The sequence below is a fragment of the Sarcophilus harrisii genome, chromosome 5 (genome assembly GCF_902635505.1).
Source record: "Sarcophilus harrisii chromosome 5, mSarHar1.11, whole genome shotgun sequence".
Taxonomy (NCBI): domain Eukaryota; kingdom Metazoa; phylum Chordata; class Mammalia; order Dasyuromorphia; family Dasyuridae; genus Sarcophilus; species Sarcophilus harrisii.
Genome location: NC_045430.1, coordinates 110,346,973 through 110,419,061, shown reverse-complemented (window position 1 = coordinate 110,419,061; position 72,089 = coordinate 110,346,973). Strand labels below are relative to the sequence as shown.

General features: G+C 35.3%; 3 protein-coding genes and 1 long non-coding RNA gene across 6 annotated transcripts; 3 read left to right on the top strand and 1 right to left on the bottom strand.

Annotated features, from left to right (window-relative positions):
* Positions 1 to 20,192: 20,192 nt before the first annotated feature.
* On the bottom strand, positions 20,193 to 29,848 carry C5H12orf60 (chromosome 5 C12orf60 homolog). The gene is made up of 3 exons (XM_012550694.2): positions 29,716 to 29,848; positions 27,617 to 27,669; positions 20,193 to 21,741 (listed from the first exon to the last, which is right to left on the bottom strand). Exon 3 carries the CDS (start codon positions 21,715 to 21,717, stop codon positions 20,488 to 20,490), a length of 1,230 nt encoding a protein of 409 aa, XP_012406148.1. The 5' UTR covers positions 21,718 to 21,741; positions 27,617 to 27,669; positions 29,716 to 29,848; the 3' UTR covers positions 20,193 to 20,487.
* On the top strand, positions 23,822 to 26,479 carry SMCO3 (single-pass membrane protein with coiled-coil domains 3). The gene is made up of 2 exons (XM_003771186.2): positions 23,822 to 23,900; positions 25,786 to 26,479. The coding sequence occupies exon 2, from the start codon at positions 25,802 to 25,804 to the stop codon at positions 26,477 to 26,479; it is 678 nt and encodes a 225-aa protein (XP_003771234.1). The 5' UTR covers positions 23,822 to 23,900; positions 25,786 to 25,801.
* Positions 29,849 to 31,142: 1,294 nt separating the features above from the next.
* WBP11 (WW domain binding protein 11) lies at positions 31,143 to 54,924 on the top strand. Of its 3 annotated transcripts, none has more exons than XM_031938335.1 (12): positions 31,143 to 31,306; positions 37,580 to 37,689; positions 38,282 to 38,313; positions 39,194 to 39,287; positions 39,870 to 40,066; positions 41,130 to 41,263; positions 42,078 to 42,277; positions 47,385 to 47,576; positions 48,234 to 48,335; positions 48,804 to 49,103; positions 49,577 to 49,759; positions 53,843 to 54,924. In XM_031938335.1, exons 2-12 carry the CDS (start codon positions 37,626 to 37,628, stop codon positions 54,274 to 54,276), a joined length of 1,932 nt encoding a protein of 643 aa, XP_031794195.1. In that variant the 5' UTR covers positions 31,143 to 31,306; positions 37,580 to 37,625; the 3' UTR covers positions 54,277 to 54,924. The 3 variants fall into 3 exon arrangements, with proteins under 3 accessions (XP_031794195.1, XP_031794197.1, XP_031794196.1); XM_031938337.1 differs by lacking the exon at positions 31,143 to 31,306 and adding an exon at positions 31,417 to 31,769 and having other exon boundaries at positions 53,843 to 54,276; XM_031938336.1 differs by lacking the exon at positions 31,143 to 31,306 and adding an exon at positions 35,835 to 35,923 and having other exon boundaries at positions 53,843 to 54,276.
* A 14,893-nt stretch (positions 54,925 to 69,817) lies between these two features.
* On the top strand, positions 69,818 to 70,861 carry LOC116419267. Its single transcript, XR_004229525.1, has 2 exons — positions 69,818 to 70,349; positions 70,714 to 70,861. It is a non-coding gene; the product is annotated as an uncharacterized LOC116419267 (long non-coding RNA).
* Positions 70,862 to 72,089: the final 1,228 nt, after the last annotated feature.

The following is a 72,089-nucleotide window of genomic DNA, read 5'->3' as shown; positions in this document are numbered from 1 at the left end:
GTGAATACCTCTGTTATTTTGATGGGATTCCCCCTTTCTAAAAACTGATTTTGGGTTATAATATAGTGTCTACTACAAGAGATGACACCTAACTAGTTATTTATAGAATCTTCAGGGAAGCTTTATCAGCATACCTCCCAAGAATGAGGGTTCTGCTCTTAGTGCTCTCAAATTTTAAAATTATACAGGCTTGATTAGCCATAGATAAAAGTGTTTGTGTCCTGACAGAGAAAAAAAAGAATTTTATGGAACTAACTGTCTAGTTTAGAATAATGTTTGGTTCACTACAAGGGACATTTAGATAGATCTCTTAGGAAGATTTGGAATCAAGTCAAGGACTTAAGGCAAGCGATAGAAATCAATACCTGGGTAGAACTGATAAAGTACTCTGCAAAATGTCTGAACAAAAAGTGATTTCTATGTTTGTGCTACGGGTTGCCTCCCTTTGGATATGGAAATATCTTACCAATATCTTACCAAAATATCTTACCAAGAACTCCATTGACTCACTGATGAATGCAGGAAAGATTTTACATTCTTGCAAGAATTGGTGCCTTGTGAGTAGACACACTTTTGAAACTCTAAAGACAGTATTATTTCCTATCCTGAAGCACAAGTCCCTCCCCTGATTCTCCATTAATTGTTTGTTACAGAAGTTACATGACAAGAATCTCTACCCCTCATTATATAGCCAGTCTCTGCTTCCAAGGAGCTTCCAGTCTAGAAGGGGGGAATTAATAGGAGGACTAGGGGCAAAGAAAAAAAAAAGATTCTTTTCAAATCTCAGGACACCAACCCTGATTACAAAAGTCAGTCCTTGCCTCCAAGGAGCTTACATTCTTTTGGAGGAAGATACTCTCCTACCCTTGATTATTCCTTGATGTCCCTGTGGGTTTTAGTTTTCTAATTTGTTTCATTTCTCCATTTTAATTTTCATAACTATGGAAACCAAATGCCCATCCATTTCTCACAATTTCCTCCTTTTTTTCTTTATCAAAAATTTGTTTTCCAGTCCATTTTTCCATTAAATGTCCAGTCATTTTTCAATTGTCTAAGGGAGATCTCAGGCACTTCCTTAGGTAATATTTCTTTTCTTTTTCCTCAATTTTTAAGCCCATCTTCAGGATCAGGAACTTCTGTTTAATTTTGTTCCCATTATCTTGCCCTTTAACTTCTTCTCTTCTGTCCCTGCTTATTTCCCTGCTGAATTTGAATTATCTATACACCAAACTTTTGTTTACATTTTTTTAAAGTGGACTTTTTCATCTGTTTCAGATAAGAAGTAGATTCACCTAATACTCACTCCCCCTCCCTCTTTTTATGCCTGTAAACCATTTTTGACACACTCCAATAGTAAAAATTAGCAGGTTCCACTTCCGTCTTTCTCCTTTCCAACCCAGTATACTCTTTTTACTCTCCATTTTCTTTTCCCTTTTCAGTCACTCAGAACAGAAGCAATCCCCCCTCAGGATCTCTCTTTTTACTTAATTTCCTCAATAACATTTGAAGAAATTAATGTTCTGAAGGATATCTGCTTCTTCTCCCCTTACTGTAAATTGGCGTTTTATCATCATATTTCTCCATATAAATGCTCTAGTGTTTATAAGTCAAAATTTTTTCAAGCAAAAATATTTGAAAGCCCTCTATTCTATTAAAGTCCCCAAGCCTACCACCCCCCAAGATAACATTCACAGGTTATTATAGAAGTCAATTTATATCTTTTGTCTTTTGGAATATCATATTCCAAAATTTCCTCTTAGGAAGAAAAGCTGCCAGGTTTTATATCATCCCAACTATAATTCTTTGGTACTTAATTTCTTCTTTCTGGGGGCTTGCAAAATTTTTTTTTTTTTTTTTTTGCTTTGACACTGGAACTCTGGATTTTGGCAAAGGCATTCCTGGGACGACTTTCTCTTTTGAGAATTTCTTTAAGGAGAAGAATGATGGATTTTTCCTTTCTTTATTTTGGCCTTTGATTCTAATAGATTTGAATTTCTGAAATATAGTTTCAAGATTGTTTAATATGTTTTCAGGGAGTGATTTTTAACTCTTAACTCATTCTTAAGTCATTTAAATTATTTAAGTCATTCTTAAATAATCCCTCCTAAATCTGTTTTCTAGTTCAGTTGTATTTAATATCAGATATCCTAATTTTTCTTTTCAACCTTTCAATCTTGTTAGAATATTTTTTTCTATTTGAGTCAATAGTTTCTATTTGGATTATTCTAGATTTCAGTTATTCAGTTTCTTAGATAAGCCTTACCACTTTCTCTTTGAAGATACTTATACTTACACTCCCTTTTTTCTAGAGCTTTTATTTCATTTTTAATTCCCTGCTTCATTTCTATTAATCTGGGTAAGTATTCATTTTGTCCTTGGGAGAATTTTTTTTTCCTTTTCAGTCTTTTGTTTACAGTTATTAAAATGTTGCTGTCTCATATCTAGATTTGCAATAATTTTTTATGATTGGTGTTTCCTCTACTTTACTCATTTGTCCAGCTTCAGTTCCTAAATTGGGGCTTTGTTCCAAGGCTGAGCTCTACCCCTTAATGTTCTTTTGAGGGTGGTGGTAGCCCTGTGTGGTCTTACCCTGGGTCAGTTAGTTTTTGCACTGACCTGTACCTCTTGGGTTTTTGAGGTTCAGGGAGCTGGACTTTCGGGGCCTTCTCTGGCATCTCCACACAGAGCATTAGGAACCTCAGAGACCTTAGGTTTGAGCTATAACAATCTGAGCCCTGTGGCCTAGGGCTAGCTATTGCCAGCTACAACTCCTTGAGACTTACTTCTTAAGGAGAGCTCTTTGCTTTTGCTGCTTATGAACATGGAGTCTTTCAGGCTACATGTGTCCTATGTCTGGTACACCAGAGGGCATTGCAAGCTTTGCTAGAAGTGTCTCTTTTCCTGTTTCCTCTGAGTTTGTTTGTTTTTTTAATGTAGTTCTAGAGTAGAAGAAATCACTTTATATAATTTTTGACTGAATAGTTTTTCATTGAATTTCTTTTATTATTAGATTTCTTAATCATTCACTTCAGGATTTTGGTGGAGTAGGTTTGTGGGAGTTTGGTGATCTACCTCCTATTCAGACACCTATATTGTCAAGAATTCCTAGTCTAGAGTATGTTAAATCCCAATATACTTGTAAGAATGACTTTAATACTTGTTAAGATATCAGCTAAGTAAACAAGGCCATTTTGAGTAAGACAGTTCCCTTTTTTGTGTCCCTGAAACGATACTACATAGATGATTATACACCTATCCTTCCCCTGAGACCAGTCCTCTATGAATCAAACACTATTTAAAATCACATATCTTAAAAACTCAAATTCCTAATGCTATCTCCTTAGCCAGTGCTAATTAGGTAATGCTAACATGGTGATGCTAGGACAAATGCTGAATCTTAATTTGTGGTGTGGGGGACCATGTGCCTTGTTATTAATTACCTCGTGTCAGTGACTATATAATTATAGTCAAAATGCTGAGGCACCAACTCAGTCAATTTTTTTTCTTGATCTAAAGGCACAGTAGTGCTTTCATGAACAGCTTACATGAATGTAGAACTGTGTGGTTATGGTAAGCTGGTCTGCAAAATGATGTTTTTCTTGACTGTAACTAGGGTTTTGCACAAAGATCTGCCAGGATAAAACAAAGTTTAAAGGCAAATTTTGAAAGTTAAAGATGATACTAAGCACCAAGAAGTTCCTCTGATAAAACATCAATTTTGCATATCTAAAGAGTACTTAATATACCTTGAATTTGTACGGGACCTATGAAAGATAAAACTGTCTTGTAGATATTACTTTGAAAAATATAGATGAATGTCTCCAACATCCCTGAGGGTATTGCTTTTCCCTTATAACAGTTATAATGAAATCCTGAACAGTTGTGACTTAAAAGAACTTGATCCTTTTTAGTAAACAAAATAGAAACTGAATATGGTAGATTAGAAAGTCACTGTATGATGTATTGGTCAACCTGCTATCTAGGGGAAGGGTGGGGGGAAGGAGGGAAAAAGTTGGAACAAAAGGTTTTGCAATTGTCAATGCTGAAAAATTACCCATGCAAATATCTGGGTAAATAAAGAGCTAAAATAAAAAAAAAAAGAAAGTCACAGTATAAATAACATTTTTATTATTTTATCATCATCATCATTATTTAATGTATCATTTAGATACACATCTTTTAAAGGGGAGAAATAGTTTAGACCTTAATAGATTTCAATGATTTGGAGTTTTTGACTTATCTGCCAAGGCAAGAAAATATTGCATGGTTTGGGATTGATGAAGGACTAAATAAAATGTGAGGCTTCCAAAAAGAAGGGAGAACAAATACAATGAGAAGATAAGGATGATATATACTTTATCTTATTTGCATGTGATTTTTAATCTCCTCAGCCAAAATTCTATTAGTCTTTGAAAACTTTTTATTTCATGGAGCTTTGATATTGTGCATGTTTGAAATTATGTTCATTAGAAAGTTTGTACTTAAATTTTTATGAATCATGTTAAACTTTACTGATCATAGGCATGTCCTATAATAATATTATCTTCTATGATAATAGAATGGTTCCAGAATAATACAGTGGTTGAAATTATCTAGGATATGTCAGATTGGCTAAGATGACAGGAAAAAATAATTATGAATGTTGGAGGGGATGCGGGAAAACTGGGACACTGATACATTGTTGGTGGAACTGTGAACACATCCAACCATTCTGGAGAGCAGTTTAGAAATATGCTCAAAAAGTTAACAAACTGTGCATACCCTTTGATCCAGCAGTGTTTCTACTGGGCTTATATCCCAAAGAGATACTAAAGAAGGGAAAGGAACCTGTATGTGCCAAAATGTTTGTGGCAGCCCTGTTTGTAGTAGCCAGAAACTGGAAACTGAATGGATGCCCATAAATTGGAGAATGGCTGAATAAACTATTGTATATGAATGCTATGGAATATTATTGTTCTGTAAGAAATGACCAGCAGCATGAATACAGAGAGGCTTGGAGAGACTTACATGAACTGATGCTAAGTGAAATGAGAAGAACCAGGAAATCATTATACACTTCAACAACGATACTGAATGAGGATGGGAGAGGGTGGAGGGAGAGAGGGGAAAAGTCGGAACAGAAGTGAGTGCAAGGGATAATGTTGTAAAAAAAAAAAAAAAAAAATTACCCAGGCATGGGTTCTGTCAAGAAAAAGTTATAATTATTAAAAAAAGAAAAGAAAGAAAGAAATTATCTAGGATATTTTGAAATCTATGTTTGTAATATTAGAATTTTTCCTCTGTCAATCTGTGAAAGAGAATATGCTTCAGATGTATAATTCTAACCGTCAGGCTATGTCTTGCAAGATACTGTCACTAGCTTGTTAGCCTTTAATGTTAAACAATACAATTCCCAACAGTTTATTGCATAATCTACACTGATCATTAAATTGGGCTCATTAAGGATAACTCTTCTGTAGGGTATGGTGACAATGACCTTGTCCTGAGATGGTCTAATAAAGTTTTACATTTTGACAAACAAATGTACATGAGTCACTTGTTTTGTTCTTTTGAGGATGGGCAGAGAGTAGCGAGGCAACTGGGGTTAAGGGACTTGTCCAGGGTCACACAATGAGTAGGTGTCAAGTGTCTAAGGCTGGATTTGAATTCAGGTCCTCCTAATTCCAAGACCAGTGCTCTATCCTCTGTGCAATTTCATTGTACCTAACTATCTTTTTTGATAATATATTGTTGGCTGAATCCATACCAATGTAATACATAAAAGACATTTTTGATTCCACTCTTGGACTTTTATTATATAGATTCCATCTAGGGAAGTCTCTCTTATGCACATACCGCTTATCATTCTGTATACTCTTGTCTGATTAAATGATGCTTTCTTATTCCAAAAGTATTTCAGGAGGTGGCTGGCCTATTTATCATGTGCTTGAAGAGCCCTTATCAATATTTTTCTTCCTTTTGGATGTTCATCTTTCCATAGCTGTCTTAATATGATAAGTCCTATGTTTTGTTAATACTGTTTTGGTTTTTAATGGGGTACTTTCCAAATCCACAAAATCTATTTTACAATCTGAGAGATGTAAGGTAAGGATGGTATTAAACTGATGTTAATTACTTTAAATTTGCTCTTTCTAATTGTCTTTTATTTCAAACTTCTTTCTCCTTGATGTCTTTATGTTCAATATATCAATATAGCTGAATAAATACTTTCTGGTTGGTTATTATGCATTCCTAATTCATAAGGCATTTACCTTGTACATCTTGGTTCCTTATCATCTGGAAAGAGCTGTAATTACTATATCTCTAGAACATAATTCCTCCTTTTTTCAGGTTTGGGGAAGAAATTGTTGGGAACTGAAGAAAAGGCCTAGTTATCCATCTTGTTAGAAGATAACCTGGAAATATACACTGATCAAGAACGTAAAAAAGATGTACAAATCTGCATGGATGAAAGTGAGTGAAGCAGTCTCCTCTGGGTGGCCTTTCAAGCCAAGAGAACATGGCTTATACAGAAAATTACATTTAAAATTCAAGTACAAAAGCAAAATAGTCTCTGCCCTCTAAAGCATACATATTTAACTACAATAGTTTATATGTTTTTAAAATCTGGACTGTTAATTTCATTGGTATCAGGAATTCCTGATAGAAACACCTCCAATACAGATGTTAATCAGCAACTGTTCATAGTCTTAAGTCAATTTATAATCTTGGAAATATGTTACATGGGACAATAGAAAGTTATATAGGACATTGAAAGGTTAAGTGATTTGCCCAAATATTGTTCAGTCTATACGTGTCAGAGGTTCAACTTTAACATTATGCTTTCTGATCCTGATTCCAAGGCTAGCTACAATGTGAAGACCGAGTTAGCACCCTGGATACTTTAGAATCAGCCGAAGTCAGGATAAGCAAAACTCCTTGGTCTTTATTCTTGGTCGAAATGAGAGGAATGGACAACCTCTCCTCTTTGTCTCCTGGCCAGAAGTCACTCTGGCTCGTCTTACTCCACCCTCTAATCCTTCCTCCAATTCTCTGTATACACCAACAGATCAAGTCAGCACAGAATAGTGGGGCAGACCATTTTCCAAGCATATGTTAATATAGTATTGTCCAATAAGTAATTAGCCTTAAGTGCTAGGTTGTCCAAGTGCATCTGCTTAGAGTTTCAACCCTTTACAAGCTACCACACACATACACACAAACATGTATGTATCTGCACGCATACACACACACAGACAAACACACAGATGTATTTATGTGTATGTAGATGTATGGATGAATTAAGACCAAGTTTCAACTTTTAATAATATCAAATAATTATGTAGGTATTATTAACAATATTTTTAAAAGACTGGGAAATAACTCTGAGGATCTCAATTCACAATCACACAAAGGTTTTTTTTAAATGTTTATATAATCAAAAAAGTTCTACCTCCATTCACCTCTCTAACAAGTCTCATTCTCTGGGAACAATTCAATTGGTTTTTTTCCTTTGAAAAAATTAATTTGTTAGAAAGAGAAAAATATAAAGTGAGAAAAATGACCATATGTGTTTCCCATCCTATTAAATATTGCAATTTTATGCTAGGTTTCTGCTGCCCTCTGGTGATCATTTCAATCTAAGTTCTAAAAGTAAATATAGTACTAGAAAAAAAAAAAAGAATTGCTGATGTACATATATCCATTTCAGGTTTGGAAAACACTTTACATATATTGTCATATGCTGTTTATAAGAAACATAGGAGGCACCTTTCCTCAAGTGGTTGCTTTCTAAACATGTTTATTACATAACATCAGAGCTAACAGGTTCTTGAATGTCATCAATTCTATTTTCTCCTCAAATTCATATTAATAACTTTTGTATCATCTTTGAATATATGTCCCCTGCTCAGTGAGTCATCCTTTATAACAAAGAACAAAAAAAGAAAAGCATATCCAGAAAAATTGATCACCACATCAACTGAGTCTGATAGTATATGCAATATTCTACACTGCCTCTGCAAAGAAATAGAGACATATTTTTTTTTCAAGTTTGATCACAGCATTCAGTTTTGGTTTTGTTGTTTCATTCTTCCCTACACTGTTGTTATCATTGTAGTATAGTGTATTTTGTTTTCCTGGTTCCTCTTTCTTGACTCTGCATCAATTCATACAAATCTTCCCATGCTTCTCTGAATTATTCTTATGTATTATTTTTTTCAGTTCATTATATTATAATAAGACAATTTTTTAGCCATTCCCCATTCAATGAGCCTTTGCTTCATTTTCAATTTTTTGCTACCACAAACAGTACTGCTTTGAATATTTTGGTAAATATAATACATTTCTATCTCTAACCTTCTTGGGGGAACTTGGGGTCAAAGGATATGAACATTTGAATAACTTTTTTGTATAATCACATATTGCTTCCAAGATGACTGGGCTAATTCACAATTACTCAAATGGTATATAATTGTGCTTGTATTCCTCAAGAATTTCCTCCATTATTTTCTTCATTTGTTAACTTTGCCAATTTGCTGCCACCCTTCTCATTTCCCAGATGATGAAACTGAGAGATTGTGACCTATCAAACTTTTCTTTAAGAATTATCTGAAAGGTTATCAACTAATCCTTTTGACTGTTTTTATAGCCAGCACCTCATTATCTCTAATAATTGAGTAGATATTATGTGAATAAATGAACTCAATCGCCTTTCTTTGAAGACAACTAATTATAGCTTCCTAACTCCTTACTAATCCAAGCTGTTAACAAATAGACAAATTTGATGTCAGTCTGTCCACCGCAGTACCAATATATGGCTGTGAAATATATTAAGAAAGCTGAGTGCTGCAGAATTGACAGTTTTGAACTGTGGTGTTGGAGAAAAAACTAAGAGTCCCCTAGAGAGCAAGGAAAGAAAATCAGCCAATACTTAAAAGAAATTAATTCAAACTATCTGCTGGAAGATCAAATACTGAAACTGAAGCTTAAATATTTTGGCTATATAATGAAAAAGACAAGGACTTATTAGAAAAGACCCTTATGTTGGGAAAAATTGAACACAAAAGATGAACGTCATGGAAATAACAAACAAGAACTTGGACAGACTTTGAGAGAGAGTGGAGTGAAGGGTGTGAAGTACTGTGGTCTGTGGGATCATAAAAATTTGGACACAGCTGAATGATTAAACATCATGACCTTTCTGTTCAAAAAGATCAAGTACCACTATTTTGAATGGAAAAAAAATTCCGGCTCAATTCAATAAATACTTATTAAGCACCTATTATGTGTCAGGCACTATATCAAGTGCTGGGAATACAAAAAAGACACAAAAGATAGTCCTGGACTACAAGGAATTTACAATCTAATGAAGGATAAAGCACATAAAGCAAGTTATATACAAAATAAAGAAGGAGCTAAAATTAATAGGGGTTGCAAAAGTTTTCCTGTAGGTGGTGAGATTTTACTTAAGTCAGTAGTAGAAGCAGGGGAGGGAGAACATCCAGGCATGAAGATGGGAGAGGGACAGCTAGAGAACATGCTCAGAGTAGAGAAATGAAGTGTCTTGTTCATGAAACAGTCAGGAATTCAGTGTTACTGGATCAAAGAGTACAAATAACTAATGTGTAAGAAGTCTGGAAAGCCTGGAAGAGGCTAGCTTAGGAAGGGCTTTGAATGTCAAACTGAACATTTTATATTTGTTCCTAGAAGCAATAGGGAGTCATTGGAGCTTATTGAGTAAGGTGACATGATCAGACTTCTGTTTTAGGAAAATCATTTTAGTGGTCAAATGAAGATGGATTGGAGTGGGCAGAGACATAAGTCAGGAAGAGCCCCCAGCAGGTTCTGAGTTTTCAATGAAGGCCTGCACTAGAGTGGCGGTAGTGTCAGAGGAGGAAGGGGTCTTAATCAAGAGATATTGTAAAGATGAAAAAATAGGTAACAGCTCTCACGTGTGGGGTGAGATATATAGTAAGGCATCTGGGATCACTCCTAGGTTGTAAGCCTTAAGGGTTGGGAGGATGCTGTTGTCTTCTATAGTAATAGGGAAGGAAAGAGAGAGGGAAGTTTTGGGGAAAAGACAATGGGCTCCGTTTTGGGGCATGTTGACTTTAAAACGTCTAGTGGACATCCAGTTTGAGATAACTGAAAGGCAGCTGGAGATGTGACATTAGAGATCATCAGAGATTAGGGCAAAAAAAAGTAGATTTCGGAATTATCTGCATAAAGGTGGTAATTAAATCATTGGTAAGATCACCAAGTGGAGGAGAATAGAGGGAGAAGAGCAGAGGATCCAGGATAAAATCCTGTGGGACATCTATGCTTAGAGGGTGTGGTCTGGAGAAGCATCTAGCAAAGGAAATAGAAGAATTGTTAGATAGGTAGGAGGAAAACCAGGAGAGAGTAATGTCCAGAAAACTTAGAAAAGAGAGTATCAAGGAAGGGAGAGTGAGCAAGTGTCAAAGTTTGCAGAGAAGTCAGAGAATGAAGACTGAGAAAAAGGCATTAGATTTGGTATTTAAGAGATCAGAAGTAACTTTGGAGAGGGTAGTTTCAATAGATTGATAAGGCCAGAAGCCAGAGGAAAGAAAGTAGACAGATTTCATAACTAATCCCTAAATAAAATTTAAGGTACATATTAAAGGGGCTAAGATGGCAGATTAAGGACAGCCACTCAGTTGAACTCTCCTAACATTCCTCCCCAAATAACTTTAAAGTAACACCTCAAATCAGGCAGAGCAACAGAGCCAACAAAAGGTCAGGGTGAAACCTTTTTCTATCCCAAGAACATTTTAAGAGGTCACCCAGAAAAATCTGACACTCAAGATGGAGGCCTATCTGGAACCCACAACAGCATTAACAACTCTCAGCCCAGAGAAGATAGGGGAGTCTGTTTGACAAGTAATCAGACAAAGATTATAGTGGACCCTTTGCTGGAACTGGAACTGGTACAGCTGGTACTGGTTCACAACTCTCTTGCCCATAAATAGTTCTGGGGCACAGTTCTAGGGTGAAGAGTGCTAGGAGATGGTTCCAAGGAAGCAGAAGGCCTGCATGCTGTTCTCAGGCAAAGAGTGAGCTAGTAACTTATGGTAAAAGGGGACTAAGACTTTTTCCTGGGTGATATGGCAAATAAAATTCCATGAAACAAAGTTTCTGGGTATTAAAAATCAATTTTTTAACTTGGTACCGGAGAAAGAGCTCTGACATTAACATCAAAGAACCTGAAACCTAGTTTCAAATCCTTCCTCTAACAGTTACTACCAACTGTGCAACATGGGACAATCAACTTCTCCCTGAGCCTGTTTGATCATTTGTAAAATGAAATGGTTGGACTAAATAGTTTCTGAAGAATTATCTAATTGTAGATTTTTGATCTAATAACTCATTTTTTCTCACCCCACATATCTAATCAATTGACAAATTTTACTGATTCTGGTCTTCATAGTATCTGTTATGTACTTTCTGTTCTGTCTTCCTAGAATCTGTTATGTCCTTTCTCTTCTCTTACCTACATCAGATCACAATCAATGTAGTTTAAGTTTTTATTATCTCTTCTCTGAATTATTTCAATGGTCACCTAAGTGGTTACCCAAATTCCAGACATTCTCTAAAAACTATTAATTTGGGATTTGTCTAGGAAGTGTTATGGATGGACTCCTTGGGGCTTTTTAATATGGAATTTCAGGACAGGAAGGGAGACAGCTGGAGTTTCAATGCTTGAGTTTCCCTGAGAACCTTTTTAGAATTCGTAAATTTACAAATGTGCCAAAACACAGTTGGTAAAAATGGAAGCTGGTGGAATAAACTAGTTTTTAAAAAGAGGCAGCTTTTCTTGTTTCCAGATCTGATCTATAATTCTCTTGACAGAAATTTCAATGAAGGGAAGGTGAAGGATGTTGGTAGAGTAGAGCTCTGATTGAACAGTATCTTTAGAGAACGGCTTCTTAAAATTTTTTTCCACTAGCAACCCTTTTTTGCCCAAGAAATCTTTATATAACCCAGGACATATAGGTACATAAAATAGATATACAAATCAAATATTGGTTCTGAGACTCCACCATATAGGGCTGTGAATCACAGTTTAAGAAGCTGAGCTCTAAAGCACATGAACTGGCTCAAAGACTGAAATGATTCTTCTGCTTTATGCATCTTTTCATGCACATCGGTGAGCTTTAAAAAGCAAAAACCCTTTGGTTACCATTACTAGTATGAGACCCTATGACCTGTTGGGTTCCTCACTCTGAGCTGACAGGCAGCAGAAATTTTTTACATTAGCTGACAGAAGGTCCCCATCTCTGTCTCCTTCTCCGTACATTCCTCAGGCTGGAGGTGGCTCCATTCCCTGAGATGGTTCTGGCAGGCCCCAAATGTATGTCAGAGATCATACTAGTCTGAGACTTCTTGTGCAGGTTTCTTGGGTGTTTTGGCTGGTCCTTTCTCCTGCTTGGGCCAGAAAGGAACACTAGTTTTTTCAGGGTGGTTAGAAAGGATGAAGCTTTGTTTCCCTGTACAGTAACTTATGGGAGCTTGCTTTATTCCCCCAGTGCTGTTCCAAATATCTCAACATTCCAAAGGCCTACTAGTTTCAAGGCCCCATTCAGTTTGCCTGGGTGTGCTTCTAATTAGAACACCCACAGGTTTCTAGCTAACTTCTTTGTCTAGTCCTGAAGTATTTGTGGGAAAACTAAGTTCCATTAAAAACTCTGTTGTCATCATCTTAACTGGAAGCCCAGGTGATTTTGTTTTGTTTTAAGTTCATCAAAAAATTTAATTATAAATGCACACAAAAATACTTTTATAGTCTTCCTCTCTAGATTTTCTCCCACTCTCATATTATCTGGATTTGTAATCATAGTAATAACCAAGACCTGGAGAAATTAATCCTTTTATACCCAGAATGCCCATCCTGGGAGCCCCATTGTTTTAAATGGTAGTTACCTCAATCTGCCTACTACACAGTGAAGGCTGGGTTCTTGATATGCCATATTTCATTCCCCAGAATTCTCACCCGCTTAAATGCTCCCAAACCAGGTCCTAGGGGATTTAATTCTATCTTTCTGAGAACTCCCACCCTGAGGTCCCACTTTTCTTATTGGTGGGTTGTCTCAGTTTTCTGCTACATCTGGCTTAGAATTAGAATATGCTTCATATCAGAACTTCACCAGCCACCACGTGCTGTGTGAGCAGCATGTATTCCCCTCCTCCTCAATTTTCTGATTCTGTAAACATAATCAAGTCAATTATCACTGCTTTTGGAAAAGGTGTGTTAATTATCCATTTTTCTATGGTTCCCTGATAAAAGCCCAGTAATTTTCTATATGAAAATATTCCTCCTTTACCACCCTTGGGATATCTGTTAAGTCATTTTAGTTGTGTTTATTTCTTTGTGATTCCATTTGAGGTTTTCTTGTCAAATATACTGCAGTAGTTTGTCATTCCCTTCTCTAGTTGACTTTGCAGATGAAAAAACTGAGGCAAACTGGGTTAAGTGACTTACCCATTGTAACATACCTATATGTCTCTGAGGCTGATTTGAACTCAGGTCTTCCTGATTCCAGGCCCAACAAGTATCACCAAGGCAAGCACCTAACTGCTTCTGGGAGTGCTATCTCCCCTTGCTAGAATATAAGTACTGGGGAAAAGAATCTTTATTTTTGCATTTGTATTCCTAGTGCTAGCTATTCCAAGTACTTGTCAAGTAGTAAATACTCCCCATTTTCATTCATTCCTTTGTTCATTTCAGCTAGCATGAAAGAGTCACACTACTCTGGAGACTTGGGAAACTATTAAAATCTTAAAGGGGTGTTGCTGACTTGTCGGATTTTTTAACAGCAAAAAAGAAAGGAATAAAAAAAGAAATAGGAAGGAGAGAAGGAGAGGAAATAAGAGACAGAAACAAAGAAGGAAGAAAGGGAAAAGGAGAGGAAAAGAAAGGGAAAGAGAAAGAAAAGGAAAGGAAAAAGGAAAACTTCCAAAATTCTGCTGGCTCATAACAACTTCTGTAGGCTGTGCCATTTGAACCAGAAGAATGAAGAATTGATTTGCATGTTTTATACAATTGAAAGATTGTTAAGTACATTTCTGGAAAAAAAAAATTCATGGAATTAGTGCTGTCTTTTACTGACATGCAGGGCTTTTCTTGGTTTAAAATTTCCTGGTTGCTTATTTCTTAATATGAAATTTTCTCTTCCGTTTTAGACACAATAAAAATTATTTAGAGTCCTGTCACAAGAGGATTTCAAAAAAAGGAACAAGTTGTGTAATGTTCGGGCTAGCTTTCTGGAAGTCCTCCCAAAAGGCCTTGGTCTCAGCAAGATAGTCACCATGAGGATGGACAAGAATAGAGAACAAAGTCTTTATTGTCTCGTTCATAGTCTGTGTCTCTCATAGTCTGACCCAGTCTCCTTCAGCAGTCTGACAGTCTGACAGTCTCAACCAGTCTCAGTCTGAGTCTGACTTTGTCCCCAGTTCTCTCAGCCCTTGAATATCCTATTACAATTACATCATTACAGTAGACTGAGTATAAGCCAATCTAGAGTGATTATATAATATCAAACTAGAGTGATTATATCATATCATACTAGATACTTGTGCACTAGAAACACATTATCTCATCTGAATTAACACCTCATTTCAAATATAATTTTCCAGAGTTCTGGCCCTCTACAAAGTTGGGTCTCCTAGTAGGTCTCAAAATGATTGTTTGATGATGCCTAGGGTTATGCTAAAAACAACTGTATTTCACTAATATAATTAGTAGTGACAGAAAAATATAACATCACCCTTTGCTCCAAAGTCTGATGTAAATAGTTTTTTATGCTGGTCACAAAAGAAATGGAGTGTTTCTTTAAATATGTAATTCTTAAAAATCCCAACTTCTTAGAAAACTGTGGTTCATGACCCCATATAGGGTCTAATAACTGAATGTGAGGGTCATGAAATTATGATTTACTATTAGTAAATTTTTGTATATATATATACCTATGTATCAGGGTCATAAAAATTTCACAAAGGGTTGCAAGTGGAAAAAGTTTTAAGATCCCTGCTATAATATCATAGACATATAAAAACATATATAAGCAAGATTAAGAAGTATGACAGCTTCCCTACAAGTTATGTCTTAATGCAGGTATACCAGAAATACAGCCCAAATCTATATCCCAGCTACAAGTCTCCTCAGTATGAAACTAGATTAAAATATAATTGGGAAATACTTAAGAAAATAAGTTAAAATATAATAGAATGCAGATAATGCTAACATGTGGTTTTCTAAGTCAACATATCCACAAGGATCTGCATGTATGATTCAGCAATCCCCATTTCTATTTGAGTTTGACACTACTGTTAATAGAAAGTGCACTGGGATTTGGAGTTGAAAATATTGGATTTGAGTCCCAATAGAAAGCGTCATTCTTTAGCAAATCATTTAATCTTAATGGATCTGTTCCACATATGTCAAATGAGAGAGTTGAAGTAGATGGTCTCTGAGGTCTTATTTTAAACTCTATGCCTAAAATCAGTTATTCTCAGAGGTTGGCCAAGAACCACAGAGTTTCATGAAATAGTCATTTTTAAAATATGAGCTATTTTGTATTTATACTCTTGCTTATAGAATGAAAATATTGATTAAATACTTTTACCTATTGCCTTATTTAACTTTTCCCCTACTTAAGACTTAGTCTAACCATGTTTTTTGTCTTGTGACTTCTTTCTACCTTTCAGTTCTTTTCAAGGACATCACTGGTACCCTGTCATCCCTTCTCTATCTCAAGCCCAGCTACTTTATGCTATCACCTATTATATTTTGCCAAATTTCAACCCTGGGTTACTCCTACTATATTGACTTGGTCACTACAAATTTGTAATGAAATCTCAACTGAAACTTCACCAAAACAAGACAATCCTACTCCTAATTGACTCACTATCCCATTCTCAATAGTGGCTATTCCAAATGTCCCAGTGCAACCCAACCCCTCCATATAACCTTTCTTCTTAGAATCTTTAACACATCAAAGTAATCAAGGTCTTTTGTCAGGAGCTCCTCTCCTGTCTACCCTCCTGTCTCAGCTAAAAAGGTGACTTTTTTTCCTGAGACGGCATCAACCCCATTTCACTCTTGGTCACACATTCACTCCTATCTTCTCTAGAAACAGACATTCCTATTCTTTTATCCTCAATTTCACCCTATCTACTGGCTCCTTCCTGTTGCCTATAAACATTCTTTAAAAACTTTCACTAGCATGCCTAGCATGCGTACCAGTTTATATATTTCTTAGCTAAACTCCTTGAGAAAAGTATCAGTACTAAGCATTACCATGTCCTTTTCCTTTCACTCTTTTCTAAACTTTCTGCAACCTGGTTTCTAACATCATTCAACTGAATCCTCCCTCCAAAATTACCAAAGGTCTTTTAATTGCAAAATCTAATCACTTTTCTGCTGGTTCTCCTCTGTAATTCAGCTTTCTTCCTCATGTCTTTAAAGATTCTTTACCTATGAAAGCCACTCTTAACTACAGGTTATCCCCAAAGGCTTTGTCTGAGATCCTCTGGTCATTTCCTTTAATTTTATATCCTATTTATTCTCAATATACAACCAACACTATAACCCTTGAGCCACAAATCAACTGCATGATGCCAGCATACCCATATATCCAAAGTTTCTTTCACCTCCCTTTAAAGAAGTAAATTCTTATTTTCTCTGACTGACCATGATTGAGTATTCTTTTACACTTGTTAATGGTTGAGTATATTTTGGCATTAATTCATGCGCCTTCCCAAGTCAGTTCCTCTTCATTCCTTACACAATTATATATGGTGTGATGTTTAATGATTTGGGTCAATTTTTCAGGTGTTCATAAGTAGAATATCTATTGGTCTTAGATGTTAATTCCCAGGGACTACTACATGGCACAGTGCCAGTCCTTCAAAGATTTATCTTCCTGAGTTCAAACCTAGACTCAGACATTAGATTCTGTGACCCTGAACAGGTACTTAACCCTTTTTGCTTCAGTTTCCTTCATCTGTACAATGAGTTGGAGAAGGAAATGTGAAACCACTCCAGTATCTTTGCTAAAGAAAATCCCATGTGGGATCATGAAGTCAGATTGAATGTCATGATTGAACAACATTAATTCCCTTATTTATCTTATCGATCCGAATATTTAAAGATCTTTAGTCCAAACTCATTTTATAAAGAGATTAAGGCCCAGAAGTGACTTGCTACAGGTATTACAGCAACAGAAGCAAGAATTACAAGATGCTAGAAATGACATACTTCCCATTATAAGGCTAAAAATACTTATTGAAGGTAGGTCATATGGGAAAGTCAGCAGCTTTGTAGTCCAGAATCACTTCCCAACATGGCAGCTTCATTTAGATTTGTTGGCTTCCACTTCTAGGTTCCACTTCCTTTCAAACTTTGATGTATATTGTAAGCCCCTTTGATAAAGTGTGTGAAACAGTGTAGAACACTGACTTCATTTGATTGTGTCTAGAACATGCAGTAATTCCTAACCCATAAGGTGCTAGGGGACAAACATAAAAGATGACATTGTACAAGATAATTGGGATATGTATAAACAATAATTTTGAAACTGACCACATCTTATGTTTTTGTTCTTATAGTTACTTGATTTTTTTCTATTATTGCCTAAGTCATGATTTTTTTGTCTTTAAATTTAGTGCAGAAATTCAGACAGCATGTAATGATTGAACTTTAGAAGTCCAGCTCTCTTGCTAATCAGTCTTACCTTAAAAAAATCTGTTCTTTGCAGAGTGTGAGTGGACACCAGGGATAATTTGATCTAGTATCTGTACACCATTATGCTAACCTTCAAGGATGTCTGGGTCCACTATATTTAACCTTACAAGTAGACTCAAACAATGAACATTTCTTAAGATACAGAAGGGGAAGGAGAGAGTTGTAGTCAGTCCTTCATTTCTAAATTCTAATCATATTTGTCTGCTGTGCCTGAGATGTAACCAATCATCCTGTCCTCATTCCCATAATGTTGCCAATGCTATAATTGTTCCTTCATCTACCTTGTTATAGGTTTTGAGGAGTTGTCCCTATTTGGGGTCTTTTGTATAAAACAAAGAAGTCACTGACCCATTCTCTTGATTGGTTGCATTTATGTTTTAAAAAAATGTTCTTACTCAAAGAAAACGTGCCTCAGTATACTTTTGAATTTCACTCATGACAATATAGAATACCTAATTACAATTAAGATATTTTAATGTAAATAAAATATAGGTGTAAATTACAAAATAGGATACATATTTACAAGAATTTGGAAATGAGCTGCTACTTCAAGACAGAATGAGGAAAAATGAACAAATGTGTTTATCAATGGAAAGAAAGATTCACAAATATCATATTTGATGAAAGGATCTTCCTTCCCTATTAAAGAGTTTCCTTTTTTCATCTTAGCTGTATTTTACTTATTAAAAAATCTCCTTAATTTCGTATGATAGAAATTGTCAGTTTTATAATTTTGTAATTTCTTTTATCTTCTGATTAATGATCCCTACCATAATTATTTTGCCATCTATTTTCCTCAAACTTGTTGTATGATATAATCTTTTATATTTAAGTCATATAATCATTTGGTATTCTGTTCAAGACAAGATGCTGATCTCACCCCAAACAGCTTTTTAATCTTTTCGCACAGTTCTTCTCAAATAATATCTGTTGGGGTTCATTGTGCACTTAAGTATAAAGAAGTAAAATGATAAACCAACTTAAGACTTTTAAAGTGGGGAAAACCAAATAATCAAAAATTGATAATAATAATTCCTAACTAATGGACAGGAAGTCAGTCATACAAAAAATAAAATTGAAATTTAGCAAACATTAAGTTGGCACAGCTATATTTAGGTGAAAAAAAAGATTTTGATTGGGGGAAAATCATTGCATTAAACATCCCAGATAAAAGTCACATCCAAAAATCTTACAGCAATGTAGTACATATATTTGACTCACAAAACTCATACCACCTTCTCACAATAGCAATTTTACTATTGGGACCCTATCTCAAAAATATAAGATATTTAGCTCATCAACAGGATATGAACCCAGTTCTCTGGCTCCAGTCAGTGTTCTTTCATCATGCTGACTGCAGCAAGAACCAGAATACAGAGCTTTCTAAATGACATCGATAAGTCCCTAAGATAATTCAGTGTAGTAAGTCAAACTGAGTGGAATTTCAATTGACTTTTAAAGCCTTGCTGTCTCAATCCTTGCTTTCTTAGCTTCTCTTTGTATTTATGTAGCATAGGACTGCAAATTTCCTCTTCTTTTTCAGGATAGGAAATTATTGTATGTATAAAATGGTGGTACTATACTAACTTTGATAAGTTCTACGTTATAACAACCTCTGTTTAATATAGTGTAACCATTGAAAGGAATTTATTTCTAAAAAGTAATGCCATACTACCAACTTGATATTTCCTTGGTCTAGGATGAGACTCATTTTATTACATTTTTTATTTATCTTTGACATTGAAAGAAACCTTCACTAACACTACATATACTTCATTGTAATATAGTGATGATCTGGACTCCAAAAGAGTATGCCATCTAGTTGTAAACTCTTGGCAGATTCCAATAAGATTTTTAATATAATCTTAAGAGTTAAAGAACCAGATACGACAGTTCTGAGAGATTCCATATTCAAAAGGTTGACCAAAAGGCAGTAAGTTTTTTGGTAACATAACCAGACATTCAGGATTTCTCAAATGAAGAGAAAATAACCAGTGATAAAAATAATGTATATTACGCACTAACAAAATATAGTGCCTGCTAGTTGGGCCAAGTATTTATCAAGCTACAAAGTTTTGGGATAAGGAATAAAATCACAGACTGATACTCAGAGACCTCAAAAAGCTATAGACCAACTCATACCCATTGGTCCTACAAATTGGTAACTTTTTTGGGGGGAAAAAATTTGAGCAATTAACTTAGGTACTGTTAAGAACTGGTATGTGTAACCCAGTACTAGTAGATTGAGGGGAGGGGATTGTTTTCACTGCTCCAAGCTTAATAATCCCTAAAGATTTCTTGCTAAGTATTGGCCAATATATGATAAAAGCTTATATACTTGCCAGTTTAGATTTATAATGTAAATTACCCGAAAGTTGAATACCAAAAATGTTAGTTTTGCTTTAAAAGAACCACTGGTGCTCAAAAAAATTGTCAAATACAGCAATAATAAGTCTTTTGAAAATTTTTTATATTTTTTTATGCAGATGCCACTCCAAAGGGGATTTATTAGAGTTTTAAACAATCAAGAAGAGAAGTAAATGATTTGCTGTTTGACAGCTGCCTAGCTTCATACTTCAAAATAACTGGGCTTAGATTTCCTGAAATCTAAGCACCTTAGTTGCGAATCTTGCAATTCTAAAGGTATTTCCTAGCTTTTTATGGTGAGAAATCATTGGATGAGAACTGCTCTTCTACTAAGCAAAACATGTCCTCTGCAGTTCTACTACTTACTAATTGTAGAGCTACTTAGTACATTTTAATAAGTCCAGATTGTTTTCTATAGCCCTAGCGACTTGTTGTAGTTTGTCTGCAACAGGTTCCATAGTCTTGAGAATTTCTTGGAGATTATCTGCAGCTGACATTGAGGGATTCATGGAGGTTTGACATTCCACCAGGTTGCTCAACTTCTCTAAGATATCTGTAGGTGTTAAAGCTGGGCAGCAACTTGAAGAAGGTTTAGGACAACAGGGTGGTTCACAGGGATTATGTAAGTCAGTCAGACGTAGGCTCATAATTGAAGATTTCATCAGCTGCGAAAGCGCACATTCCATACATTCAAAGAAGTTGACATTTTTCAGCATAAGAATAAGTGGCAGCTGGGCGCAGTCAGAAATCGCTGTTTCACATAATTTTTTTGTTGCATTTTTCAGGCATGGGTCTATCTTCAGACAGGGACTCAGACAGGGATCTATCTTCAGACAGGGAGGACAGGGGGGACAGAGGGGAGGACAGGGAGGACAGAGAGGAGGACAAGGGGAACAGGGTTTACAGGGGTTACAGGGGTCCAGCTTTATACAAGGGGAACAGGGGTTACAGGGATCCAGCTTCAGACAGGGGGGACAGGGAGGACAGAGAGGAGGACAGGGGGAACAAGGTTTACAGGGGTTACAGGGGTCCAGCTTTATACAGGGGGAACAGGGGTTACAGGGGTCCAGCTTTATACAGGGGGAACAGGGGTTACAGGGGTCCAGCTTCAGACAGGGGGGACAAGGGGGACAAGGAGAACAAGGGGAACAAGGAGAACAGGGGTTACAAGGGTTACAGGGGTCCAGCTTTATACAGGGATCCATCTTCAGACAGGATTCCATCTTCAGACAGGAGTCCACCTTCATACAGGGGTCTATCTTCAGACAGGGGTCTATCTTCAGACAGGGGTCCATCTTCAGACAGGGCTCTATCTTCAGACAGGGCTCCTTCACTGAGGTCATACTTATCTTCGAATACTGAGAGCAGCTTTCAGCTCTGTCAATATCACACTGGACCCTTCTCAAAGAACATACTACTTCTTCAAAATAATCCTTAACTGTTCCACTTTCATTCACAATGATACAAGGTATTTGGCAGCCCAGGTAATTGGTGAGTAATTGAATAAAGTTATTTATGGAACAATTAAGTTTTAGTAAGCAATTGTAGAAACTATTACCAGTCTGAATAAACCTGTCTTTATCCTTTTCTGACATCTGACATGACATGATCTTCCAAAAGAAGTGGCAGCACTGAAAAACAAATTAGGAAACCAAATTGGAGAAAACCAAAGTATGAGGAAAAAAATTCTCTAAGGCACTAAGAAATGCTTATGTCAAACTATACAGCCTTACTGTAATTCCTGATGACATAGTTAAATAGTCTTGGATCTCCTTTAGCTGGAAGATATCTGATAAGAGTTATAAAATCACACTAAACTCTGAACTGACCAGGAAATGTGAGTTCTACTGGCTCTGACACAAAGTATTATGTGACATGGAATAAGTCACATCACATTTAATAATGTGGTTTTAATAATTTAATAGTTATTAAATTTATAGTTTTAGAGCTAGAAGGAGCCTTAAGAGATTATTCCACTTTACAAGTAAAGAAACTTAGGCCCTGAAGTAATAGGTAAATGATTCAAATAGAGATTTGTTCAGAGTTCAAATTCAACATTTCTTCCCCTATACTATTCATAACACTATACTTCTTAATGGGCTTCAGTTTAAAAAATTTAAATTCTATTTTGGAAATAAAAAAACCAAATAGAGGAAATAGTGATATATAAGTAAATGTAAACATTAAATCATTAAATAGTGGAGAACACTATCTTAGGGTCATCTGCTGTTAGGACATACAAAGAAAATATTGATCCTACCCTAAAAGGATTTATAATCTAATAAGTGAAAATAGATCAAACTCAAAAATTTATATATGAAGAAAAAATCATCATAAAACTAACATTTTAAGACATAGATAGTAAATTCAATACTGTTAAGTTGATGATTGTTTTGAATGACCAGAATAACCCTTTTGGAAGACGGGGGAATATTGTTTGGATTAGGGTCTTCATTAAGACCTTTCAACTTTGATCCAAATTTGTTCATGGAAACAATATAAGGTGATGTACATGTGCTGCAGAAGCACACTCAAAAGTAGGATCATAAACTAACTTAAATGAAATCATCTAGCCTACAACTTTCCCAGTAAATGGTCACCCAAGCTTCTTAAAGACCCTTACCCAAATGGAAATGCATTACCACTAGAAGCAGCCCATGGTCAGTGGATATAAAAAAAAAAACTGCCTCAACCAAAGCAAATGTCAACAGAATAAGTAGAGAAGCCCAAGGTTGGGGAATATGGAAAGGGGTTAGAAATAATTCTTAATCGCCTGCCATTGTGGACAAAGGTATATTAGGGACTAACAATATAAGGGGGAAAAATTAGTCTCCTCTCATTTATATTCTCAATCTATGCCTTTGGTTGGCAATAGCTGGATAAAGTAGAATATTGTTTTGGTAAAGCAAAAAAAGTACTGATAAAAGACTATAAGGTTTAAGAAGATAAAGTATTACAGTGACTTTGGCTTTACCTTTGTAGTTTACCTTATTTTTGTCTATATCCACTGTGGTCCAGTATCATACTGGCCTACTTGTTCTTCCCAGAACATTACCTCCCACTTCTCTCTCTGCATACACTGTCCCTCCTGCTTCAATGCTATCTCCCCTCCATCCCCATTTCTCTGCCTTCATACTACCTTGAACTCATTTTGTATATATTCTGTAGTACTTTTATATGTATTGTTCTTTACCACTAGAATGCATGAGAAGGATCATCTTGATTTTGTCTCTATATCCTCCAATTTTTATTTCAGTGTATGGTACATAGTAGGGGCTTAATATCTTTATTAATACTTCCCAATATAATATAATTTCTATAAAATAGGTACAGCAGCATGACACACAAAAGTGAAATATTTGTACTGGAGATCGTTAATTAAGAGTGGCCTTTTCAGACCAGTCCTGATATATGAAAAAATTATACCCCCCTTTCAGCCCAACACAATAAATAAATCATTCCTCAAATCTTTGTGTACCTTGCCAATCTCTGTGTACCTTGCCAGTGAGTTTAATCAGAAGATTTTGGTTTTTGTTGTATAACTACAATACTTTTCAACAAATGAAATTCAGAAAAGCTAACAAAAATGAATTTATTATTTGTCTTGTAATTATTATACCACAATAACTTATTGAGAAAGAAAAATATTACAAGGCAGGCAGTAGGACCCAGCAGATCCCCACAAACAGAATAAACTTGGGTCATCACATTCCAGAAACAACCAGATGAATAAACAGGCCCCATAATTCTCAATATTCACTGGGACTACAGAATTCAGAAGTTCAGACAGGTAGGCAATACTAATGCTGCTGAAATCTCACTATAACATTATAAGGTGGAATTTGGCAAGGAACAGCAATTTTATTTACTAAAGGATGAGCCTTGTGGCACTTTCCAGGGAAGTCTCTGGGGATAGGAAGAGTGTAAAATTTAGTACTGCTAAGAGTAGCAGAATAAAAGCAAATGTGCAACTGAGAAAGTATAAGGGATTAAGTAACTATTGTGTGAACATGCATATTTACCCTGGATGATTTGTTTCTATTTGATTTTACTAATTTTACTAATCTGCAGGACCAAGAAATATTCCTTTGTGCAATTATTAACCTTAGGTTCTTTAATTCACTTGTATGTTGTGTTTAATAAGTGTCCTAAAAACACACTGTGTCTCTAAATTGATTATAAAAAATTTGCGCCTTAAGATAGGTAAAAAGGCTTTCACTTATCTTATACAACCCCCTGTATAATAATAGTTCATGTTTTTTATGTACTTTTATGTTTATGGTACTTTTATGGTTTATGAAGAATACTTTCTTCACAACCACATTAGGGGAATAGTGTAAAAATTACTACCCCAATTTCATAAATATTTACAATAGACATTTTGTAAATGATGATGAAGACTAAAGATACAAATTTTGTTATCTTCAAAGCAACATAGATTCTAAAAATCAGTCATGAGAACATTAATTGGTCAATGTTGAAGGGCATTTGCCTAAAGCTCCAAATTGATGTGGATAATAAAATGTAATGATCTCAATTCTCTCTGGCTTCAGATTAGTATGAATACATATGACTAGGTACCCTTTACAGACTTGTCCAAGAATGGGGAAATATAGAATTCTTCCTGTAATTTGTGAGCATTGTGCAACTTACTCTACAATGCAGACATGATCGAATATTTCTCCTTGTACAATATTGCCAAAGCCAAATAAGTAAGAGTATAGTATTCATAATGAGCCAGTGTGCAAACCATTGAGATTCTGCCATCTTTCCTTACACTAGCCACTAGCACTAAGAGTTACCTTTTTATAGTGACTGTGCCTTATTCATGTTATTTCATCAGCATTTAACACAATAGTGCCTTTTACATAACACAAAGCATTGTGCTCTAAGTAGTGGGGAAGAAACAGATTAGAAAAAAGTTTCTATTGTTACAGAAGGTAGAGACAGTCCTAGAGACAGGTGGCACACTGAATAGAGTTCTGGACCTACATCCAGGAAGACCTATGTTCAAAATCTTGCCTCACAATACTTACTGGCTGTGTAACCTAGGGTAAGTCACAATGACAGTCTGCCTCAGTTTCCTCAACTATAGAGTGGGTATAATAATACCTAATGTTGTTGTGAAAACCAGAGGCTCCACACTACTCCCTCACCATGACATCATACTGGGTGTCCCCCATTATTGGAATGCTCTCTACTCATCTCCACCTCTTAAGTTTCTTTAGTTTATTTCAAAACTCAGTTCCTCTCCCACCTTTTGTGGATTGAATAACTCCTTCCACTGATGCTAATTGCCTTCCTCGTTCACATTATCTCCCATTATCTATTCCTTTTTATGTCTCTTTGAAATATTCATACATATAAGATGTTGATATATGTAAATAAAAGACACACATCTCTCTCTCCCCTTAGAATGTATACTTTTGTGGTCTGGTGAGTTAGTTACTGCCCTCAGCAAGGATTAGGCATGAATTTTAGATATGATTAGTTATGTCATACATCTCACTTTTCCACATTTGTCCCTATGCCTTGTAATTACTGGGGAAGTCTTTCAAACAATAGAATGTTGTTTTGCTATCCATGAAATACAACATACAATATTTATTCTTCTCAGTCCACTGAAGTACCAATACTTTAAACTTGTTAGAAAACATTAAACTTTTCTTTTCCAGAGATCCATTTTGGAAGATGGCACAGAGTGATTTTTTCTACCCAGAGAATTCAAAGAGAAGACAAGAACTGAACAACCTACACCAGCAATTGCTTAATTGCTTATCAGACAGCTTTGATGCCACCAATGAATTGAGTGAAGTTCTGAATATGCATTTGGCCTGCAAACTGGAATCCATAGAAATGAACAAAAATGGCAACATTAAGGAAAACTGTGACATCATCATAAAAGCCATGAAGAAGATCCAAAAGGAAGTACAAAGGGTTGATGATGTGCTAAAAGAAAAATTGGAGCCAACATTGTACAGAAAACTTCAGGACATCAGAGAAAGAGAAACTGAAAAAATTGCAATTGTGCAGAAGGTTATTTCAGTCATCCTGGGAGAAGCCACTTCCACTGCCAGTACAATAGCTGTGAAACTCATCTGCTCAAATATTACAACTGTCATCATTAACAAATTGGTCACTCTGTTAGCCCAAATTGGTGCATCTCTGCTTGGTGGTATTGGGGTTGCTGTTCTCAGACTTGGATTAGATATGATTCTACATGCTATACTAGGAGCAGTAGAGAGAAACCAGCTTCAAGCAGCAATTAAAAGTTATGAGCAACATCTGGTGGAGTTTAAATCTGCCTCAGAAAAATACCATCATGCTATAAAAGAAGTCACCAAGACTCTGAAATGCAGGTTGAAATAAGCAATCTGTATTTTACATGGAATTGCAATTTCTATTTTTTCTATTTAAGTTTAGATTTTTAGATTAGATTGGATTTCCCACAGTTTCAAATTTAAGCAGTGTCAGAATTATAGAAGGATGACTATTAACTAGGAAAAAGAGGTACAATTCTAAGGTGCTGAGAAAAAGCATCCAGCTTAGAAACATGATTCTAAAACTATATTCACTAGGTCAATACTCTGAGCTTGAGCTCAGGCTAAACTTAATGAAGAAAATCTCAAATCTGAGTGTTCTACACACTGATTTGGCTAACTGCCATGGAGAAATATGCCAGTAGCTTCAGGGATCATTTAGATCTCTAATACTATATATTTCACTAAGTCCTGAGCCTTGGTTTATATAATATAAACCATCAATTTAAGTATTGTACTCTGAAAATTGGAAGTGATTTGAAAAGGTTTGAATGCTAGCTAGGAATGGAAGTGATATTAAGTGGCAACCTTCAGCAATTTCTACTAATTGTAGAATTCTACAGTCTGGGTAGAATAATGAACTTTTAGAGATATCAAGTTCTATTTATCTCAAGTTTCCTAGAGCAAAAAGAATTATATACACAGGTAATAAATACTTTGAGGTGCATTTTATATACATAGTCATAATCTTGATGACATAATTAGCTATTCCTTGTTTGAAAAGGAGATCATTTAAATGAAAATGAAACTAGGTGTATTACTATATATATATACATGGAGAATAATGTTTTTAAAATATCTTTATATTTGTCATACCTGGGGAAAAAAGAAAGCCATTAACACCTAGTTTTCTGAGAATAGGACAATATAGATGTGATGGAGGTTTATGGTTGAAAATCCAATTCTGCATATCTAACTCATTTCCCACTGGTTAAGTATCTTAATAAAGCTGTCTTCATTTCAATTCTTATTCTTAAAAAGTAGCTTTACAGTTGACATGAGAACACAATTTGAATGCTTAATTCACACGAACAAAACATCACAATAAAATGTCCTCAATTAAAAAGCTAAAGAACAAAAAAAGGACTTCAACTTCAAAATGTATTTTTCTCTTTCCTATAATATGCTTATGCTGTTGACTAAATACAATTTCTGTCTCTAAAAATAAAAAAAAAAAACTACTTACCTGGTTTTAGAGGCTTGGTTATTATTATTCTTCTAAGTTACTCAAAATTCAGGCTAAAACCAAATTAAAAAGAAAAATTTAGTTATTAAATAATCTATACATCTAAAAAAATTAGTCCATCAAGAATAATTTCTCACCAGTACTTAGAAATGTTTTTATATAATTGAGAAGATGGCTTGGTTCATTTCATAACTGAACTACTTACCTAGTATTCAGGAAGTGTCCAGAATTTACATTTTATGATTATATATTCTAAGTATCTTTACCTCTATATTCATTGGTTATTTGGGAAAGGAAAGAAAAATTTTATAGAGTTAAAAAAAAGTCAGGGTACTTCTAATGGTAGAGACTATATATAAGAAAAATGAATATACCTAAGTTGCTGGGATGAAACAATGACCTCATAGAGGCCCTGAAATACCCCCACTAAGCAACAGGCTAAGAAAGTCACCATTTTACATTTCGTTGTATTTTATGTTTTCCAAGTATTTCAGCATTTCTTATTCAATTTTTAAAATTCTTTGCCAACAAAACCTAGTTGGGAAAGTGACCCTTGCTCTACATATTTGCCTCCCAAATCTACATATTCAATTCTTGTCTCTTCACTGACATTTCAGTCCTGGCATCTCAAAACTACCAGCAAGACCTCACTTAGAATATCCCATCCGCATTTTCAACCCCAATGCATTCAAAACTGAATTTATCTTTCTCCCTACAATTCCCCTCCCCTTCTACACCCGGTTCTAATTTCTCTATTTCTCTCAGGGGCACCATAATTCTTCCATTCATTCAGGTTCAAAGCTTCGTAATCTTTGACTATTTCACCATTACTTCACATATGCAGTTAGCTGTTAAGTCTTGTCAGTAATACATTCTCAAGTTCTCTGGTCTTTCTATTCACACTACAATAAGCAATGATCCAAGACCTCAACAACTCTCACTTGGACCGTTAAAAGCAATTGCTTCCTAATTGCTTTCTCCCTATATCTTATCTAGGCTCTGCCCTCTATAAAGATGCCAAATTGATCTTCCTAAAGTATATAGCTAGTCAATTTCCTGCTCAGGGAGTCAACTAAATAGGAGCAGTATAGATAGTGAAAAATCAGGAAGAGTTGAATTCAATGGCTGCTTCAGAGCTGTTCTAGTAGTGTGACTATGGACACACTTCTGTTTCCTCATCTCTAAATAATAGCACCTAGTTTTCAAAGGGTTGTACCTATACATTATATATATATATATATATCACATATATTGTGTATATGTATATATGTGTGTGTGTATATATATATATATCACATATATTGTGTATATGTATATATGTGTGTATATATCACATATATTGTGTATATGTATATATGTGTGTATATATCACATATATTGTGTATATGTATATATGTGTGTATATATCACATATATTGTGTATATGTATATATGTGTGTGTATATATATATATCACATATATTGTGTATATGTATATATGTGTGTATATATCACATATATTGTGTATATGTATATATGTGTGTGTATATATATATATCACATATATTGTGTATATGTATATATGTGTGTGTGTATATATATATCACATATATTGTGTATATGTATATATGTGTGTATATATATATCACATATATTGTGTATATGTATATATGTGTGTATATATCACATATATTGTGTATATGTATATATGTGTGTGTATATATATATCACATATATTGTGTATATGTATATATGTGTGTATATATATATATCACATATATTGTGTATATGTATATATGTGTGTATATATATATATCACATATATTGTGTATATATTGTGTATATGTATATATGTGTGTGTATATATATATATCACATATATTGTGTATATATATGTGTGTGTATATGTATATATACACACACACACACACATATATATATATATATATATATATATATATATATATACACCAATGTATAAAATCCTTAAGCACTATGTAAATGCTAGCTCACATTGCTGTTAAGAATTGGTAGTTCTGACCAAAATCCAAACCCCGGGTTTCCAAAGGCCTTTAAGTACAAATTACATCTTCCCTTACTTATCTTTTGGGCAAACTTACTTGTAATTTCCTGTAAACACTCAACTTCCGGTCATTTTGCATTTTTATCAGTTGTGCCCCCATGCCTGTAGTTTGAGTTTTCTCCATGTCGGCCTCTTAAACCTTCAGACTGAAGTGTTTCTTCCCTTTTTATAGACTGCAAGTCTAGCCTCTGCCCCACCCCCCCTTTGTGTTACCCTCTCCCATTGTACGTAGGCATATTTTGTATTTACCGCTCTGTGAACATTATGCCGTCACTACAGTGCATCATTTCCGGTGCTTAAGCACAGGGACTGGTTTTTTGTTGGGGGGTTGTTTTTTTATTGTTGTTTTTGGTTTTGCATTCGATAACCAAGCAATTCTAACGTAAAAACAGACTTGACAGCCTTTGCAAACTGAGGCAAGGTGTTCCTGTGACTGGGCAGAACCACAAATGCCCGTTAGAACTGCGACGGAATTACCGGCCTGTAACAGCCTTTGTCAGGCACGTACTCCGGCTGTGGGTGACCTGGATTTCCAACCTAGCTGACTTCAGCAGCTCGTCAGAGGGCTGGCTCGGTCAGATATTCTATAATAAACCTTTCCCAGGTCCCCTGAATCTCAATGGCTCTCCTGCGTTGATCGTCTCCAGTTTCTCCCGTGTATGACTTATTTATTCGGATGTCATTCCCCCCATAAGACAGCGAGCTTTTTGAGAGGAGGGACTTTTTTTGGTAGCGCAAGTATATATCTCTCCGGGCCTCTTTCTTCATTTGTAAAATCTAAATATTAGGATTTAGAAGGGCTCCTTCAACTTGATTCTATTAAGTTGGCCTAGCCAGGTAAGCAATTCTAGTTAGTCCGGGTGAGAGGCAATATGTCGACTCATACAGTGACCAGTGTTATTCCTCTGGATGTCTCCAGAGACTAAAGAAAAACGATGGCAACTTAGCGCCTCATTGACTCAGTGAGCGTGAGCATAAGGGTGAATGTGCACGAAACGGTGAAAGAAGGCGCTAAAACACAGATTGCTGACTTAAGGGTCCACAGAGAACCTAGTCATTCTACAATGCGCGCCGGCCGCAGAAGACGAGGGTGGGACAAAGAGGAACAGCTCTCCAGCCAATCAGATTCCTGATTCACTTTTCTGAGCTCTTCCGTCCCCGCCCTCAACTAGAGCATTCGAAGGCTATGTTTGGGTCTCGAGAGCTGGATGGGAAGAGGGGTGGGTCTAAAAGAGTAACGTAGCGACGCCGGAAACCCAGGCCACCTCCTTCCCAGTCTGCACTGGGAAAGCGCGTGGTGGGACCTACAAATTCTAATTCTGAAGCGGAAGTTTCTCTAGCCCATAGCTTCTCGCGCGCACGCGCGCTCTCTCTCTCTTTCTCTCTCTCTCTCTATGGCTCCAGGAGCCGGAAATACTTTGCGACGTTAGCAACGCACTTAGAAAACAGAAGTGACGTAAAATAAGGCGGTGCGGCGCGCGGCTTCAAGATGGCGGCGGGTTAGGCCCCGGAGCGAGAGGCGAAGGTAAAAGCCTCCCGCTCCCGGCCCAAAGAGAGCGAGGAGGGCACGCGAGTTGGCGCCGCGCGCGATCCGGTGACCCTCGCTGCCTCCAGCGAGCAGCCGAAAGGTAAATTCGAGGGTATCTCGAGGCTCTTCTTCCCCGCTTCCTTATCCCCTGTCCCTTACTTCCGGACGCCTGCGCGGTCCTTTGAAGCGTCGGGGAGAAGATCCACCCCTATTCTCAGGAGGCGGCGGAGTCTTGCTGATCCCGGCCTCGCCGTGGGGAAGAGATTCGCAGCGGGTCGGGTTGCTGACTCGGTTGGGCTCGTTTGTGGCACTGCTGCTGCACTAGGTTTAGGAAAGTGCTTGTGGTCCCGTCTGTGGACCTGGAATCGGGGGAGGATCGCTCGTCACCGCGGCTTCTCCCCGGGGCCTGGGATGCCTTTTGTGGTTGCCCCTACTGTGGCTACCCTTCCTCGGCAAGCGGGACCCTGCCAGGCCCCCGTGTACGAGGGACTGAGCCCGAATCGTGGAGCTGAGCCGAGCTCTCGCTCTTAGCTTTCTCCCTTAGCTTTTCAGAGGATCCGAAGGTATTATGGGTTTCTTCTAGCAACTGTCATTTGGGCAAGAATAAGCTTTTCTAAACTGCGATTTCAGATATTTGTTCCAGTTTCTGAATCTGTTGTAATCAAAGGGGGGCAAGTTGTGAGAAACGAAAGGCTTTGAAGGATTGGGGAACGACTGGAGTTGTTACCTGTATAACTTTAATAATAGATCTCAGAGCTGTAAATGGGGTTTCAAAGGCAATCTAGTTCATCCTCTCATTTTACAGATGAGTAAACTGAGGTCCAAGGAAGTTCCTTGAGCTGCCCAAGCAGCAGGAATAGTTGGGATCTGAACCTAGCTTCTTTGTCTTCAAGAAGCATTGGAGTACTCTGGCCACAGTACTCCTTATTAAAAGTACAACTATAGGTAAAGCAAATATTGTGTGCCTCTTGACAAATTGTCAAAGTAGTCCGATAGTGTAATTTGTTTACTTTCCCACTTAAAATGTAGGTATGGGAACTGAGATAGATGAACCAGGGGCTCCAGAGCCCCACTTTCCATTTTATATCCTGCATCTAAAGGGATCCAGAAATAATTTTGAAGAAAATTTTTTTCTTTTGCATATCAATGCAACATCTATCTCTCTGCAATCACTCTTTGTTCCTGGCTGTGCTGATCAAAATTAGTCTCATTTACTTTTCCTTGAGAGCAAATCTTTATATGAGAATACATTGTACACAAAAGAACATGATTATATTTCCCTCAGTTTTTTCTTTTCTAGACTAAATTTTCCCAATTTCTTCAACTGGACATTTATGTCTGGTCTCCCTCCAATTTCATTCCAATTTGTCAGTATCTTTCCTAAAGCTGGTACACAGACCTCTTATCTAATCAGGGTAAAGGAGAATAGGCCAATTGTTTTCCTTTTTCTGGATAATATGTTTCATTTAATATAGCCTATGATTTCACTAACTACTTTGATTTATGTTATTGAGGTTTTGAGCTTGCAGTCCATTAAAAACACCAGGACTTTTTCCATATGAACTGATTAGCCAGTTTTCGCCCCCTTTGTTCATTGCTGCAGTTTATAAGTGTTGTTTCTATTAGCTTTAAAATAAAAGAGAAACGTGATCAGTTTCTCCCAATCCATTTTACCTCTTCTGTTAATCCTCAGAGAGCCTCTTCAAATAAGTCATTTATGTGAAAAACAAGCATCTGTTCTATATAGAGAGAAAGGAAAAGAAGAAAACCCAGGAAAATTATTTCTAAATAAGAGGCATGGGATTGGAATGTTTCCTCCTCTCCCCCTGTCTACTACATGTAGTCTAATAAGAAGAATATGAAGGATCTTATCTATGATTCCAAATTCTTATTCCATTTTGGCTTAGATTTTTATATATCCATGAGTTGGAGTTAGGAAGATAGCTAGATCTTTTTGATTAGTTTTAGGCTGAAAAGCAATAGAAAACAAACCATTAAACTACATAGATATAGTACATTAACCAGTTAATGGGTGGGGGTGAGAGGTTATCCAGATTGTCTAATTTGACACCCCTCATCGAAGGAGGGATTAATCTTGATACATTTAGCCTCAAGAGAGAGAAGGAATAGTGGTTAGATAATATGGAGCAACACATAGAGCCTGATTTAAAGATAATCTTCATAGTAATGAAGACTGAATGGAGAGTTTGACTGCTTAAGCAGAAGCTGGATAGTTATTTGTCAGTGATGCTGAAAAAGGATATCCTTGGTTTAAGTATAAGTTACACTAGAGTCTGAAATCTCTTTAAAGTCCAAGATTCTGTGAGATTTTTCTTTTACAGATAATTCATTACATTGACGTAAGGGTACTGAAGTCTCGTTGGTTAAATGCACAGATATCAAAAGAGGCCTAATAATTCTCACAGGAGAAAAATAGAGGAATAATGCAAATTTCCAGTGTTATGTAGCTTGCCTTTCTCAGGGAGTTATGATCAAGTTGTTTTTGTTACAAGAGAGTTCAGTTGGGATTCAAGAGCATATTAGTGGTGAGGTACATATTCTAAAATGACTTTTGCTTCTTTTTTTTTTTTTTTAAATGAAGAGGGGAATTCTGCAGTGCTTTCAGTTATATTAGCATTTTGATGTTATACTGGTATTCTGGTAACATGACTAATGAATGGCACTTAAAAAGTAATGTAAAAGTTATAAAGGAAATGTATGATCTGAAAAGGATAATCTTATTGTTTAATAAGAACGAAGGCTAACAGGTAAATTTGTTGTGCTTACTGTTGATGAAATGTTAAAATGCCTAGAAGGCCTCAGATCCTCTATATAGTATTGGTAAACTTGGCTAAACATTAAATAGGAAGTGTGGATTAGTTATTCTCTACATTAGTGGAATGAGTGTCCATAGTTCTAGAGAGTGAAGAATTATTGAAAATTTGGCCAATCATTATAGCCTATCAAAATCCTTTTAGATCCTAACTCTGTTATTCAACATATTAGCCATGCATCCTAGTTTAGTGCCAAATGAAAATGATACAAGCAAATAATCCATACCATCACTCAAACCATTAATAAAAATGTTGACTAAAAAGAGTTCTGGAGCGTTCTACTGGAAGCACACAATCTATACCTTCAACCAAGCCATTAATAAATATTGAATATAAAGAGTCCTAGAGCATTCCACTAGAAGTCTTTTTCCAGGTCAAGATTAATCCATCAATCCCTAAGGATATTATTATAAGAGACTTTGTTGAATGCTTTATGAAATCTAAATACTATATATCTCTTATTCCCTAAAATCTTTATGTCCAAACAAAACAAAAACCCATTTTATTAAGCCAGGTACAAATGGTTCTTAATATAGTAATACTGTCTCAAAGTGATTACCACTTACTTTCATATTCACATTATGCTTTAATATTCTAGAATTTTGCCATAATACTTAAGATAGTGTATCTCATTTATAGTCACAGAGTTCTACTACAACACTATATTAGTGAAAAGTAACCTTGTGGTCCTTATAGCTACTAATGCTTCCCTCTGTGGTTGTCTTTGTGCTTTTAGATTACTGACTCCCTATAAGGCATGTATCCAATACCCCATAGAGAAGACATATAATTAGGCATTATTGTGAGGTGGTACAAGTTTATTCTAGTGTTAAAATTGTTTATTCAAGTGTTAGACTTTCCTCCAATCTTAATTCTTTCATTTTTCTCTTGTTTATTGAAAGGAAAAAAATTAAAATAGCTATTTCTCTAGATGTTCTTTAAGATGAGAAATCGGGTTATCTTTATTCTCAACTTCAAAGTGACTAGGAAGCGAAAGGGAACACAGATTTTTTTAAGTACCTACTATGTGATGTAATTGCTTTTCAAATAATTCATTTGATAATAAGCTTTGTAATTAGCATATTTTATGAGTAATGAAATTTCAAGTAGATTTGAGTTTCAAGGGGCATGCTGATTAGAATAAAGTAAAATAATTAAATTTATTGTCTTAAATATAAACTTTACAACTTTTTACATATAAGGGGAAAACTTGAAATGTCCTCTTTTTTCTTTTTTTGCTACAGTCCAGTCACTTATTTTAACACAGTTCATCATTGAGTTCATAAGAATTTTTATACATATATTCTTCAACACTAGGAGAATCGGGATTTAAGAAAATCTTGAAGGACCCAGTGGCACCAGTTTATGCAGTGCATTTTTAAAAAATCCGTAAGATAAACATAGAGATAAGATGAAAATGTTTATTTCACAGTAAAATTGTAATAAAATTTTGTATCAGTTGACACGCCTGGTCCTTGTAATGTTAATTCTGCATATGCTTTGGATATTAACTGTAACTATGACAAAAAGTTCATGTTTCCAAATCTAGCCTTGATTATAATCCATAGATTTTCCGTGGGGTTTAAATCAGGTGAGTTCCCAGGTCATCGAAAGCATGTTTTTATCCTCTTGCATAAGTTTCTTAACCTTTTGTAATTTGTGGCATGATAACAATGTTGTTGCTATGTTCTATTTTTATTTGGAAATTTGTGTATTTCTAGAAAAGTTTTGCTTCTCTGATCACAAGAGTTCCAAGCCTACCAGAAATAAAAATGCCCAAAATATTTTCTGCAGGTGAATGTTAAACAGTGTGATGAAAAAGTGTGAGAATCACCTAAGACTTATGCTGATTGTAGTTTTGGTGTGTTACTTTGAATGAAAAAGTGAGTTTCATCAGGGAATATTATACTTTTCCAATCTTCAGTACTCCAGTTTTTGCATTGAATAGTTGAATCATCTAACAGTTAATCAGAAGCCAGCATGTGGTCAAAGCACAATCCCTTAAAAACTATACTGGGAGTAAGGGGTGCCTTAAATTCTTAATTGAATTTAATAGAATTGATGATAATTCAGTATTTTGTGCTAGTTTTCTTAATATGGAAAGTCCAGTTTTTGTATTAAATCACAACTAAATTCTGAGGAAGAAAAATTGTTATATTTGATATTGTCAACATTCTTGATGCTAAATGAACTAATAAATTATCAATTTTATAGTTTATTCTTTATGTTATTAAAACATAGAATTGAATTCAATATTGCATTTAGAATCTGAGAAAAAAGCTTTATATTTAGTGACTATTAACAGTGTCTGTTAGATTCAAGGTACATTGTACAGAAAGAAGTTAATTTTTAAAATAAGATCAGACAGCAGTTTATATGGTGAGATAATTTTTATGAATAACAAGTAGGAGTTTTAATGTATTACAAGTTCATTATGAGTCAGCATTGCCAGCTCATAGCCAGACAGACTTAAGTTGTGTTAAAAGAAAGGCTTTTTCTTTTTCCAGAAAGGAGATTCTAGTAACAATGTAATCTGTCTTAATCAGTTCAGATCTTATAAAGAAATCTCTATAAGTAGAACCATGTGAAAATAAGAAAGTAGGGATTTTTAATTTGGAAAAGAAACGATTTGATAAGATTTGATAACCAGTCTACAAGTACTTGAAATGCTATCATGTGGGGGGAAAGATAACTTGTTTAACTTGGCACCACAGGGAAGAAGAACTAAAAGCAATGGACAAAAGAAATAAGAGGCAAATTTTTTGACATGAGGAAAGACTTGGTAATCTTGAGATCTATCCTCAAGTAGAATGAACTGCCTCAGAAAGTAATGTGTTTTCACTAGTGGTCTTCAAACAGACTAATTTGTTGGACCTATAAGAGAGAGTGAATGCTTGTCAGACATATGGATGGATGATTAACTTTTAGTAACTTATTTTGAATAATAGAGGTAAGAAAAGACATAATATCTGTATATGCCAATCTGTAAAGAAAATATCTCCTCTGTAGACATATATTGGATTTAACATATATTTTAACATGTTTTGGAATACCTAGTATCCAGAGAAGGAGGGGGAAATTTGGAACAGGTTTTTCAAGGGTCAGTGTTGAAAAATTACCTATGCATATGTTTTGTAAATAAAAAGCTATAATAAAATATATTTTTCCCTGCATCATAAATCCTAGTAATTTAAATTGACTTGATTTCATCATTTTTATGCTCATTTTAAAATTTAATTGATTTTTAAAAGATATCAATTTTGTTCTTCAAATTTATTACCATTCAGAAACACAGTCAACAATTGAAAGACAAATGCTAGTGACATACTTGATTCTGCTAATGATTTTGGTCATATATCCTCTAGGAAACAGAATCTAATTTATCGGAACTCCAAATTCAAAGTCCTAGATAAATTCATATACTTGAAAAAGAATTAACATACAGCAGTGTGCTTTTAAGAAAAGTTACCGAAAGATAAGTATTCTAAAAGTGAAAAGCACTTTAAGAGGATAACCAAAATTCTTTTTTTTTTCTTTAGATTTTTTTTTTCTCTCTTAATTGACAAAACCTTATAACCTTTGAAAATGGGACGGAGATCTACATCATCCACCAAGAGTGGGAAGTTCATGAATCCCACTGACCAGGCTCGTAAGTATACACCATATGTGAAGCAAAGTTTAACAAATATTATGTTACAATATTAAGGGGTCTATTGTATCTTAATTTTATTACTAGAATAACTAAGCTAGGAAAGTCTATTTTGCCAAGGTATTTAGTTTTCCCCAACTTAAACTTTTTGACATGAATGTGGGGGAAAGTTATCATCCAAAAGACTTTTTTCTTTGATTATACTGTGTAAATGGCTGAACTAAATATATGTATCCATACACACACGTATAATGTTCTCTTGATTTTAGGAATTTTGAAAGACTCTGGGTTCATTCAGTTTTTTGATAATACTGTGATACAAAACCTGTATTTTTTTCAGTTTGCTACATCAGTGATTTTCTAATAAAGACTTAGAATTTTAATCATAGTCTTAAAACACAAAGCACCAAATAAGCTCTAAAATCATTTAGTAGCTTATTTTTATTATTGAAAGAAACAACTTGAAATATGGTCTTTGGGGGAAGATGCTTTTAGGCACTAAAAATGTAGGCTAGTAGAAATCGGCACAAAGAAGGAAATGCCAATGATTGGGATTTTATATTATGTTCTTTTTTTTTTTTTTCTTTTATAGGAAAAGAAGCCCGGAAAAGGGAATTAAAAAAGGTATGTTTCTCCCTCCCCCCAAAAAATAGCTACTTACACTATTGAACTGAGCAATGTTGTTTTAAAAAAAAATAAAATAAAATTTATGAATCAACTGTTTCCAAATTAGCTTGCTCTTATTTTGTAGAATAAAAAATATTTTGTTGGGAGTTACATTGATTTTGCTTTTCAGATACATGTAAAACCTTTCCCAACCCATATCTTTGTTTTTAAAGTATCCCGCCCACCCAGAGAAACATAAGTTAACTATTTATATTATGAACAAGTGTGCAAAAAGCTTTTGGCCTCAGTTAGAATCACAAAAAACATTGAAGGAAAATTTCTTGGCATTAATGTGCGTTTTCTTTCTCTCTCTCTCTCTCTCTCTGTATACTTTGGTATAATTTGTACAAGGTTCTTTGGCTCCAGAAAATTAAATTTTCTATTGTTTTCCTTATTTTAGCATCACTTCGAAATCTGTTGCTCTTAGACCTTTTAAGAAAAACAAAATTCATTTTATTCATATAAAACTGATAATTACATGAATGTATAAATGATTCCCTGCTGTTTTTGTATTATAGACCACAATGAAAATTTTAAAAGAAAATTTGACCAGAAATGATTGTTAATCCTTTTTAAGTTGCCTTAGCATTTATCCACACACTACTGAAGAAGCCACTGCACTTACATTTTATATTAAAATCATAGTATAGAACTCTACTAAAGACCCAATAGGAATTTTTAAATGTTTTTTTTTTTTTAAATTGTATAATTGTTTTTAGTTGAACTTTTAACCTTAAAATATATGAGCAGAAGCTTAAAAACCACAATTTAGTTTTAATTTAATTGAAATCAAAGATTATTTTTAGTTCAACTCTTTGTTATCTTTTAATATTCTTAGAATAAGAAGCAACGAATGATGGTACGGGCAGCAGTACTAAAGATGAAGGATCCCAAACAGATTATCAGGGATATGGAGAAATTAGATGAGATGGGTAAGTAAGAGGAGATAGAAGGGCTAGACTTTTGAAGCCCCTCCAGTTTTCTGTGCAAGTATTTTGGTTTATTGAGTCATTTGGGCAGTCATTCTTAGAAAAATATTTATCAAAATTTATATTTGCTTGAGGAAGTTAAATTCAATACTATTTCTCTGAATTGGGAATAGCATGTGCTTGGTGCTTGGTCGTTAGAGACTATTTCTAAGGTTTTTGGTTTTGGGGTTTGTTTGTTTTGGTGGTGGTGAAAATGACAATCATAGATAGCTAAGCCTTTGAGTGTGGTTCAGTAGAAAGTACTGAATTGAATGGGAGGACCTGGATTTAAACTAATAGCTATTCCACTTACAACCTATGTGACTTAACACTCTGGATCTTAATTTATCTATAAAATGAAGTACTTGCAAATGATGATCTATGACGTTTGCTCCCTTGCTCCAGAAATCTATGATTTCTAAAATCTGATCTCTCTATGAATCATATGTAATCCCAAGAAAATGACTCTTCAAAAATAAAATAATAAATTAAAATTATATAAAAATTAAAGTTTTAAAAAATAATAGTAATCTTTTCTTCCATCAGAGTTCAACCCAGTACAGCAGCCACAGCTAAATGAAAAGGTGCTAAAAGATAAACGAAAAAAGCTTCGTGAAACTTTTGAACGCATTCTCAGACTCTATGAAAAAGAAAACCCAGATATCTACAAAGAGCTTCGAAAATTAGAGGTGGAATATGAGCAGAAGAGGGCCCAGCTTAGCCAATACTTCGATGCAGTAAAGGTAATCAGATTTTTGTTTTATTTTTGTTTTTTATGAAGAAAAGGAACATCAAAACCAATTAATTTTATTTCTGGTTTTTAAAAAATTGACAAGACTTTTCAACTTGAAGACATTTCATTTATGTACTGTATCTCCCTTTGGTATAAATAATATTTGGCTATATTTGATAGAAAGCTTAAAGCTTTCTATCAAAGAGTACTAAAACCTAACTATGAAAATTCTCTAAATAAATATTTTGTAACTGCTATTTAAAACAAACAACAAATTGCCCCAAAGTTACATATAAATTGGACCAAAAATTTTTAGGAAAAATGACATCTTGCAGTGGGAATAGAATGGTGGTGGTGGTAGGTTTAATAAGACTTATCTGTACAATAAAGGAAAGAATGTTTTTATCAATGAATAAAGGTATTTTGAGACAGTTCTCTGGAATGAAAGAATCCCTCCTAGGAGAAAAACAAGCTGATGGTATGTAAAACATTATTTTGGGTACATAGCCATACTATCCTTTGGAAAATTATTGTCACTATTTTTCCAAGAATATGTTCTATAAGCTTACTACCTTCCTTAAGAGAAGAAGAAGGTTTACTACTTACAGCAAAAAGTTTTTTCTACATTTGTTGATTCTGTAGTGTGTGATCAGAGTGTTCTTTATGATAATTAAGTTAAACTTATTTCTTAAGTTATTTCTTCCCTTAATTTGATGCTATTATAAAATTTAATAGTATCCTTTTTCCATTTACTCAGAATATTAAATTGTATTCACTTAAGTACAAGGTTTTTCATCATTTCTATTTTATTTCGAACAAATCACAACCAAAAAAGGGTAGAATTCAAAGAAAAAATTGACTGTTTAGGTCATTTGGTAAAGAGAATGTTATGGTATAACTAATGTAAGACTTTATATTGTAAGAATTAGTGCTGTTATTTCATATTTACATTTGAGTAGAAATTAATCCAGTTTGTAAAATAACTGAATTGATATTCCTGTATTATGTGTATCTCCTTTTTTTCTATATTGATTTACCATCTACTTGTTTGTTTTTTGGGTTTTTTCCCCCAGAATGCTCAGCATGTTGAAGTGGAAAGCATCCCATTGCCAGATATGCCTCATGCTCCTTCTAATATATTGATTCAAGACATCCCATTGCCTGGTGCACAGCCACCTTCCATTCTCAAAAAAACTTCTGCCTATGGGTAAATAAGCACCATCATAGTTAAATAGTAGTTATTAAGCACTAAGTGATCTCCCAAATGCAATGTGTTAAAGGGAAATTGATAATATATATCTCTGTGGTATTTGATGATAAGAGATAACATCTTCAGCAATGTACTAATACACATGAAATAGTAAAACTTAGAGGAAGTCCTTTGGCCTATGGACTATCTCTCTTGGAGACTTTATGATGAAACTATGCACAAGAATCCTACATGGTAAAAAGGCATGAATGAGTTACAATGTGCAATAAAAAGGGGATGGAGTAGAGAGGCCATATAGCAAAGTGAAAAGAGCCCTCTACCTGGACTGACCCTGTCTTGGATAACAGTTGTATGACCATGGCAAGTCAAGTCTTTGGGTCTGTTTCTTGATTTATAAAATAGAGATAATAGGTTTTTATGAGGCTTAAATTGGTTTGCAAAACCATATAAATACCTATTGCTGTTATTATTATTATTGCCCATACCAATAAGTTCACATATCCACCGAAAGTATTTCTAATATGTGGACATAAGCCTGAAATTCCTTAAGGTTCTAGAACTAAAAGAGCAAAGAGATAACTTACTCCTACCTTGTTATTTTACCAGTGAGGAAACTAGAGCTCAGAGGAAATAACATGTCACGATCCCAGAACTAATTAGTGACAGAATTGGAATAAACACTGGCCTCCTAGGTATATTGTCCCTTCTACTATAGCACAGTGTTTTTCAAGAAGGAATCCTTTGATTACGTTTAAAATATGGAATCTCTTACTATTTGAATAGAATATAAATTAAAATGTTCTCTTCCCAGACCTCCCACCAGGGCAATTTCTATACTTCCTCTTCTTGGACATGGTGTTCCTCGTTTGCCTCCTGGCAGAAAGCCTCCTGGCCCACCCCCTGGGCCACCTCCTCCCCAGGTTCTGCAAATGTATGGCCGTAAAGTGGGCTTTGCCTTAGAGCTTGCCCCTCGTCGACGAGAGGAGGATATTTTATATAGTCCAGAACTTGGTAAGATGTCAAGTTACTTTTGTGTCTGTTGTTTTTCATTGTTACTAGAGTATTTAGTGAATAGTTCCTAGAAATATGGCCTTGTTGAAGATTCATTTCAGTCTAATTGAGTTAAAAAAAATTATAGAATAATAGTTTCATAAATTTAGAGCTAGCAGGGAACTTAGTCTGCTTGTTTGATTTTATAGATTAGTGAGACCAGGTAGCTTGTGACTTTTAATGACACACAACTAGGAGATATCAAGGCTGGGATTGACCCACATCCTCTGCCACTGTATCTATTATTCTGCTGAAGCATCTACTTTTTAGTTACCTGTTTACAAAAAAAGCACTAGCAGGCAGTTAAGATTAAAAAAAAAAAAAAACATAAAATAGAATCTGTCCTTAAAGTTTAAAATCAAATGCCACTTAAATCTTTAAAATATTTATATCTATTGATCTAAATAGATTATGGGGAGAAGGCAAAGCTGTGATTTTATTAGCATAGAAGACCTATAGGGGAAACTCCAATATTGATTGGTATCCACTCTGGAATTTCTAGTTTTAGAAAGTTCCCTGGGAAACTTAAATGGTTTGCTCAGGGTTGCACATATACCAAGATTAAACCCAGTTGTTCTGCTTCTTATCCCTTACCCCACTCTGCTTCTTAATAAATGCCAGTGGGTTATGATGGCATACATTTGTAGTCCCTGCCACTGAGAAGGTTGATATTCACAGATCACTTGAGTTTGTAAGTCTCCACAAAGTCTGGCTTCATTATAATGTAAGAGCGGAGAGTCACCAGACTATCTAAAGAAGGGTGAACTGACCCAAATCAGAAAAATAAACAGATTAAAGCTTCCATTACTGATCATTAGTGGTATTGGGTCCATAATTGGTCCTCAGTCAAGTTGGGAGAGTCAGTCACTCCTTCCCTCCCTCCCCCCAATAAAAAAAAGATATTTGCATAATAAAATTTGAATAAATACAAAAATATACCTATCATCAAATAAACTCATATTTTCTTCCTTAGAGAGCACATTGTTTTTCTGTTTTATCTTAGCTTGTATTGTATAGGTAAGTAGCAATATGGTGATAATAATAAATAATAACTCCTATTATGGAGTTTCCAATAATTACTTCCTGAATAATTACTGTATAGGTAATTGTTGAAGATTAGCTTTAACTCATTTCCATGAACATTCACTTATGGATCATAGCATTATTTTATTTGTGTTAGAGAATCAGTAATATAATAATAAGCAAGCAATGAGCAAAAGTTTATTAAGCATTTGTACTGTATGATGAAATGCTTCCTTCCCTCAAGGAACTTGTCAGGAAAACCTGTATAAATACAAGGGAGTTTGGAAGTTAGGGAAAAGAAAATGAGGGGCCAGTTACAAGTAGTTGGGGGAGAAGAACAACAGCTGTATATAGAAAGTGGCATTTGAACTGAATTTTGAAAGAAGTTAGAGATTCTAAGATAGAAATAAGAAGGGAATGTATTTAAAAACCTGAGAGACACCCTGTGCAGAGACAGAAAATGGAGTATCATGTGTAAGGAATAGTAAGAACATCATTTTGACTGGGTCATAGAGTGGGATGAAAGAGAATAATGTATAATTCTAAAATGGTAGGTTGGAGCTAAGTTGTGAAGAGGGGCTTTAAATATCAGACAGTAGTCTTTGATCCTACAGGTAATATTAGTGGCATTTATTGAATAGGAAAGTAACTTGGTTATACTTGGGCTTTGGGGAAATCATTTTGTAACTGTGTGGAGGATGTATTGGAATGGGGAAAGCTTTGAAGCAGGAAGATCAGTTAGGAGGTTGTAAGGGCAGTATAGATTAGAGGGCCTGAACTAGAGTGGCAGCTAGAGTAAGAAAGGGGGATAGATATGGAAGGTGTAATAATGATAAAATTAAACTTTAGTAACTAACTGAATTTATTGGAATAATAAAGAGTGAAGAATTAAGGATGACCCTAAGGTTGTGAATTTGGGTGACTACAGGAATGTTGGTACCCTTGACAAAAATGAAGAGTTTGAAAGAGAAGTAGGCTTGGGAAGGGGGAAGTATTGTGTTAGTTTTTGAAATGTTAGCATGAGATACCTTGACTTATGTGTTGTTACATGATGGTAGGATAAAGCTCAGGAGTTATCTGCAAGGAGATAATAACTGAACCTATAAAGTCACCAAGAGAGAGTGGAGTGAAAAGGACTCGTGATAAAACCTAGGCATGCCAATAATTAGGGGCCTATTGTGCATGATGATGCAGCAAAGGAGAGTGAAAAGAAATCGTATAAGAGAAACCAAGAAGGAACATAAAAACTTAAGAGAAAGTCTTTAGGAGGAAAGATTCTTCAACAGAGTCATGCTGTAGACTTTAGGGAAAGATGAGGACTGAGAAAAAACTATTACATTAGGCAAAATAACAAAACTTCTTGAGAATAAATACCTGTAAAATGATTTTTTTTTAACATCTGTAAAACAAATTACACAGTATGTCCATCTTTTACTACATTCAACTTGTTTTACATGATTTGGCCTTGAAATTTCAACATATTCTTTAATTTTTCGTTGTGAAACTACACATCACATTGGATATTGTTTATCTTTGAACAATCCAGTTTTTCAAGTCTAGCCTTGATTGTAGTCAATAGATTTTCTCTAGGGTTTAAATCAAATGACTTCCCAAGTCATTGAAGCAGTTTATCCCCTTCTCTTGGATAAATTTCTTAAATCTTTCATCATTTTCTAATTTGGTAATTTTGAGAACAATTCTGATTCATAGTATTTTTATCAGAGTTCCTCATTCTCTCAATGGAGGAAAGACTTTCAGGCCTACTAGAAGTTAAAAAAAATGTATCAAATTTCTTGTTTGTTTGATATTTTACACCCTGATTATGGAATCATAGATATAGAATTGGAAAGAATCTTAGATGGCTTTGAGTCTCTCATTAATTTTACAGATGAAGAAATTAAGACCAAAAGAGTTTAGGTGACTTGTCATACTGTTTCTAAATATCTTGTTAGGATTTGAACTTGGGTCTTTTTGACTATGAGCCCAGCATTTTGTCCACAGTACCACTTAAATACAGAAATCTTAGAACTTCTAACAATGGTTTTGATAAAGTATTCATTGAATGAAAAAAGGAATTATAGTAAAAATGATGCTTTACCAATTGTTAGCACTCCAGTCCTTGTAATGTCTTGGTTGTTCATGACCCGTACTTTTTTGTCACAGCAACAGCAGCTTTCACAAAACGGATCTTTTTTTTTTTTTTTCTTTCAAATTTTAAATCTACTCCACATTTTAGAGGACTTAGTAATAACTCTTCTAGTTGCTATGTCTTTCTGAAAAACTTTGTTCCTGAGAATTTATTCAACTGTTTTGAAACACTATATTGAGAGGATAGTGGCAAGGGCTTTTGAGATGTAGTCAGAGAGGAAAGAGAAAACTAATACTGAATTACCTCTTTATTTTTGCACTAAAGTGAGATTTGCTAAGAGGGTAGAGAAGATGATTTTGAAGTTCAAATTTCGAAAAGATTTAAAATAACATTTTTGAGTGGTGTGGAAGAAAATTAAGGAAAAGTAAATTATTGTTTTGCTGTAGTGAGAGTACAATTAAGGCTAATCTAATTTTTTTTTGGGGGGGGGGGGGAGGTAATTAGGGTTAAGTGACTTGCCCAGGATCACTTGGAAAGTGTTAAGTTTCTGAAGGTGTATTTGAACTCAGGTTTTCCTGATTTCAGGGCCACTGTTCTATCCACTGTACCATATAGCTTCCCCTATAATCTAAATTTATAGTGCATGTCTTCAGCACTATTTTGTGACTTCTTCTAGCAATTGAATAGGAGACAATAAGATAGATGGTGGAAATAAATTGTGTTTATGTTTTGGCAAGGTGGTATTAGCAATAGGACAAGAGGAAAAAGAAGTTGAAAGTATAGAGAATCAGTATGATATTGAACTGGTTAACCAAAATTGGGAAAAGAGAAATCCAGATCAGGGCTAATGGTATGAAAGATGCTGAGGGATGGAGGATACTGGATATGGAGAATAAATAATAAGTTTTTGAAGAATGAGCTATAGGAAGGAATGCAATGATAGGTCATAATCACTTTAAGAAATTTGAGCATGCTTCATCACAGATGTGGAATACTTGTGGAGAACAAAAAAGATTGAAAGTGGGATCATGTCTTTGGCTATGATGCAGAAAAGGAATAGGTCATAGGATTTGAGATTGAGGAATGTGAGGCTAGAATTGAAGTTTCCTGGAATAAAAGGAAGAACAAGGACAAACAAGAAACATTGTAAACCCAGTACAGAATTCCTTTATAAATTATGGGGAATGACCTGGGGACCAATAGATGCTGCCACCATTATCATGTTTGGTAATATATTTATAGAGTGAATCTAAAGGAGGAGTTTGCTGAGTAAGCATAGCAAAGAGTTTTTAAGTAGAAATGGGGAGCAAGGACTAACTCATAAGAATAGTGGATCAGGGTTGGAGGAAGGGGAAAATGTGCCACAAGTATTGAGTAGAGATGATCAGGAGTGTAGCACTTTTCCAGAGAAGCCAGGTCTTCATGAATACCACAAAATAGGAGCCAGACAGGGGAGTAGTTTAAAATGAAAAGCACTTTGTCGGTGATGAAGTGTTTTAGAGAGCACAGTGCTCCAGAGAGCAGAACGTGGGGAATATGAGAAGACTTAGAGATGTGTTGAATGTGGTGGGGATGCAGGAATGAGATGTGGAGACAGGAAGCTGCTCTCCGTAGTTGGAAAAGACGTTCTTTTATTGATTTATTACCAAATACTTTTCTCAATTCCATCTAGTGCTCTATTTTCTCTACAATTTACTGTCTTGTAAATTGCTGCTATTTAAATCCTAAAAAAAAAAAAAAAATCTTCCAAGGTTTCATTTAAAACTAGTTGGGAATGAGTGGCATGTTACCTGTATGAATGAGGGATAGATCACTTGATAAAAGTAGTTTAACAATATAGTTATGTAGATTGCATTATATCCTAAATATTGGTATATTTCTTTTTATTTTTGTTTAGTAAACTGAAGGAAATTTAGTTTTTAAATTTTTTTTTTTTGTGCTTTCCTCCTTTTTCAGCTCATCGTGGTCATGATGATGATGGTTCCAGCACCAGTGAAGATGAAGGTTATCCTGAAGACATGGATCAAGATAAGCATGATGACAGCAGTGATGACAGTGACACTGACAGGTCAGATGCTGACAGTGAAGGAGAGGAGTTCATGCACCGTGATGATGAAGAAAGAGAGAACAATGAAGACAAAAAGTCAGGTGTGATCAATCAGTTGGGCATTAATTAAATAATTAGAAAAGGGTGATTCTATTATACTTAGGTGTAGCATATTTTTAAACTGACAGTTATAGGAGGGGTTTTAATTATACAGAGAATCTTGGAGTGGTTCTGTTATGTTTTAATGACCTTAAGAAAAGCATGAAAAAAAAAAAAAAAAGGTTAGAGGAGTTTACTTAGATGGGCGGGGAAAGTAGAGCAAGGATTAGTAAAATTATCTCACATAATTGGGAACACAAGTAGAAGTCTACTAACAAGAAAAGAAGGAATAAACAGCATTTGAATCTCATCTGTACTGGGAAAAAAAAAAGTGAATGTATATGCATGTTTACTATTTGGTATAAAAATATATTTGCTTCAACAAGGAAACAGTGGAAGAGAAGAGGAAAAGAAAGAGGGTAAGCTAAGGGAAGAATAAGCCCTAAGCAAACTAAACAAAAGTTTAGAAAACAGAAGGAAAGGTATAAGAGAACATGATGAAAGGAAATACAGTAATCATATCAGATTAATTAACAATCATTAGAAAGTGGCATTGTAGCAAAATATGTACTTTAACTAAAATTAAAAAAAAAATGAAGAAATAGCCATCATAAAATGAATAGCTTAAACTTTAGTGTTTTGTTTTGTTTTGTTTTTAGGTCTTAGTGTACGATTTGCTGATGTTCCTGGAAAATCAAGAAAGAAAAAGAAAAATATGAAGGAATTGACACCTCTTCAAGCTATGATGCTTAGAATGGCAGGTGAAGAATCAGTAGACCTATTTTTTCTTAAACCTTTCATTAATGTTAATTATTTGATTATATCTCCTGTTTTTATCAGCATCAATTTTCAGAAAGCCCTTATTATAATGATAATAATGACATATATAGAACACCATATGATTACAAACTACATATTTCATTTTATCCTTATAGAAACCCTGTAAGGTCAGAACCATGGGTACTCCCTTTTTGAGTTGAAGAACCCAAGATTCAGAAGTAGTCATCTCATTGCCCAGAATTACCTAGCTCATAAATGACATAGAAATTGAACCCAAGAATTGAACTCTTTGACTCGACGACCTATATTCTTTCAACTTTACCTCATTGCTTCTGACATTTATTGCAATGTCTTAAGTGGTTCTGCCATAATGAGAGATATCTAGAGTAAATTAATTGTTCTTTCAACTATCTAACATCACCATATTTCTATTTGTATATTTTTCTCAGGTCAGGAAATTCCTGAAGAGGGGCGAGAAGTTGAGGAATTTTCAGAGGATGATGATGAGGAAGATTCTGATGACTCTGAATCAGAAGATACTACACAGCAGCAGCACAAAGAAGAAACTCTTCCTGATGGGGCATCATCATCTCCTGTTTCCCAACAACAGCAACCACCTCCACAATCTGTTCCTCCTACCCAAATACAGGCACCTCCCATGCCAGGACCACCTCCTCTTGGACCACCACCTGCTCCACCATTACGACCACCTGGGCCACCCACTGGCCTTCCTCCTGGTCCACCTCCAGGTAAAATATTGATATCCAAGTCTCTTACCCAGGGAATTGGTTAAAGAATAAAGTATTTCATATTTCCAGCTGATAGTTTGTAAAAACATTTTATTTATGATCCTGTTTCTTAAATAATTAACCCAAACCTTCTATGATTGTCAGAGAAGTTTGCTTAGAGGTTCTGATTTCTAGTGGACCATAGCTATGTCTCAGTGTTTTAAAGTGCTTCATTGTGACCTTAAAAGACTTATTCTGTTAGCACAGTGATCATCTATATTGTTTTAATTATTACTCACAAAGAGATCAGTAGGTACTATTTTAATGATGAATTTTAGGGTTATAGAAGAAAGAGTAATGTTTGTCAGATGGCTGTTGTGCAAATTTTAGTTAATTTTCCAAGATAATAACTCTTAAGTTAAAGTAATAGTTCATTTTTGTACTGACATTTCATTTAGTAAGTTTACTTTGATTTAATAATTTTTCTTTTATAGGAGCTCCTCCATTCTTAAGACCACCTGGAATGCCAGGGCTTCGAGGGCCTTTACCTCGACTTTTACCTCCTGGTCCTCCACCAGGCAGACCTCCTGGTCCACCTCCAGGCCCACCTCCTGGTCTTCCTCCAGGTCCTCCTCCACGAGGACCACCACCAAGGCTACCTCCCCCAGCACCTCCAGGTAAAGGATTAGATTGGGTTATAAGAAAGTCAGAAGGACATTTAATTATTTTTCCTCAATGTTGTATGAGTAAAGAAGAAATGTTATCTAGCCATATACATTTTGTGTTAGCCAGAAAGGATGTCTATTTGCAGAATTTGAATCTGAGAATTATTTTACTTTGATACATAAAATATTAGTGAATCATCAGTAGGGCATATGCTATGTCCTTTATAATGATAGATTCTTTTAAATCATATTCTTTGTCTTTAATGCCATATGCATTCTGTCCAATGTTAGGGAAATAAATTAAGCCCTTTGAATGAAATTATGTCTTTTAGATATAGGAATGAAGCTTCTGAACTTGACCTGAATAGTATCACTCTAAATAATGGAACTGGTTCATTTAGGCTAAAGCAAGAATGTGACTATAAAATTTGAATTTGTACTTGAAAAAAAGAGTAATTGCCAATTTCACCTTGTATTTAAAATTCCTGGGTTAGTTGGGTTTCTAGTAAAATATCTCATATTAGTATAGAGATACCCCTGAACTTTTAAAAAAGGTCATGCCAGCAAAGCACAAGCTTTCCAGCAGGTACCTGACAAAAACCCAGCCATCAAGGAGTTTAAATTAGAAGAACAGATATAATGTATACCCAAAAAAAAAAAAAATGTTAATTTGAGAAAGTAGAGGAAATTTACCAGAGTAGGAGGAAGATTATAGGAAAAACAGTTGAACATACAGGAACTAACATCTGAACTAGAATACCCTCAGGGTATGAGAGATGGCTTCTGAAGTTATACAGAGGGAAGTAATATAGGTCATCCAATATGGACAAAAACTATTAAGCTAATTTGGATAGAAACAATACATGAAGAAGAGTAATAGGAGATAAATCCAGGAAGGTATAGATTAGAGCCAGATTGTAGAGATCCTAAGGTAAGACATTTATATCTTATTTAGAAAGACAGTAGAAAGCCATTGAATGTTATATGCATTACAGAAAAATGTCAAAATCAGACCTATGCCTGAGGGAAGGTTATTTTGGCAGTTATGGAATATAGTAGGTTATGGAGAAGGAAGCAAGGATACTAATTAAATGCGCTGCTGTAGTCTTAACTAGTATATTGAGAGCCTAAACTGAGGCAATGGTCATGAGTAGAAAAGGGACAGATGTTAGAGGTGTTGTTGAATATAGAATTATAGAGGTGAAGGAGAGGGAAGAGGCAGAATTTCTATAAGGTGAGAACATAGTTTATTGGGAAAGTAGGCATTCCACCTCAAAAGAGATAGAAGGTTCACACTGGGTGTACAGAAATAAAGTCAAAATGAGTACATGATTTAGACAAAAAATAATGTAAGAGCAAATAAGGGATGCATAGAATATTTTACTTGTTATATTTATGAATAAGGGAAGGATTTATGATCAAAAGAGAGAACATTATGAGATAAAAAAGTGGATAATTTTTATTACATAAGATTAAAAAGATTTTACACAAATAAACTACTGTAGCCGAGATTAGATAGAAAGCAGGAAAATGGGAGAAAATATAAGAAGTATATGTTAAATATATAGCAAAGTGAGTCAGATTTATAAGAATATGAATCATTCCCCAGTTACTAAATGGTCAAAAAGATATGAGCAGGCAGTTTTCAGAAGAAATCAAAGCTATCTATAGTCAAATGAAAACTAGAGAAATACAAATTAAAACTTCTCTGAGAAATCACCTCTCATCTAAGAGATTGGCTAATGTGACAGAAAATAGTAAAGTAGATCCACTTTTTATAGACCAAAGGACTATGAAACTGCATACTTTTTGACCCAGCAGTACCACTATGAGGTCTTCCCCCAAGGGATCAAAGGAAAAGAAGGAAGGATCTTTATATCCAACAATATTTATGGCAGCCCTTTTTGTGGTGACAAAGAACTGGAAATTGAAGGGGTTACCCATTAATTGGGGAATGACAAGTTGTGATATATAATTGTGATGAAATACTGTTGTACTATAGGGAACGATGAACAGGATACTTTCAGAAAAACCTTACTAACAAAGGACTTACATGAACCAAATGAACTGAGTGAAACCAGAACCACCACATTGTACATAGTCATAACATGATTGTACTGTGAGTGACTTGGTTATTCTCAGCAATACAGTGATTCAGAACTATTCTGAGGGTCTTAAAATCAGAAGGAACTGATGGAGTCTGAATGCATGTCAAAACATACTATTTTTACTTTATTCTTGATTTTTCGGTCTGTGGTTTCGGTTTGGTTTGGAAGGGTTCCTTTTGCAATATAACTAATATAGAAATGATTTGCAGAACTGCACATGAATTATTTATATATCAAATTGCCTTCTCAAGAAGGAAATTTGAAATTTAAAAAAAATTTTAAGTGTTTAAATTTTATTTTTTACATGTTAATCAAGAAAAAAATTTTTTTTAAATAAGAAGTTTGGGAAAGGGGCAAACAAATTTAGAGGAGAAAGTAATTCTGTTTTATATTAAGTTTGTGATAAAATGTCTGATATTGAATGGATAATTAATAAATAATGTGTCTAAAAGGGAGAGGTAGTGGTTGAACCTATGAGAGCAGATGAAATCACCAATGGAGAAAATAGAAAGGCGAGAAGAGAAGACAAATCCTTTGAAGAACAATCATGCTTAAGGGGTAGGAAATTGATGGTATTAAGGAAACTGGAATGTCGTGAAATAAGAAGAAAAATAGCAGACTGCAGTATCATATTAGTCAAGAAAGAGAGTATCTAAGAAAAAAGGAAATAATGAATAGTGTCAATTCCTTTTACTAGGATTTTAGTAGTAAAAAAAAGAAAAGACGGCCTGAGAGAAATCATCAATAAACATATTAAAGGCCTACTATGTTGCAGATCAAAGAAAGTTTTTGTTCTTCTTGTTAAGATCTGGGAGGCCTGGTCATGTTTGTAGGCAGTGCATTAATTAAGAAAGATTGGAGGTGAAAGAGAGGGCATGATTGAAGGTAACGGAAGGGCAGCTATTAAGGGTATAAATGGAAGGGTTGACCTTTGCAAAGATCAGAGTTAGAACTGGAATGGAACCTCTAATCCAGTGCCTCATTTTAAAGAAAATTATAATTGATAATTATATTGTAATTTAAGATTTACAAAGGCCTTTTGCATAAATCACCTCATTTGAGTTTCAAAAAACCGTTTGAGAAACACTCTTAAGTATTAGCTTTATTTTTTAAAGGAGGAAAATGAGTTCAGGAAGCTTAAATGATTTAGCCAAGGTCATACTCCTAGTTAAGTCGCAAATTCCTACTTCAAACCAAATCTTCTGACACCTAATAATATTGTTAGTTCCTCTTTGCAAAAACAAGATCATCTTTTCCTTAGACTGAATCAAATGAGAGAAAGAGGGTGACATTAAAAGTATTTTGAGATGCTATTTAGAAGAGAAGTTGTTTTGCTTTTTTTTGCCCTCCACTAGTGTAAGGAATGGGGGGTCAATACTGAGATGAGTAAGCACAGAGCTCATGTTTTGGGCTTGAGAAAGTGTAGGTTTGGAACTGTCTTTGTGAGGACTGTGATAGTGAAGGAGTGATAAAAATATTGCTGTGTACTATTTGTTCAGCCATTTTTATCGTGTCTAACTCTCTGTGATCCCATTTGAGATTTTCTTGGCAAAGATACTGAAGTAATTTGCCATCCCTTCTCCCACTCATTTTACATATGAGGAAACTGAGGCAAAAAATGGTTAAGTAACTTGCTCAGGGTCACACTGCTAGTGTGTGAGGCTAGATTTGAATTCACAAAGATGGGTCTCCCTGGCTCCAGGGCCAGCACTGTCCACTGTGCCACCAAGCTGTCCTTGCTATGCAGTATTGTGAGGGCCAAATTCAGATGAGATAGCAAGTTTGGAATGGACCCAGTTGTCAAATAATGGATGACTAATTGGAAGATAAGAACACTGAATAGGGCCAAGTATATCAATGTAAAGGGTTTAGATTGAAGTACTTTTCCATGATAACTATCCTATAAGTTCTGTCACTTACCTAAAAAAACTTTTTTTTTTTTTTAAGTCATATGGTATGTTCATTTTGCATGTTTTCTTCATAATAGGTATCCCTCCACCCCGTCCTGGTATGATGCGCCCACCTTTGGTGCCTCCACTTGGACCTGCTCCACCTGGGCTTTTCCCACCAGCTCCCTTGCCGAATCCAGGGGTTTTAAGTGCCCCGCCTAATTTGATCCAGAGACCCAAAGTAGATGATACCAGTGCAGCCACTATTGAGAAGAAAGCCACAGCAACCATCAGTGCCAAGCCACAAATCACCAATCCCAAGGCAGAAATTACCCGGTTTGTGCCCACTGCACTGAGGGTTCGACGAGAAAACAAAGGAGCTACTGCTGCTCCCCAAAGAAAGTCAGAAGAGGATTCTACTATGCCCCTTGCCAAAGCAGTTCCTAAGTCTGGCCCCTCTGCTCCTGTTTCAGTACAAACCAAGGATGATGTATATGAAGCTTTCATGAAAGAGATGGAGGGACTACTGTGACAGCCTGTGATGCCAGGGGAAGTTTTAATCCCATAAATTCCTATTAGAAAACATGGTTCATAAAGGAAGGAGTTCTTATACATTGGACCTGAGTACAAAGAAGTTAACTTTTACTCTGCCAGAGCATTTTCTAACTTCAGTGCAAGGATTGTCTTAATGTTATTTAGCTTTGTTCAGAATTCACTGCACAGAAGAAGAAGATTTTTCATTCAGAGTAGATTGGTAAACTTCTATAGCAGTGTCCCTTCACATCTTTACTATATCCACCACCACCATTTCCTTTTTTCTTTGGAGGCATGAGATAGACAAGATTTTAGTGTCTGTAATTTTATTTTTGAAATCCTTTTCTTAAATGGGTTAGGTAAGTCACTGGAGTAGTTGTCAGAAACCAATGCATTTCATCCAGTGTTTTTTGTGTTTTTACTTCTGGTTTTGGTTGTTTTGTTTTATTTTTTTTTAATTTCTTGTAAATATTTTGTAACATTTTACTTGTAGTAAAATGGATCACAGCTTCATTTCGCTACTATGAAGCAGGATGCCCTGGGGGAAGAAACTATACATATGTATTAATTGAGATGACTTCTCAGTGACAAAAAAAAAATTTTTGAATGTCTCTCATGAAAGAAATAAATGTTCTACAAAAATAAATCTTGTCTTTATTATTCAGTTAATGTATAAATAAAGTTATCTAGTTAATGTAAGCAGAGAAAAGAACAAAAAATTTAGAACTCAAGCTTTTGGTAGCCAGTTCTGATTAAAAATGGAGAATGTTGATGAATGACTTAAGAAGAATCAGATATTATTAGGGGAAAAAGTGAAAATATAAGAAAATGAAAGTCTTACACTAAAAATTTCACATTAGCCTTAGAACAATTCAATGATTTTATAATAACTCAGTGTGGTTTATTCTTTGTTTTCTGTAGATAATAGTCTTCTAAGCCTGGTATATAACTACTCTGTAGAACCTTAGACTTTTGATAGTTATAAAAAGTGAGTTATTTTTTCTTTATAGTATATTCTTTATAAATTATTGTGGTTTCCACTTTATACAATCTGAATTCATGAACCCTGCATTTATAACAATAATAATTATATTCCCTATACAATATATGTGAAACATTCTTACCAGGAAGTTAAAAAAGAAATTAAATCCTTAACGCTGAACCTCTGGGCCATGGGACAAACAAGATGAGGTCTAGACATCTCTGAGCCTAAGATTTTTCAAACATTTCCAAAACAGAAATGGTATGCTAAAGGTAAAATAACTCCATAGACATTTGGAATCCAAAGTAAAGTTTAAAGAAAAAAACAAAAATCATGAACTGACCTTGCTCTGAGCTTACTCAGCATCTTCAGCCCTACCACACACCATGCTACTAGCAGTGAAACTACACCAGCTTGCCCAAGGCTAGGCTTGAAACAAAACCCAATCCCACACCATTAGTCCCTTTCTCCATTGTCATGAAGATCCTGTCTCTTAAACTTTCACATAATAGCTACAGCAATCAGCCAAATGCTTTGGCAGCACTTCAAGCTGCAGAACCTGACTGGGCCCTTCACCAGTTATCACTGTATTCAGTACTACAAAAAATTTCTATACGAAGGGAGAGAAACTTAGGGGAAAGGGTAAACAACATGGTTTGAAATGGAGTCTCACCTCCTTCCCCGAAACGCCCTACTCCCAGAGCTTCAGACTTCCAAGTGATCTAGGCCAGAAAACTGAGGAACAAGGAGCAGAACATCCCAGTGTGGGTAATGGCAGTTCACTAATAGGCCTGAGGAAAAGAACACAGATTTTTCGGGGTACAATTGTCCTCCAAAAAATCCCTTGAGGGCGGAGCTAGGCTGATGAACCATGAATTGCCAAGCTTAGAAGAAGACTGAGATGCTTTCAAGATTCAGCTCCCAGGAAAGCTAATATCAGAGGGAAGAGGGTCGAACTGAGGGATAAGGAAAATAAGGGAGGGAGACTGAATTTACCTAAAATCTTGGGAGGAAGAAAACTCAGACTCTGGACATAAGCAGATAAATCAATAGGGAAAATATGGCCGAAGGAAATAGGATATCCAGATCAGTTAACTTAGTGAAGCATCTCTGGACTGAATACTGCAAAGACAGAGGGCCCACATTGTTCTGAATAGTTTAAAAGAGAAATGAGAATTAAATTTATAACAGAAATAGGGAAAAGAGAAAAGGTAGATTTTGTGGTGGTATTTGTTTTTTTTTTTTTTTTTTTTTTTTTTTTTTTTATTAAATAACTTTTTATTGACAACCCATGCCAGGGTAATTTTTTACAACATTATCCCTTGCACTCACTTCTGTTCTGATTTTTCCCCTCCCTTCCTCCACCCTCTCCCCAAAGATGGCAAGCAGTCCTATACATGTTAAATAGATTACAGTAGATCTTGGATACAATATATGTGTGCAGAACTGAACAGTTCTCTTGTTGCTCAGGGAGAATTGGATTTAGAAGGTATAAATAACCTGGGAAGAACAAAAATGCAAGCAATTTACATTCATTTCCTAGTGTTCTTTCTTTGGGTGTAGCTGCTTCTGTCCATCCTTGATCAATTGAAACTAAGTTAGATCTTGTCTTTGTTGAAGAAATCCACTTCCATCAGAATACATCCTCATACACTATTGCTGTTGAGGTATATAATGATTTCCTGGTTCTGCTCTCATTTCGCTCAGCATCAGTTCACGTAAGTCTCGCCAATCCTCTCTGTATTCGTCCTGCTGGTCATTTCTTACAGAACAATAATATTCCATAACATTCATATACCACAATTTACTCAACCATTCTCCAATTGATGGGCATCCATTCATTTTCCAGCTTCTGGCCACTACAAACAGGGCTGCCACAAACATTTTGGCACATACAGGTCCCTTTCCCTTCTTTAAAATCTCTTTGGGGTATAAGCCCAATAGAGACACTGCTGGATCAAAGGGTATGCACAGTTTGATAACTTTTTGGGCATAGTTCCAAATTGCTCTCCAGAATGGCTGGATGTATTCACAATTCCATGTGGTGGTATTTGTTAACCAGAGAAAAGATGCAAAAAGAAAAGATACAAAGGAAGGAAATATGAATAACACAAAACTATTTTATACAAACCAGAAAATACAGGAGGGAATAGAATAATGGGTTTCAAAGAGAAGTGGAGCTCAGGATGCAGGCCAGTATGACCTTTGCAAATCTGAGCCTAACTATAAATGAAAAAACATTCAATAAAAAGCATATGGAATATTCGTAGAAAGAACACTAGATAGAAATTATTTTCTTTTTCAACACTCCAGACAACAGAAATGCCAGTGGCTTAAATATCAGCAGCCACAGAATGTTCTGTGATGAATGCTCGAGGATTGAAGACAGATGTTCTGTGAAGGGAAATGAGGACCTCATACAGGTGTCATTTGGGGAATTTGGGGCTTGAAAAAACTAGTTATCCTTCCTTAATCCAATTTATAAACAAGTCAAAAGAGATCACCCATACCATTTTGCCATTTTTACCAGTCTCAAAAACCTGTGGTAACAGGCAACTGATAAAGCAGAAGGTGCATATTTTCTAGAAGTTGTAGTCAACTCTGTTCACAGACAGCCCAGGCCATAGGGTCATTTTATCACTGGAAATAGCGGTGGATTTCTGCAGCCTTGTAGGTTTCTGAGCAGCCTCACTGTTTACCTCCTAGTATAAGGAAGGGGCTACAAAAGATGCCTTAAAAATTGTCTGATTACCCCACCATGGTCTCTTTGCCACAGCGGGCAGGAATCCCACCTTGTGATTGAAACACCAAAAAAAATGTACTAAAACTGCAAAGATGATTCCACATAACCATCAGTATCATAGAATGTGAGCATATTTATGGACAACAAAATCCAGCAAGTATCACAATAGCCCCAAGTGAAATAAGGTTGATGACTGAAGGCCAGTTTACTAAAGTCAGAGCTAGATAAGTAGTTTTTTTCTGGAAAGGTCATAGTGAAAGGGAGAGCTATGAAACTGGTTGTAGGTTTGGTAATCAAAACTAATCTAACCAACAAGCTTGTATGCCTACCAAAAGGAATGAACACTGGCTCTTGACAATGTGATTGCTACTTTCAGGAAATTTCAGGCCTTGCCACCATCATCAGTTCCTATGCTTCCTCCATGGCCAACCCTAATGAGATCAAAAGAAAAAAAAAAATTAGCAAAACCTAGAGATTCTCATCCTCCATGTTCCAAATGAAGACAGGCTTATAATTCAGGGTGGGTTTAATGCTAAACTAAGCTCAGACTACCAGACTTAGCAGGAAGTTCTTGGGAGGAATGGAGTTGGAAACTGCAAGAGCAATTGTCACTTACAATTGAAGACATGGGCATTTAATGACCTTCTCATCCCAACACTATATTCCATTTTCCTAAATGCAGTAAAACTTTATGGATGCACCCTCACTACAAACATTGGCATTTAATATGCAGTAAGGAAAAGACACAGACAAGATGTGACCAATGTAATGTGTAGTGCAGAGTACCTGTCCTCTCTAGATTGTAGACTTATCCTCTCCAAGCTATTTGAATTTAACAAAAGCAGCAACTAGCTTTGGCAATAAGAGAGAGAGAGAAAGAGATTAAAGGAATTAGAGTAGTTAATAAGGAAACCAAATTATCACTCTTTGCAGATGATATGATGGTATACTTCGAGAACCCCAGAGATTCTACTAAAAAGCTATAGAAATAATCCACACCTTTAGCAAAGTTGCAGGATACAAAATAAACCCACATAAGTCATCAGCATTCTTATATATCACTAACAAAATCCAAGTCAGTTACAAAGAGAAATTCCATTTAAAGTAACTACTGATAGTATAAAATATTTGGGAATCTCTCTGCCAAGGGAAAATCAGAAACTATATGAGCAAAACTACAAAACACTTTCCACACAAATTAAGTCTGATCTAACCAACTGGAAAAATATTAAATGCTCTTGGATAGGGCGAGCAAATATAATAAAGATGACAATACTTCCTAAACTAATTTATTTATTTAGCGCTATACCAATCAGACTCCCAAAAAACTATTTTAATGACCTAGAAAAAATAACAACAAAGTTCATATGGAAAAACAAAAGGTCAAGAATTTCAAGGAATTAATGAAAAAAAATCAAATGAAGGTGGCCTAGCTGTACCTGATGTAAAACTATCTTATAAAGCAGCAGTCACCCAAACCATTTGGTATTGACTAAGAAATAGACTAGTTGATCAGTGGAATAGATTAGGTTCAAAGGACAAAACAGCCAATAACTTTAATATTCTAGTGTTTGACAAACCCAAAGACCCCAATTTTGGGGATAAGAACTCACTGTTTGACAAAAATTGCTGGGGAAACTGGAAATTAGTATGGCAGAAACTAAGCATTGACTCACACTTAACACCATACACCAAGATAAGGTCAAAATGGGTTTATGACCTAAGCATAAAGAATAAGATTATAAATAAATTAGAACATAGGATAGTTTACCTCTTAGACCTGTAGAAGAGGAAGGAATTTATGACCAAAGAAGAACGAGAGATCATTACTGATCACAAAATAGAAAATTTTGATTATATCAAATTGAAAAGTTTTTGTACAAAGAAAACTAATGCAGACACGATTAGAAAGGAAGCAATAAACTGGGAAAATATTTTTACAGTAAAAGGTTCTGATAAAGACCTCATTTCCAAAGTATATAGAGAATTGATTCTAATTTATAAGAAATCAAGCCATTCTCCAAATGATAAATGGCCAAAGGATATGAACAGACAATTCTCAGACAAAGAAATTGAAACTATTTTTACCCATATGAAAAGATGCTCCAAGTCATTATTAATCAGAGAAATGCAAATTAAGACAACTCTGAGATACCACTACACACCTGTCAGACTGGCTAGAATGACAGGGAAAGATAATGCGGAATGTTGGAGGGGATGTGAGAAAACAGGGACATTAATACATTGTTGGTGGAATTGTGAATACATCCAACTATTCTGGAGAGTGATTTGGAACTATGCTCAAAAATTTATCAAACTGTGCATATCCTTTGACCTAGCAGTGTTACTACTGGGCTTATATCCCAAAGAGATTTTAAAGAAGGGAAAGGAATCCACTTCTGCAAAAATATTTGTGGTAGCCCTCTTTGTAGTGGCCAGAAACTGGAAACTGAGTGGATGCCCATCAGTTGGAGAATGGCTGAATAAATTGTGGTATATGAATACTATAGAATATTATTATTCTATAAGAAATGACCAGCAGGATGATTTCAGAAAGGCCTGGAGAGACTTACATGAACTGATGCTGAGTGAAATGAGCAGGACCAGGAGATCATTATATACTTCAACAATAATACTATATGATGATCAATTCTAATGGACGTGGCCTTCTTCAACAATGAGATGAACCGAATCAGTTCCAATAGAGCAGTAATAAACTGACCCAACTACAGAGTGAAAGAACTCTGGGAGATGACTATGAACTACTACATAGAATTCCCAATCCCTGTATTTTTGTCTGCTTGTATTTTTTATTTCCTTCACAGGCTAATTGTACACTATTTCGAAGTCCGATTCTTTTTGTACAGCAAAATAACTGTTTGGACATGTATACATATATTGTATTTAACTTATACTTCAACATATTTAACATGTATTAGTCAACCTGCCATTTGAGGGAAGGGGTAGGGGGAAGGAGGAACAAAAGTTGGAACAAAAGGTTTTTGCAATTGTCAATGCTGAAAAATTACCCATGCATATATCTTGTAAATAAAAAGGTATAATATTAAAAAAAAAAAAAAAAAAAAAGCAGCAACCCAAAGACAAGATGACTACCAAAAGACTTAATGTCAGCTGATTCGAGCACTGAGCAGGAATAGAAAATCAAGGGCAGCAACTGCATTTACTCATATGAAGCTTCTAAATGAAAAATTAGAACACAGGTTTACCAATAGGATAGTTCATCCATCTCTAAGAAGGCAGCATTTAACTCCATCAAAAATAAAATACAAGCAAAGCTTAGAGAAATGGATTCTTGACTCAGTAATTAGGCAGATGAAATTCAGTTTTATGCTGATAGTTACAATTCAAAGCACTTTTATGATGCCCTGAATGCTCTTTATGGACCAAAGATATAGGGTACATCTCAACAACTCAGCACTGAAGGGGCCACGTGGACTAGTGATAAAGACATGGTCCTGGAGAAATGGACTGAACACTTTGATAGTGTTCTCAACACTATGTCATTGACTTTAGCTCAGGTTGAAGTCAGTACTTGTCTAGGCAAATGTTCAACTGAAGAAGAGGTTTTAGATGCTATTAGACTACTCTCCTATGGCAAAGCACCTGCTGGTGATTCCATTTTGGCTGAGATTGACAAGGTGTGTGAGGGGTGGGGAAGAGGGGAGGAGCCTATTACTCATACAAAAACTGACTGAAATTTTCCAAGTAATATGGCAAGAAGTTATTCCCCCTTGAGTTTAAAATCAGTGTTTCCACTGTCCATCTCTAAAGATAAAGGAAATGGATTGTCCTAGAACAATCACAGGCAAGTCTTTCTCTTTGTTATTGGTAGCAAAATTTTTGACAGTGTCCTCCCAAATAGGCTGATCTTTCACCTGGAAGACAGTCGTCTATCTGAGAACCAGTGTGACTTCAGAAAGAGCTGAAAAATGGTCGATGGGGTGTTTGCTGCCCCACAATTCTAGAAGAAATGCCTAAGAGAAGCAGAACAAATGTCCCCAATGTTTGTCAATCTCATTAATGCCTTTGATACTGTCAGTCAATGAGGGATTAAGGAAAATTATGTTAGAATTTGGTTGCCTAGAGAAGTTCATCAGCAATGTAATTTCATTCATCAATCAGTTTCATGATGGCATGCTTGCCCAGGTTTTGGTTAATGTACAATATTCTCACATTTCCCAGTGGAGTAAAACAGGGCCATATGCTTATTCCCGTGCTTTTTAGCATGATGTTTTCAGCAATGTTGGTGTCAGAGTCTTTAAAAGAGAATGAACATGGAATCCACTAACACACTAATGATAAATTATTCAACTTTAAAGGGTTACAAACCAAGGCTAAAATGGAGAGTCTGTACATGATTTTTTCATTTGCAGATGATTGTGCACTCAATGCAATCTCTGAAACTGAGATGCAACAAAGTATGAATAGATTCTCTGTTGCTTGTACTACTTTTGACTTAACAATAACAAAAAAATTAGGTGCTCCACCAGCCAACACCATGCCATCCATATGTGGAATTATCAATTATAGCAAATGGAGCTTTGAATACTAAGGATAAATTCACTTACTTTGGTAGGATGCTTTCCAGGGGTGTGTACATTAATAATAAGATTGACACATGCATTGCCACAGCTAACTCAGTGTTTAGGAGGCTCCAAAAGAAAGTGTGAGAGAGAAAAGGTATTAAACTGACCACCAAACTGAAGATCTGTAGAATCATTGTGCTGATCTCATTGTTGTATAACTGTGACACCTGCACAGTATACCAACGCCATGCCAAGAAACTAAACTGCTTCCATTTGAATTATCTTAGGAAGATTTCAAAGATTATCTGGCATGATAAGATACTGGACATTGAGGTCTTTCCCAAACTAAATTGCCAAGTATTCAAATTCTACTGCAGAGAGCATAACTCCAATGGACTAGCTACATTATTCTAGTGCTAAGTGTATACTTACTTAAAATGCTGTTTTATCAAGAATTTTACACAAAGAAAACACTCACATGATGATCAGGAGGAATACTTTAGAATTGACTTATGACAATTGCATAGAATCTAGCATGGCATGCCCTCATCAAGGGAAATACTGTGGTTTTTTTTTTGAGGAAAGCAGAATTGAAGTAGCTCAAAAGAAGCATGAGACGTACAAATTTAGAGAATCCACCCAAAATATTCATATGGACGATTTGTATCTAAACTGTGGTATAGAACAGCTCATACTGGTCTGATTAACATGGTCAGATGCACTATAATATGACACTAATATAATGATGTCATTTTGGTTCTCTTCAAAAGGGACAACAACTAACCAACTACCATGCCTTGGGAGGGTGACATGGGAATGGCAACTCCTAGGGGCAATGGTGCCTGAGGCAATGGGAAGGTGTTGACCCAGGAAGATGATTTTGAGGCATATAAGTAAAAAGGTAATCGGGGGACCATATAGATTAGTGATGGACTGCATAATCAAAAATGTGGTAGTTTTGGGAAGAGATGTGTCCTATCATGGAGGAATGCCATCTCCATCACCTGCATGAACTGGCATTATCCTGGGAGTGAGGCACAATGGGAAAGAGGAATCTGTAGGGCAAGCTCAACAAGGTGGCGGCAGGAAAAATGGCTAGAAAGGAGAACTTAAATGGATATTTTAGAAGTTTTGATTCCATAAAGAACATGGAAAATAAGAGAGATTCTAAGTAATTATGAACCAGAAAATAAGGGTCAAGCATAGAGGATAGAAAATGAAATTGTAAAAACTAATGAACAAAATTAGTGAAAGGGAGAAGAAGGGAATGTATACTTTACTAATGGAGAGGGGATAAAACAAGAGGGAAAGAAATAAACAAGATAAAAGCAAGAAATAAAAAAGAACTAGTAAAGACAAAATTCCAAGGTAAAGAGGTAATTAATAGGTGATGGAGATCGGAAGGAAGTGGGGAAAAGAGAAAACCAGTGGGGGGAAAAATAAGCTAAAATAACTGAAAGAACATAGTGTTGTATTTCTAGTAATGAGGGGGAAATAACCACTGTTGCCTTGGAGAATGAGTGTTGGTAAAGAGTGGGTGTGCAGGAAAAGGAAAGGATTAAAAAAGGGAAGAGGAAAGTAAGGGGAGAGGGAAGGGGAGATCTTGTTTTGGTGGTGAGAGGAGAAAAGTAACTTGAAGGAAAAAAAACTATTATAAATAGAGAAAAATATAAACCTAATATGTTAGGATATACTATATTTACATGTGAAGGAATTAAATAATAAAAGGAAAAAGTGACAGATTGGATAAGAAAGCAAAACTTTATAATCTGTTTCTTATAACAAAAAAGAGAGAACCAAAAAAAAAAAAATCACTGTGCATAATTGAATTTTTAAAAGTAGCTGTTGTAATTACATTATCCAACAAAGCAAAAATATTCAAAAAACTAGGAATAAACAGAGAAACTACATTATGCTGATATAAACCATAAATAACAAATTTTAAAAACTGGAGAGAAAGTATGGAGAGAAAAGGTACTAAACTGACCACCAAACTGAAGATCTATAGAACCTTTGTGCTGATCTCATTGTTGCATAACTATGACACCTGCACAGTATACCAATGCCATGCCAGGAAACTAAACTGCTTCCACTTGAATTATCTTAGGAAGATTTCAAAGATTATCTGGCATGATAAGGTACTGGACATTGAGGTCTTTTCCCAAACTAAATTGCCAAATATTCAAATTCTACTGCAGAGAGCATAATTCCAATTGCTAATATCTTCACTCAGTTAACTTCGTCTAATTTATCTTGTAAATAGCCTGTTTGTATATAGTTGTTTTCATGTTACCTATTCCATTAGGCTGTGAGTTTTTTGAGAAGAGGAATTGTCTTTTGCTTTTCTTTATATCCTCAGTGCCTGACACATAATAGATGCTTAATAAATGTTTATTGATTGAATGACCCCAAATCTTGAAATTCTTTTTTTTTTATTTAATAGCCTTTTATTTACAGGTTATATGCATGGGTAACTTTACAGCATTAACAATTGCCAAACCTCTTGTTCCAATTTTTCACCTCTTACCCCCCCCACCCCTCTCCCAGATGGCAGGATGACCAGTAGATGTTAAATATATTAAAATATAAATTAGATACACAATAGTATACATGACCAAACCGTTATTTTGCTGTACAAAAAGAATCAGACTCTGAAATATTGCACATTAGCTTGTGAAGGAAATCAAAAATCCAGGTGGGCATAAATATAGGGATTGGGAGTTCAATGTAATGGTTTTTAGTCATCACCCAGAGTTCTTTCTCTGGGCATAGCTGGTTCAGTTCATTACTGCTCCATTGGAAATGCAAATCTTGAAATTCTAACCACAGAAAGATTTTGGGTTTTAGGCCCTTGGTTCCAAATATAGGCTAAATCTTATAGCTACATATTACCAGCTACCACCGATGGCCTGGAAAATAGCCTGTAATGACCAAATTGGCAAAAGAAAGAGTGCCATCCTTCAGAGGGAAAAATTAAATGCTGTACATGTCATATACAAGAAGTCTCTTAACAGAGATGAATGATGAGGAGACACTTGGTAAGGATGGGGGGACATCATATTTAGATAACGGGAGAAAGAATTTGAAAGATTGGCATGCAGCAATAAAATTTAAGCAATGGTATCTAACTGCTATCAACTTTCTTCACACTATTAATATTACAGTTGAGAGGATGGCTTGGAATATGATCCTCCCTCTTTTAAAAATAGGGAATTTGGAAATATTGTTAGTGATTTGCCTTAATTTGACAAGACTAAAACAAAAATTTAGTAACTGAGGAAAGCAAAGAGCCTGTCTTCTGATATCTTATGTGGCTTTTCTGAAAAACCAAATCAATTTAATTCATTAAATTCTCATTATGTGTAAGGCACTGTGCTAGACAAAATGAAAACAGTCTCTGACATCAGAGAACTTACATTATTATTGTTTTGTTTGTTTTCCTGCATTTTTGGAGGAGTTTTTTTGGAAGGGAAAGATTGTGGTCCTTCCCCCTATCCCCCCTCAGCAATAAAAATCCTTGATGGCTGGGGGATTGTGGTCCTCGCCTCTCCCCCTGGCAGCAATAAAAATCCTTAGCTTTCTACAAGGAGCGTCCCTTCCATTGAAAGGGTACAATATGTACATAGATTAATATGTTCATAATAATTTGTGGATGCTAAGATTGCTAACAGAGTGATCAAGGAAAACTCCTATGAGAGGTGACACATGAAATGCTATAGTTATAGTTTACCATGATTTTAGCAAAGCTTTTAATAAAGAATGTCATACTGTTCTTATTAAGAAGATGGAGAGCTATGATTTAGATGATAATATAATCATAAGAGGTTTGGATAACATGACTCAATAAAACACTGTCAACATAGATTAGGAGGTCTCCAATAGAATACCCCTACGGAATTGTTCTTAGTTCGGGGTTAAACATTTTTTCCAATGTCTTGGAGAAATTCATAGATGATATGCTTATTGTTATAAGACCATTATTTTCCTCCTCTTTATAGCCCTGGATTTCTTGACCACAGCTTCCTACATGCATACAACTTCCAATCACCTTTCTTCAATCCCAGGTTTCTTAGCACCTTCTCTAGTTCCTCTTCCTCTCTGCTTCCTTTCCCTACCCTGCCCACCATGCAAGTTGCTAGGTTTCTCTAACACAATTTCCATTGTACAGAGCCAATAAAAAGCCCTAGCCATGTGGAATCTGGGCCTCTTGGATTTGATAGATGCATAAGAGCACTTAAGTCATGGTATCCTGTGGGCCTGTTGTTTAGATATCTGGCAAGGAAAGGAAAGGCAAGATATCTACCAAAGCTGGAGCTCAGTGTCATTGTATCATTATTGCATATCCTTGCTGTGTTTGGGCAAAGTAAACTTCTTCCTCTCTTAAATGTTTAATGACTTGACTACCTCATTTCTTCCCCAAATTGAACCTGATTTAAGATGTACTGGTGTTGTAGCCATTGTCTATAACACTTAACCAATTTGCAGGTGACATGAAGAAAGGATAGCTACCATTCTAGATGACAGAGTCAAATCCAAAAGAACTTTGATGTTCTGAAGCATTGAGCTAAATTCATCAGGGATAAACATAAAGCTTTGAACTTGAGTACAAAAAAAAAATCAACCACAAATATATCATGAGGAGCCATTATATTTTTAGCCCTAGAAGGGAGAACTAGAATCAGTGGGAGATCAGAGCTATCCAACAGTAGAATAGCTCCCCTTAAGATGTGGGGGGTTTCCCCTTCTCAAAGACATTCAAGCAAATACCTTTACACACATATCTTAGTGGGGGGTTCCTTTCAGGTATGAAAATCTGATGGATTTTTCATCTCTCAGATTCTGTGATTCTGATTCTGTGACTGAGGCTAGGGAAATTCTGAAATGGAAGAAAGGAGGATGTCACTCTATGCATGATGTAGGAGATTATGACATGCTGACTTTTAAAACAAGGACCACCTGTCCTATTTAAATTACAGGCTTAATAACATTTTGCATTTCCCCTTTTGTTTTACCATGATAAGAATTAAAGATGATCAAGATGATGATGTTTATAAATCTTCCACTACCAAGAAGCAATTTGTTTTCTTTCCAACTAATATTCTCACTGATTTACAGAGAACATTATATTCCCCACATGTAACATTACTCTGCCCTTGCTTGGACAGATAAAAACAAATGGTCAGAAACTGTCCTCCAGAAGACGATGCTTAAAGGTGAAACCTCTTTGTAATTTGACCATTTCAGTATTTCAAAAAAAAAAAAACTTAACTGCAGTATTTTGACTGATTTTCATAAATTGATGAATTTCTATTGAATTTCTAGGAGTCTTTTGTGTTGGGGTAAAAAATCTTATTTTGTTCTTTATCTTCACTATATGAGGAAGGTCCCAACATGTATAGATACAAGAATGACTCAGAGGTTAATTAAATTATTTTGTAGTTCCTACAGATGTCAAATCAGAAATGTTCAGGAAGTGAGGGATTTTTTGTTGTTGTTTTTGTTTTTTGAGGTAGGTTAGAGAGGAAAAATAAATTTTTTAGTAAGCTCAAGTATTTTAGTCAAATTTTTAGATAAAATTAAGAAAACTGTACTGAACATATTAGTAATAATGTTAGCATTTATATAATGCTTTAAGGTCTTCCCAGTGCTTTACATCTGTTAACTCACTTAACCTTCACAACAATCCTGTGAAATATGTGCTATTATTATCCTCATTTTATACATGAGAAAATTAAGGCCCAGAAGGTTGACCTTGGAAAAACCACAGAGCTAGTGTCTGAGGTAAGATTTGGATTCAGGTTTGTCCTGAATCCTGAATGCTATCCACTATAAAACCTAGCCTTCCAGTAGTAGTTACAACTTGGTCACTGACCACCAAGAATCTCTACCCATAAAAGTAAATTACTAAATTTCAAAACTGATAAATTTTATCTATGAAAATGATATTCCTTAAAAGTGTGTGTGCCAGGGACAGTTAGTGGTGCAGTGGATAGAGCACCAGCCCTGTAGTAGGAGGAACTGAGTTCAAATCCTGCCTCAGATACTTAACACTTCCTAGCTGTGTAACCCTGATCAAGTTACTTAACCCAATTGCCTCAAAAAAAAGCAGAAAAAAAGCATGTGTTACCTCAGTAGCATCATTTTGTTCCCTTTTATTTATCTCTGCATATACTTAGCTATTATCATAACTACCACTATCACTACCATTATTCCTTACATCTGTAATAATAATTTCATTGTTATTGTACTTTCTAGTTTGCAAAGTAATTTCCTCACAGCAAGGTAGGTAATGAAAGTATTATCATTTCCATTTTACATAAGCTCAAGAAGATGAAGTTTGTTGCTCAGGATCACCCAGAGAGTAAATGATAGACTAATGATTTAATCCCAAGTCATATTATTGAGTGAAAACATCATGGTGTCAATCCTAGAGCTTTATTAGTTTAAAAAAAATTAATGTTGGAAACCAGCTCTCCAAGCTGCTCACTTTACAAATGTGGAAACTGAGGTTCAGAGAAATGACATGTTTTACTCAGTTTTGAGTTAGCTAGTTAGCCATACAAGTTGGTTTGCAAAATCCCCATCTAGTGTTCTTTCCAGCATAATTGTTCCTAGAGTGCTCTTTCAAAGGATCATAGAGTCAGATGTTAGTCAGACATACAGATGAAGGAGTGATATTAGTGGAGCGTAAGTATCTTGTCCAAGGTTATATGGACATTAACTATTAGGGATAGGCTTTTACCTCAGGTCCTCTGCCTGAACATTCCACAGTGCTATCCTATATCCCCAAACTCCATGTTTTAATAAGATCATCATTTACTATTGGCATGGGCTTTCTATATCCATTTTTTGAATGTTTATTTTCTAGTTCCTTTAATTTGTGTATAAATGAGAATTTGGTTTTGAAATAATTTTTAAATAAAGTAGGAATATTTTTAAAATATACAGTTAATGATTCATTCCTTTGGGTTAAATTACTCTTCTTCATGGTTTGTACTTTAAAAAACAGACTTCTGTGCAAGAGGAATATTTCCCTCTAATATTTCCTTGGTATTTAAAATCCTTAAGAGTTCAAGGAAGCTAATGTAATGAAGAAAGGGATTTTCCAAAAAATTACCAGTCCCTGAAGCATACTCCCTAGTACTTTCCCTCTGAAATTATTTCCCATTAACATTGTATATATTGTTTGCACATAGTTGGTTTTTATGTCATCTCTCCCATTGTGATGTAAACTCCTTTGGGACAGAAACTGTGTTTTTGCCTTGTTTTGTATCACCAGTGCTTATATGCCTGACATCCAGTAAGAACTTAACTGACTAGTATCTACCTGGTACCAACCCCTGGAGAAACATGGAGATCCTGCTTCTGAGAGTGCATGAGAGAAGGGCAGCCTTTTTCCTACACACTCAGAGCATGTAATGGTATCTTCTGTTTCTTGTCAACTTATTGTCGGGCTCATAAACACTCTAGTTATTAGGTGAGCTGGAAGTGAATGTGGGTATGAGATACCAACAGATGAAGGTTCAGTCTCCTTGGGTACTTTCAAGTGAGGAAAAAGAAATGCTGTAAAACTGAGTAAGAGAGCATTTCTCTAGCTGTTCACCACCATGTGACTGTGAATATGGAACACCTCGTTTCTTCTCCTAATGGCAGATGAGCCAGCCTTGAGGAGTGACCTAAGGGACTGATCCCAGAAGTGAAGCTACTCAGCTCTTGAGATGCTATGTCCTACAAGCAAGGGAATAACTTGTCCATTATAACTATCTCACACCTAATGAATTTGATGAGAAGCAATCATTGTGAGTCTGAGCACACTTTCTCCTCTCTGACACTAAGATGCTGGTTTTAGAGGTTTTCTTAGTAAATATCCCCTTATAAAAGCTACTTTTAGTTAATTGGTGAATTGATTTTGAGAAGGGTATTATATCACTAGGTGATCTCTGAAGTCTTTTCAGCTCTGAAGTTTATGATCTCATGAGCTTATCCTACTTAGGCAAATTCTAAGTCTGGTCACTAATAGATCAGTTTGGAGAGGTGGAGGGGGGAAGTGTCAAAAGAACTTTATCCCATCCATTGTTCTTTTATACTTTATTAATTTCCCAATATAATCCGTGGGCCTACAATTTTTTGCGATGTCTCATAGTGTTCTACATTCGTCTACAGAGACCACCATGTAACATGTCTTTACCTATTATGAGAAGAGGGAAATAGTGGCTTCTGACAGTGACAGCCTTGAAGGAGGAAAAAAATCTTCTACTGGGTAGAACAAATGCCTTGCCAATTGAAATATTAAAGCAACCATTTCTTCTTTCATAAGTGTAGGATAAAAGTTATTTCTCTTGGTTTTGCTCTAATGCTAATTATAGGAAGATTAATTTTCTTAGATTTCTTTCAGTGCTTTTTTTAAAAAAAAACCATTATAATAAAGATTGTAGATTGTTTGACTCCTTAACAAACCTATCCCTCTTATTTTTTTAAAAGAAAAATTTTAATTAGTTCTTTATTATCAACAGTATTCTAGGCCAGCTAAACACTGATTGTACTATGTTCTTTGTTCCTGGGACATTGTGAACAGCTGATGACCCACTGTAAAGTCAGCACTTAATTGAATTTTTTCCAGTCATTAGCCTTTGCCATCAAAGATCAGCCCTGATATATCAACAAGAATTAAAAGGATTAGAATAGAATAAAATTCTTATAGGAGGATACTCTTTTTTTGGATACAAAAGATACCATGTAAATATCCCTCTTAGGTGAACCTTAGTGATTAAATATGCAATTCTAAATGTGGAATAAGCAACACAGAGCACAATGGGACCTACCTTGTACTGAACTATACATTTATAAATGATGCTTAAGTTCATATTACTCACCTATATCACACTATTGACTCATATGAAACTTGAATTCAGCTAAACCATATCAATGCCTTGCTATGACTGCACTTGTCATTTGATTTTTTAAAATCTAAACATAATTATTTCTATTAAACTTCATTTCGTTGGATTCTGTCCCTTATTTTGGCCTACTTAAATTTTTTGGGATTCCCATTTTAATAATGCATCAAATATTACAAACAGCTTTGAACCATTCACAAATTTCAAGCACGTTCTCTTTTTGTCTTTACCTAAACCACTGACTTAAAACTATTAAGCAGGACAGAATTTTAAACTCTAAATTATGTCTCTTTATATTAAGTTCTATCATTATTAATTATATTGTTATTAATTATTAATTATTAGACTGTTATTTATTATTAGATATATTATTATATGAAGTTCTGAAGAGGTCATGCTAGTGGATCACAATCTTTGGCATGTTTTATAAATCTAGAAAGACTTCAAGAACAGTCCATGCAACTGGGGTATGAGGTCAATAAATTGTTGCCCATAATGACACACAAAACTGATAAAAATACAAAATGACAATCAGTGAATTGCTGCCCCCTGCATCTTTTGTAGCTGTGATTTGTCAGCAAAGGTAGCTATGACATAGTACAGTGAAAAACTGGATACAGAGTTTAAGACTTTGGTTTTTAA

Bases quoted from the DNA above. Each gene is read 5' to 3' on its own strand.
- C5H12orf60 (XM_012550694.2), bottom strand. From the start codon at position 21,717: ATGTCATGTCAGATGTCAGAAAAGGATAAAGACAGGTTTATTCAGACT.
- SMCO3 (XM_003771186.2), top strand. From the start codon at position 25,802: ATGGCACAGAGTGATTTTTTCTACCCAGAGAATTCAAAGAGAAGACAA.
- WBP11 (XM_031938335.1), top strand. From the start codon at position 37,626: ATGGGACGGAGATCTACATCATCCACCAAGAGTGGGAAGTTCATGAAT. The intron at 37,690-38,281 runs GTAAGTATACAC...TTTCTTTTATAG, and splicing joins GAATCCCACTGACCAGGCTC to GAAAAGAAGCCCGGAAAAGG. The intron at 42,278-47,384 runs GTAAGATGTCAA...CTCCTTTTTCAG, and splicing joins TTTATATAGTCCAGAACTTG to CTCATCGTGGTCATGATGAT.